Raw genomic sequence first — 59,017 nt, forward strand, 5'->3', positions numbered from 1 at the left:
AGAGGAGAATACGGATCTAAACCAGTCTATTTAGGGTCTTCCGGACATAGATGCCCCTTTCTTTACAGCTGGATAGCGCTATGTCATGTACTGCAGGATTAGGCTGTTTTTGAAAGCTCTGGGCTGTGGCAACACCGAATTTCATCTGACAGGCTCCAACAAGCCACATACCACAGCGGGCACACGTACCCTCCAGCCTTGACAGGAAGCAGAGATTTGGGATCAGTAGGGATAATATCCTTTATATCCAAGTTGAGTTACAGTGAGAGATCGGAGAGAACAGACAAGAAATACCAGATCCAGACAGCGGATAATTTTAAAAAATATATTTACAGATATAACAATATATAATGATTTACAGTGTCCTCAAAGGCCTTCATAAAAGTTTAAAATGAACAAGACCAGTAGAGTGAAACAGAGTGAGAGCAGCACGGAGACGCCTTGTAGTGCGTCTCCTCATCAACATTAACAGAGTATGTCGCTTTAAGAGAAAAATACTGTCTGGAGATGGACGTCTGACACCAGGAAAAATGGGTACAGGACGCTGAGGGGTGTCACATAACTGTGCAGAGTGACAACTTCAGGCTGTGTGTGTAGTGACTGGAGAGGACAGGCTGTGCGTGTAGTGACTGGAGAGGACAGGTTGTGCGTGTAGTGACTGGAGAGGACAGGCTGTGCGTGTAGTGACTGGAGGGGACAGGCTGTGCGTGTAGTGACTGGAGGGGACAGGCTGTGCGTGTAGTGACTGGAGGGGACAGGCTGTGCGTGTAGTGACTGGAGAGGACAGGCTGTGCGTGTAGTGACTGGAGAGGACAGGCTGTGCGTGTAGTGACTGGAGAGGACAGGCTGTGCGTGTAGTGACTGGAGAGGACAGGCTGTGCGTGTAGTGACTGGAGAGGACAGGCTGTGCGTGTAGTGACTGGAGAGGACAGGCTGTGCGTGTAGTGACTGGAGAGGACAGGCTGTGCGTGTAGTGACTGGAGAGGACAGGCTGTGCGTGTAGTGACTGGAGAGGACAGGCTGTGCGTGTAGTGACTGGAGAGGACAGGCTGTGCGTGTAGTGACTGGAGAGGACAGGCTGTGCGTGTAGTGACTGGAGAGGACAGGCTGTGCGTGTAGTGACTGGAGAGGACAGGCTGTGCGTGTAGTGACTGGAGAGGACAGGCTGTGCGTGTAGTGACTGGAGAGGACAGGCTGTGCGTGTAGTGACTGGAGAGGACAGGCTGTGCGTGTAGTGACTGGAGAGGACAGGCTGTGCGTGTAGTGACTGGAGAGGACAGGCTGTGCGTGTAGTGACTGGAGAGGACAGGCTGTGCGTGTAGTGACTGGAGAGGACAGGCTGTGCGTGTAGTGACTGGAGAGGACAGGCTGTGCGTGTAGTGACTGGAGAGGACAGGCTGTGCGTGTAGTGACTGGAGAGGACAGGCTGTGCGTGTAGTGACTGGAGGGGACAGGCTGTGCGTGTAGTGACTGGAGGGGACAGGCTGTGCGTGTAGTGACTGGAGAGGACAGGCTGTGCGTGTAGTGACTGGAGGGGACAGGCTGTCTGTGTAGTGACTGGAGGGGACAGGCTGTGTGTGTGTAGTGACTGGAGGGCAGAGGCTGTGTGTGTAGTGACTGGAGAGGACAGGCTGTCTGTGTAGTGACTGGAGAGGACAGGCTGTGTGTGTAGTGACTGGAGAGGACAGGCTGTGCGTGTAGTGACTGGAGGGGACAGGCTGTGCGTGTAGTGACTGGAGGGGACAGGCTGTGCGTGTAGTGACTGGAGAGGACAGGCTGTGCGTGTAGTGACTGGAGGGGACAGGCTGTGCGTGTAGTGACTGGAGGGGACAGGCTGTGCGTGTAGTGACTGGAGGGGACAGGCTGTGCGTGTAGTGACTGGAGGGGACAGGCTGTGCGTGTAGTGACTGGAGGGGACAGGCTGTGCGTGTAGTGACTGGAGGGGACAGGCTGTGCGTGTAGTGACTGGAGGGGACAGGCTGTGCGTGTAGTGACTGGAGGGGACAGGCTGTGTGTGTGTGTGTGTGCGCGCGTGTTGAGGACAGGCTGTGTGAATACAGGGTGTGTGTGTGTGTGTGTGTGTGTGTGAGTGAGTGTGCGCGCGCGCGCGCGTGCGTTGAGGACAGGCTGTGTGAATACAATGTCTATCTCCAAATCCAACTTTTTTAATTTCTCCATCTTAATAAATATTGTTGCATTTTCCCTTCAGTTCGGTGAACTGATAATAAATAAAATATATCTGTATGAGAATACATTTTCAGCATAAGCAAGTCGTTTTTTTTTCCCCCCGTTTAAAGCATAAATATATTTCCTAACAAACATGATCACTAAAGTCAGCAGAAGAAAGGTTGAAGACTTCAGCGTATTCAGTAATAAATTCCCTTTATAGAGTCTCACTCCACAGAAAGAGCACATTCGGAAATCACTTCACAAAAATATTGCATAAGACTTGAATTTGTCACCTGAACAAAAATCGGAAAAATACTCAAATTTTGCATGAAATTTCTAACCGGCCTAGAGCCACGTAAAAACCGCCTATAGAATCTATACTTTTTTGGCACACAGAGTAAGAAAATGGCCACCAGACAACTGGGAGGAAACCGTTGACCTGCTGACAAAGCACATTCATCGCCCAATTCCCACACCCTAAAAATTTCACAGCAGCTAAATTCTTGAAAAATAAAATTAAAATTCACTGTAGGCCATCCCAGCGAGGCTGAGCTTCAATAAATTGACCCACAGATAGAGCGTCATAATAACTAGAACGTAACATAGCGCAACATCGGAGAGCAGCATTTCTACATCTTGAAGGTTTTGGCAATGAAGGTCGTGTGGTTATTATTACAAGTCCATAAACTATCATTCAAAAGAATGGCCCCAGGCTCCCAGAAATATTTTATGTAAACCTGCCCCGACCTGGTGGTGGCCCTTGGGCCGGATGATGCCCCTACATTGCTGGTTCGAACCATCTGAGTTGTTTTAAGCCAGAGTAGGTCACGGATGAACAAGAGATATTGTAGTCCGTTAGATCAGTCCAGGAGCCAACTTGACTTTTTGGAATTTTAGTGGCTCAGTAATAGGAACAATTTGGAAACAACTCAAAAAGTTAGGTGCCAGCAAGGGTAAACCTGCCATAGACGGACCTACTATGGTGATCACGGAGAAGGTTGTCCCCTGCGAAGACTAGTTCCAAATGTTGATGAAAACCTAAACTGGGCATTAGTTCTCTATGGGCAAGGTAGTGTTGCAAACATGGCGGAAGAACCATCCAGTGGGATTGGGGCAAACAAGAACTGGGTCGTTCATGCCCTGTATCGGGGTGATATGAACTAGCAAAGTATGAACTAGCAAGTCCCCATTCTTGCCATGGAGCCCTCTCTATGCCACACCAGCTTCTAGGCGCAATATCACCTGGGATTTGTCCAGCCCTGGCATAGTTTGGACCTTTTGGGTCTACAGCATTACCCAACAGGCCACAAGTCTACATTCCCTCATATGGGATTAAATCACGATACATAGGATCCATATACAACAAAAATGAAGCGGGTGAGTCCTTGTGCCTCCACAAGACCCCCATACAGGGCTTCTGTTCTCCTAGGTAGCCTATGGGCCCGGCTGTGACTACTACCCTCTTCCCCCACTATAGCTATTCAAGTTCATAACAGAGTCCTATAAAACATAGAGACTACCTTAAATATCTTCTTCACCTGGACCTACGAGATATAGGGATCATATATAGACACTAGTGCAAATCATACCAGTAATGTGGTCTGTGACAGCCAATCAGATTGCAAGGTTAGAAAATATAAGCAGTCTTATTGGTTGAAATGGGCAACATGACTATTTGATATACTAGGTTTTATGCAAAACCCCATCGCTGGTTAAGGTCTAGCCCAAAAATGTAATATCGTATGAAGCCAAATCTGACACCCGTTCTGCATATGTAACATGACCACGCCCACTTTATCGTTATACCCCACCCTAATCCGGGGTCTAGGAATTGACCCAGGTGGGAGGCTTGCTGGTGGTTTCTACAAAGGATTTTAATATAAAAAGCTTTGAATTTTTTTTGGGGGGGGGGGGGGGAGGGGGGTACAAAATTAGAATTCCTAGAAATCCACAGGGTGGAGTGTTGCTTGGACATGGTTGTAAACGTCTTACATTCCTATACGGGAAGCCGGCCACCATTAGTGTCCTCGTTGTGTTGTTGATGACATCACAAACTTCCCGCCTTACACAGAATTGTGTCATCAGTCTACAGACTGCACTAAGACAGTGCCCCTAGTGGTCAAATACTTGCTTAACAATACCGTGCAATAACCTAACAAACCTATAAAGTACAATAATATAAAATACAGTCTATATACAAGGAGGGGGGGGGGGGGATCAAGGCCGAAAATTTGAGACTTCTTATGAAAAATGGCCCCTTTCCTATTACGAAGTAGATTATAGGGCATCTGCCACCCAACCCTTTAATAGTAGGGCATCTATAGGATGCCCTAAGAAAACAGTAGTGGACGTATCATCACCCCATCAATGACTCCACCAATGACTATGCCATCTACAGCTCCCAAGCCCCTGTCCAATCATATACCGATTCACAGAATCTCTTGGTCGATAAAATGGGGAGGGGGCAGGGCACCGTTTACAGGCCGCATGCCTAGACAGGCACTATGATACTCTATGGTTCTGGGGGGTGGAGACGGTCATCTTTTTGGCACAAACAATATTTGTGAAATTGGCTGCTTCCAATGTGTTTTAAAGGGTTGCTCCCCCTCGGTTTAGTTATTAAATATCCGATTACTACACCAGTATGAGATGTGGTTTGAGTACTGGAAAGACTCATTGCCCCTTCTTTGCCCATTCAGCTGAATGCCAATTTGGTCTTGATCAGAAGATCTGAGTAATCAGAGACAGACTGGTTGCCAAGGTTGCCTGGTAACCCCTTGGTTGTTAGGCAGTGTATTCATAGCAACCAGACTGTCAGCTGAGGAAGGGAGGAGGAGCCAGGCAGCAGTCACATGATACAAGTCTCTTCCTGCTTTAGTAATCAGATTTTTTTCTTGAACCCATAACCCCAAAGACGCTGTATGTTAATATGGCTTTTCACCAACCGGCCAGCGCTGCGAGCCAATCAGAACATGAAATAGGACGGTAAAAAAAAGAGAATGACACTACGAGGCCACAACATGACAACATTTCACCCAGATTCCTGATTGGCAGCTCTATATATATATATATATATATATATATACACACATATACATACACACACACGTACATTTTGATCTATTGTGGCATATGATGTGCACGGTATGGCGGACACCTTGTGCAAAATTCTTGCTGGAGTCTGAAAAACTGGAAGGGTTGCCCGTGGTCCAATCACAAGACAAAGAAAGTAACGCTGTAACTTGATTGGTTGCTATGGACAATACATGTAGAGATTGAAAGAATTATGAGGAAACGGCCCTCAACCAGTAGTAAAATTGCGCCCCCTGCTGGCTTACCCCAATATACTGCACCCACTTTACAACAGAAAAGGCGTTCCTTGCCCCCCGACATTGCCCCATGTAGCACGTCCACCCTTGTTTGCCAACATAGTGCCCATAAAGAGACCGGTTTACAAAATCTTGGCTTGGGCACATCATAGAAATAACCAAACAACTTATGTAGATATTGGCAAAGCAGCACCTGGCACAAAGCGGCCTAGCGATCAGCTAGAAAAATATGACCCCACCCCCGAGTAACAGCGCCCAACTACTGTCAAAGGCGCCATCAATTTCCATAAGGTTCCTGTTTAGCATTGAAATATTCGGGCAATCTGGATGGGTGACCTTCTACCTCGCCAGTCATGCTGGTTATTTACATATACAAAAGTGACACGTGATCAAAAAGACTCATCCAATCACAGACCATACATACATACTCGCACATTTTGGTAAGTTTAACCAGTAGCGCCCCCTACCCCCATAAAAGGGTGAGGGTAGTCTTAAAGGGGCGGGGGCTATACACCTATAATAATGTTTTTTTAGATTAAGGAATGACTGTATAAAAATATCCGAGTTTCTATGAAGTCTGCCCGCAGAATTCACCATTATTTAATCTTTCCTTCTCCCCATTTCCCTCGTCACACAGCTCAACCTGCTATTCTTATGTATAAAATACAACTCTGTATAGTGCATAAATACCTCTGTGCTAAACCTCTGTTTTAGGTTAGTGTGCCTTTAAGTGAATCGTTGGATCCATATTAAAAGGGGTTGTCCGGAAAAACATGGTTGCTTTCTTCCAATACTAGCGCCACACCTGCCGACAGGTTGTATGTGGTATTGCAGCGGAGTTCCATGGTGCAAAACCAGACACAAAAAGGACAGGTGTGGCGCTGTTTCTGGAAAGGAGCAGGCATTTTTTTCTCATTTTGGGCAACCCCTTTAGGCCTCATGCACATGACCGTGCATTACGGTCCGCATACTATCCGCAATTGCGGAAAATACAGAACACATGGTTTCATATGGGTCAACGCAGTCATTTTAAGTGCCGCATTTGCGGTCCGGGCTGCGTAAAGTCAATGCACATCTTGTCCGTGATTGCGGATGGCCCGCGGGCGACACTCCTCGGACCGTCCGTGCCGTAATCACAGACCGTGCACACAGCTACGTCATGTGAATGAGGCCGTAACTAGATTTTATCATAAATCTAATATATAATGGAACGCTGCTTTGTAATATACAATGTCTGCATGGATCTAGCAGCAATGGGGGGGGGGGGGGACCAGTGCAAATGTTTAATGGGGACCCCTAATTACTACATGCCATTTATAGTACTGGTGCCCTATTAGGTGTCAAGGGCGCTATTAGGCCCCCTTAAGCCTCCAGGGCCCATGTATAAAATTGGTGGGCACTAAAAGCTCCCCCCACTGCACAGCGCCCAGGACTACATTTATTTTGGGGGTTGGGAAGGGCAGGCGCTATATACTGTGTTGGGCATCCGGCTGAACAGGACATATAGGAGGAGCATTGGAAGCATGTGCTGTTTTTAGCCAATCAGCAACACTGGGAGTGTTCTCAGCAATGCTGATTGGCTGCAAGCAGCTAATCGGCAGTGATCTGCTCTCAGTGCGCCGCCCAAATGTCCTCTTCAGGTGGATGCCAGGCACAAACTAGTTGTGGGAGCATTCAGCACCCACTATTTTAACCCTTCACGGACCATGTCGAAACATTTTAGATAGTGGCGAGGTTCCCAAAGGCTGCGAGTCGCAGCGATGAGGACGTCATTTTACCGACTCCATGGGTTGCCTCAGCCTTATAAGAACGCCTCTCACCACGTACAAAACATAGCCAGAAAAATTAACCCTTCATCCGCTAGCGGACCATGTTAGCAAATATCCCACTGGGTTTACACATCCCATTTTTAAAGCAATTATTGATGCATTTTAAAAAAAAAAGAAAAAAAAATTACAGTCAAATATTTTACTGTAATATACGGCAAAAAAATTTGAATGCGCCCCAAGGAGTTTTCCAAAAGTTTTTCAAAAATGACCATATATACCTCACCATTGGAGCGAAGCTTTAGCGGGAAGTAAATACGAACCAATCAAATTAAAGGCGGAAGTAATTGAATATAAACCCCGCCTACTTGTTTTTTTTAAAGGATTACCCCACATTCTGTCATTTGAGAAAGTAAAAGCCCCCCTCCCCCGCACCAACCGGTTTCTGTACGGAGTATATACACATGGACATTAAAAAAGATATGCAAGAACAAAAAAAAGCACACGGACGGTGTTGTGCTTGGAGATTTCAGCAGCAAAGGCAAAGTTTTACATCAGATACTCAGCCGGTGACCACGCTGGAGGACGCAGCCTGCGACCTGGTATGAACTTTGAACATATGGTCGGACTGCGTAGGAAAATATTGTTTTTTTACCCAGAAGCCCTTTCAAGGACAAGACGCCCCTGTGGTTAGTAGAGAAAGGCCTAAGGAAAGATGAGGGGGAGCCGCAGAGATCATGCACCCCTGTAAATAAAAAATATGTTACCCTGAAATGTTTATGTTGAGGAGGTGTCTCTGGGCTCCCCCTCTGTCTGGCATCTGTGGAACATTCCTGAGGAGTTCTTTGGAATAGGTGGAACTTCACCACCAAGAAGGGAATGTGAGATACAGACTGCTCCATGATTGGTTGTCAAGAAAGGGGGGGGGGGACACAAACCCGACATCAGTTACATTATATACAGTGAGAGTATAGAAAGCAGCATTCCTCAAAAAGTTACCAAAATGTGGGGGTTGGGGGGTTGACTGATGGATGAAAATAGAGGGACGGAAGGAAGAATGACTGTTCATGGTCAGTAAATTTACTGACAGGGCCAATAATCCAATGATATGGTTAAATTGACCCATACAGGCACCCCTCTAATGCGGAGGGTCAAATTATAATGTTTCAGCATCAATCTCCGACACTCATCACGACCATATATTATGATGTTGTACTGATATTATAGTAGAATGCGGACATCAAAGGCGACAACAAAGAAAGACTGGATAATGGTTCTAGAGAGAGAAATAATGATTGAGACAATCTAGTGATGTGGACGATGGATCTAGAGATGAGGACGATGGATCTAGAGACGCGGACGATGGATCTAGAGACGAGGACGATGGATCTAGAGACGTGGACGATGGATCTAGAGATGAGGACGATGGATCTAGAGATGTGGACGATGGATCTAGAGATGAGGACGATGGATCTAGAGATGTGGACGATGGATCTAGAGATGAGGACGATGGATCTAGAGATGAGGACGATGGATCTAGAGATGAGGACGATGGATCTAGAGATGAGGACGATGGATCTAGAGATGAGGACGATGGATCTAGAGATGAGGACGATGGATCTAGAGACGCGGACGATGGATCTAGAGACGCGGACGATGGATCTAGAGACGCGGACGATGGATCTAGAGACGCGGATTATGGATCTAGAGATGTGGATGATGATGGAGACGATCTAGAGATATTGATATGACAGATTCTAGAGCTATGGATGATGGATCTAGAGATATGGATGACGATTGAGATAATCTAAAGGTGGATGATAGAATCTAAAGAGAAGATTGATGAAGGAGACCTTCTAGAGATGTGGATCATCAATGAGAGAATCTAGAGATGTGAATGGTGACTGATAATATCTAGAGAGATGGATGATGACAGTTTCTAGATGGATAATATGGGCAAGTGGATCCTAGAGATGGGTGAGAATAATGAAATCTACAGAGATAGATGAAGAATGATAGAATCTAGAGAAGTGACTGAAGAATGAGTTCATATAGGGAGTTCTGAATGGATGGATGGTGAATAAGCAAAATTAAAAAAGATGGATGGATGAAAGCTATGGAGAGGAGGAGTGAGAAAATGTGAAGGGATGGATAATCCATGACAAGAAAAGGTGATGTCCCAATAGAAGAACAGAAAACAAAAAGCTCATAAGGTTGGAATAACAGAAGACGTAGTGGTGGTGGTCAGATAATGCTCTAGGATGGGGGGTGTACGGGGGAATCGGAGAAGTAATGATGCCGTGATGGTCTCAATGAGTGGTGGGAAGTGAAGCAGCTGCTTTCTACTCAGCAAGAAATAACGGGATTCATTTTATTAGCCTCAAGAATTCAAAAAATATTAAAAAAGCCATGTTCTAGAACAGCAATGGCCAACCCCGAACCTCAATCAGTCACTGATCGGGGAGGGGGTAAAAAATGAGGTGCATTAAGTATTCCACCTCTGACAATCAGACCGCCCCCCCCCCCACTCCCGTAAAAATAACATCTGAATTTTGAACCATTTTGGTTTTCTGATGGGTTAGTTGCCCACCGCCGTTCTAGACTACTCTTCAGTTACCCTCGCAGGCCGAATGAGGAGGAGGGACACCAGAAAAGCAGGATCCGAAACAACAAAACATTAAGGAGGAAACAAGAAAACTAACCCGAAAAAAAGGCTAGCAACACAAAGTCTAAACATAGTCTTCTCTTCATCAGTGGCTGCTGCTTGGGAAGGAGGTGAGGTGACAACTTGGTAAAGGTGTGAGAGACTCCGTGTTCTAGAATCTCAGGAACAATATAAGAAAGATTTTCACACTCCCAAAATAAAGAGATCTGCGGCGCGTGTGCGACTTGTTAGAAAAGAAAACGCCGGCAGACCGTCTGTGATAAGTGCTATAGAAAAATTCCCAGGCATTCTGGAGAAAGTGGACATCTCAGAAACACGAGATACTCTCTTCCCTTGACCTAAAATTGACATTCTCTTATCTAGCTTGAAGACATATTTCTTCAAATGGGTAAAAAGTCTTCTGTTCCTCAAGTGGGCGCCATCTTTAATTCAGCATGACCTCATTTGACATTTGAGAACCATCCATTATCATGACCAGCCGGATGTTCTCAAGATGATTAACATTCTTCTTCTTACCGCTTTCCGAAGTTTGGTTTTTGTAGGGTGTATGTCAATTACGTCACGATGACCTCTCCCTCGAATAGAACTAGGTGTTTCTCCCGAACCTGTCAATATGAAAATCACAAAATCAAAAAGTTCTCTCTCCTGTCGTGCACGCATAGTAAAATTTTAAGACGATACATCCAAAAATGGAGTGGAGATGGAGGCTCCAGATGATGGTGGATTTGTTTCGAGAAAATGGCACCCAGTTGACAAGGCCACCAACGGAGGATCCAGGCGGCTGATATGACTTCTAGTGACACATGTCGATAAAATTTGGAATTGGTATATATTTTGGGGACACGATAATTTTGCCTCGAAACCCAAGAGCCCATTCTCACCGGAGGAGGACCTTTAGTCTTCTTCTCCTCCCATATCTCAAATGAATATGACTGAGCTTGTGAGTCTATCTCTAAAGCTCTCCACCGTGCAGAACGGTCTTATACTTGGTGGTGGCCTCATCTTGAGGAGTATAAGAAGGTTTATCTTCATGAAGAAGTAAAAGAGAGTGCGGCAATAAATGTTCCTCTAGGAAACTGCACGTTACTTGGTAATCAACAACCATGGATGGAGGAACGTCTTCAGTGTAGTGGGCTGCACGCTGGACTGGATGTCATTTGGATGTCCATGGTGGGTCTTCTCGTTTACATCCAAGGCAAAACCCTATGGCCCTAGACGAAACGCAGGCTTTCCCTATGTGGATATCGCAACACAAAAGATATACATCTGTTTCGACATGTAACACAGACTGTAAGCGGTCAGAGTCGCCCAAGGATAATCCGCTTAGGTGTGAACAGACAACAAATTGTGTCCTTACGGAGAACTTCAAGATCACAGCTCTGTGGGTTCCTTATGGCTTCTGAGGACCAGGCGAGAGGACAACAGGGGTAGATAGTCCATCAACACTGAGAGTTGGAACGTGGATCTGGTTGCTTCCATTTGTTGGAAACTGGAATTAAAAAAATTATTGGGATAATGGGAAATGGGCGAACATGACAATCGACCATAGACAGCACCTTCTAACCTACCCCATAATAATTGTGAGACTTCGGGAAAGAGGAGCAATTCAGGGATCGCAGATCTCCTTCTCTAAACTAGAACTGATCAGAGTGATTGGTACCTCTCTTACCCCCCTCTCTTTCACTCAGTAGAGGGCGACAATGAGCACATTACAAGACCTAATAAAATTTGTGCGCCATCCTGAGGCATGTTTTCACCATATTGCGTCTCACCCAAAGGAGAAGGGCCCATGAAGTTGCCTAACCCTCAAAGCTAAAAGTACCTACAAGGTTAAAGGGCTACTGGCCCTCCCTCGCCATAGCTTAGATAGGGCCATCTGTACCTTGGCGTTTGCCTAGGCTGTTGCCCGAGCATCCCCTATGGAACAATCTGGAGAGCTCCAACAGAAGTGAGGAACCAACTGGCAACCCAGGTACCCATCAGATCATCAATCTAAGGGCACCTTCCACCTTGGGCTTTCAAACTACCCGATCTCCTGGCATAGATCAGGAGGCCCCGGGTCTCCTACAGGTAAGCACTACAGCCCGGCTGCATATACCCAGGTCTACACCACCTTGTGCATTCCGTACCCGCTCAAAGTGAAACATACAGATATCAGGGACTCAAATGCAACGGCAAATCTTACCTGGAAGGACAACTTTGCAGGACTTCGAGGAGCTATGGGACTGAGTGTGCTCCAGAAGTGTATAGAAGGCGGAAGGGAACTTGGGGTGAGCAGTAGAGGTGTCTGAAAAAGAGATCAATGGATTGTCAGGGTCATGTGTTACACGTGGCAGGGCACCGTCAGGTGACACATATGGAGGCAGTGGCGCACGATCCATCCACCATATTTTCTAAGGAACGTGTGCCATCTTTGTATACAGATCGATACATGAGATTTGGCGTATGTTCTTCTGTTCACACTGGGCCTGGATTGAAGCTGCTGTGTATGAATATTCATGACAAGATGGGATTTCTGCACAGGATCAGATATTTATCTAGAAGAACGGGCAGAAGAGGCCTATGGATCACACTCCGTGGACACAGGCCAGCTAAGAAGGTATTAGTGCACTTAGAAATGATTGCAGAGATAAGGGTCCACGCCCCAAACTAATAAGCAAATTGTACTTAAATACTCTGTGCTGATAGGCCTCTGCTCCTTTAACCATCAGTGTGTGTCCTCCCACATATCTTTTTTTCCCCTCCTCAGATCGCGACACTGCCCCTGTCACATTGAGTCCTGTCCTCACAAGACTGGTAAACTGCTCACCTGAAAAACATGGGGACCCTGCTTCTCTCCTGAAATAATCTGTGCTGCTGTGAAAACTGCATCTATTACTTCTTTTGGAAGCAATATTCCCTCTGGACAGCGGTTACCTTTTCTCACTAGTGGTTTAGTTGCTTGTAACTTATAATTATTCTATCCTTTCTGTAATGGAAATTCAGCTCTCCATGCAGACTTCCTGCAGTGTAAAGCATGGAGGAGGAAAAGACCAGGGCAGCCTGAGGCTCTGATGAGACAGGAAATGGATTACAGACTACCAAACACCCTATGAACACCCGTTTAAGGGCTTGTCCCCACATATCGGAATTGTGGACAGAGAATACGCAGCAGAATACAGTAGCAGCAAAGAGGGTGAGATTTAACAAATGTTCCTAGAGCAATGCCCACGCCAATCAATGCCATGAGATTAAAATCACATGATGCAACCATTGAGTGATTCATTTAAATTCACCACAGCAAGTCATATCCCACTGCACGGTAAAGCACAGCCACCATTGTTACTGTTTGTATATAGATATAATCAACAAAAATAGGTGAATCATACTTCAGAGCTGCATTCTTAATTCTGCTGGTCATTGGAAAACAGTCAGCAAGCTTGTTGTCAGATACGCGCCTAACAGCTTAGCTGAGCTCCTATAATGCAGGTTGTTTTTTTCTTTACATTAGCTGACTGTAGATTGTCTGGTGTGAAGATGACACTTCCCAGAATGCATTTTACCAGAGCAAGCGCTGTGTAGACGCTGAACAAGCAGGCGATGCTGGAAGATTTCAGCTGTCAATCTGTAGAATTGTGACTGCAGCTCTGGAGTATAATACAGGTCGTAACTCAGGATTAGTACAGGATAAGTAATGTATGTACACAGTGACTCCACCAGCAGAATAGTGAGAGCATCTCTGGAGTATAATACAGGATGTAACTCAGGATCAGTACAGGATAAGTAATGTAATGTATGTACACAGTGACTCCACCAGCAGAATAGTGAGTGCAGCTCTGGAGTATAATAAAGGATGTAACTCAGGATCAGTACAGGATAAGTAATGTAATATATGTACACAGTGACTCCACCAGCAGAATAGTGAGTGCTGCTCTGGAGTATAATACAGGATGTAACTCAGGATCAGTACAGGATAAGTAATGTAATGTATGTACACAGTGACTCCACCAGCAGAATAGTGAGTGCAGCTCTGGAGTATAATAAAGGATGTAACTCAGGATCAGTACAGGATAAGTAATGTAATATATGTACACAGTGACTCCACCAGCAGAATAGTGAGTGCTGCTCTGGAGTATAATACAGGATATAACTCAGGATCAGTAATGTATGTACACAGTGACTCCACCAGCAGAATAGTGAGTGCTGCTCTGGAGTATAATACAGGATGCAACTCAGGATCAGCACAGGATAAGTAATGTAATGTATGTACACAGTGACTCCACCAGCAGAATAGTGAGCACAGCTCTGGAGTATAATACAGGATGTAACTCAGGATCAGTACAGGATAAGTAATGTAATGTATGTACACAGTGACTCCACCAGCAGAATAGTGAGTGCAGCTCTGGAGTATAATACAGGATGCAACTCAGGATCAGCACAGGATAAGTATTGTAATGTATGTACACAGTGACTCCACCAGCAGAATAGTGAGCGCAGCTCTGGAGTATAATACAGGATGTAACTCAGGATCAGTACAGGATAAGTAATGTAATGTATGTACACAGTGACTCCACCAGCAGAATAGTGAGCGCAGCTCTGGAGTATAATACAGGATGTAACTCAGGATCAGTACAGGATAAGTAATGTAATATATGTACACAGTGACTCCACCAGCAGAATAGTGAGTGCTGCACTGGAGTATAAAACAGGATGTAACTCAGGATCAGTAATGTATGTACACAGTGACTCCACCAGCAGAATAGTGAGTGCTGCTCTGGAGTATAATACAGGATGCAACTCAGGATCAGCACAGGATAAGTAATGTAATGTATGTACACAGTGACTCCACCAGCAGAATAGTGAGTGCAGCTCTGGAGTATAATACAGGATATAACTCAGGATCAGTACAGGATAAGTAATGTATGTACACAGTGACTCCAACAGCAGAATAGTGAGCGCAGCTCTGGAGTATAATACAGGATGTAACTCAGGATCAGTACAGGATAAGTAATGTAATGTATGTACACAGTGACTCCACCAGCAGAATAGTGAGTGCAGCTCTGGAGTATAATACAGGATGCAACTCAGGATCAGCACAGGATAAGTAATGTAATGTATGTACACAGTGACTCCACCAGCAGAATAGTGAGCGCAGCTCTGGAGTATAATACAGGATGTAACTCAGGATCAGTACAGGATAAGTAATGTAATGTATGTACACAGTGACTCCACCAGCAGAATAGTGAACGCAGCTCTGGAGTATAATACAGGATGTAACTCAGGATCAGTACATGATAAGTAATGTAATGTGTGTACACAGTGACTCCACCAGAAGAATAGTGAGTGCAGCTCTGGAGTATAATACAGGATGTAACTCAGGATCAGTACAGGATAAGTAATGTAATGTATGTACACAGTGACCCCACCAGCAGAATAGTGAGTGCAGCTCTGGAGTATAATACAGGATGTAACTCAGGATCAGTACAGGATAAGTAATGTAATGTATGTACACAGTGACTCCACCAGCAGAATAGTGAGTGCAGCTCTGGAGTATAATACAGGATGTAACTCAGGATCAGTACAGGATAAGTAATGTAATGTATGTACACACTGACTCCACCAGCAGAATAGTGAGTGCAGCTCTGGAGTATAATACAGGATGTAACTCAGGATCAGTACAGGATAAGTATGTCATGTTTTTAAAAAGTGACTTAATTTCTTATGTAGATTAATTAGATATGCAAACATTAATGGGACATATGACTCAACTAAAGGAGAAATCCATCTTACAATCATCCTCTCAATTTTGTGACTGCGATTCTGATGCAACTCAACGGAGCACCATTCAATTAGGGAATTGGCAGGATCTTAACTTAAAGGGGTTTTCCCATCAGCAACATTTATGACATATCCACAGGATGTGTCACCTATCTTTAGAACGGGGCCCCCTAAACCCCATTCTACTGCTCTGTGTTGCGGCTGAAGCGTGTGATTTCCGTCCATCAATTACGGAAACAGCTCCGTAAGTCCCATAGAACTGAATAGCAGTTACAGATACCGCGTAGCTCACCTGCTACGCTGCTTCTGTAATTCACGGTCGGAAATCGCACGCTTCAGCCGCAACACAGAGCAGTAGAATGGGGTTTAGGGGGCCCCGTTCTAGAGGTAGGTGCAGGTCCCGGAAGTTGGACCCGCTTCTATCTGACATTTATGGCACATCCTGTGGATATGTCATAAATGTCTCTGATGGGAAAACCCTTTAAGGACCGTCCCAACTCCACCTTGTCGCTCATCACGGTGACATATCACAAGACTCATACGCTAACTTCTAGGTGGGTACACACAATGGCTGGCCAGTTTACGAGAAAGCGGCAGATGCCACGTAACAAGGTAAATCGCCATTTCCCGGCTCCATCTCGCACCTTACTCACCAGAGAATGAGAAGTGATGACAGAAGATGCGCTTCCAGGAGCCAGCAAGGAATTCACAGCAGCGTTCATCTTCTCCGGACCTATCACAGAAGAAAATGGAATTTCCAAGTCCTTTGGCTTTTTCCCTTTCACGGGCTGTCCTCCTTCCGGAGAGGACACTGGTGGAGATGCGTCCTCCTTCTTCTCCTCGTCCTCCAGACAATCCATCTTTCCCTTCACCTCCTCCTCCTCCTCCTTCGCCGGTGAGTTGATGACTACCAAAATCTCCTGGGCAAGTGGCTGAACGGACGTCGGAGTCTTCAAATCCGGGAGAGACGCAAGAAAGACCTGGGGTTCCGAGAGGTCCTCAACATATGCTGAGGTGTCTTCAAGTGGGTCCTCCACCTTAATAACAGGAGTTGGTGGATCAACTGTGACCTAATAAGAAATGGAAAAACATACATGACGACACAAGACTGGACCAGAAACATTCCTTCACGTTCTGTAAATTCCCTAAGACAATTGTCCCCTGAGACTTCAAGTTGTTTCTTGGTTATATCTGTTCCTAAGAAAGGAAGTTGAGGACCAACGTGACAAAATGACCCACGTGGAGTCATCCGTACTTGGAATAAAGGGCAAACGTTTCATATTGGTGGCCCCTGTAAGATCCACAGAGAAAATCGGGGAAGTAACTAGACGAGGTGCAGGGGTTGCCGTCACACCTTGGCCCCAGTGGGCGAGTGGACCCATTAGGTCCTCCTGCCCCATATGAGACCAGTAATAAAGTGTGAAAGTTGGGGGGAGTCTGTAACAGACTTCACATTGGGGATCGGGAGCTTCATGAAACGCCCCCGGAATAGAGGGCATCCCAAGCTCAGGTTGGCCGATCTTCAATGGGCATTGTGAACCACTCCGTAGGCCCGGGAACCAAACAAGTGAAGAGCCTTCCCTATGGGGAATATGACAAGTAAGCCCTGGGATACTTACCCTGCCATGGGGGGTGTGGTTGCATAAACCAGGATGTGGGGCCCATTTCTACATTTGTTATGGGGCCCCGTTTTCTTTATGTTTGCCCCTGATATCTAACCCCCTTATCTGCCCATTGTCTACTGAAAGTTTAAGACATTACATGGAGCTGCAGTTCCTTGGAGCTATGGATGTTGACTTCTAAGGACAGATCTCCATCATCCTGCTCCAGAGCTTCGTATGATGGGATGTTGATGCTTTGACCTTTGGCCTCTGGTAGGGGAGGAGCTTCAGCTGTAGGCAGGATGTCCGGTTTGTTAGTCCTGGCCTGCGCACTGGGCGGAGCTTGCAGCGACTGGATGGTAAAGGTGGAGTAGAGGCCAGAACGCATGTACTCGTTGCGGCTAGTCTTGGGGCTGCTCCTCACCATCTTGGGGACAAAGGGGGAGTTCTCTCCAGGTTTTGGGGTCTGGGTCAGTTCATTCACAGAGTCACTACATTTGGTGTCTTCCTTGGAGGGTTCACCAGTGCCAGGATCTGGGTAGCACACAAATTTGTACACAAACTTTTGGCCACTGACTTTCTTTATAATGTTCTGGAAAAAAAAAAAAAAAAAAGAATGAAAATTTCCAAAATTGGGTACATCCAGCCTCTTGATATAAACAACATTTTTTTACAGTCACTGACAGTAAGCAGAGGTTTTGAAAATGGCGAGGATATAAAAAATATATGTTATATTAGAAAGTTACAGAACTTTTTATTATACAATGGTAAAGGGATTTTCCCACCAAATACATCAATCACCTATCCACATGTGTATGATCGATCTGGGACCCCACTGATTACTAGAACGGGGGTCCAGAGTCCCTCCTCACCTGCACGACCACGGTGAGAAGTTTTATGAGTGTTTTTGTCAGACCCACACAATTCTGATGGAGCGGCACTTCGCATGATTGACTCTTCGTCGCTGCGGTCAGCCACGTAAGAAGAAACGGGGGACTCAGAAGCCCCATTCTAGGGATCGGGGGGGGGGTCCTAGCCAATCATATATTTATCACCTATCCACACATGTATTTGGCGGGAACCCCCCAACGTAAAACTGGAAAAGCCCATTTTAGGGTTTCACTTATTTTTTTTTAAAGGGGAACTCTAGTAAAACGACCTTCTTATGTGTCACAGATACACGTGAGAAGACGACATTGGTGACGTCTTGGACCACCACTGATTTCCAGAATAAAAAGGCTCTTATGGCGACCATCATAATGTGTCTGGGTGCCATTTATAACAACTGGGCTATAAAAAATACAGGCGATGCCCATAGCAACCAATCAACGCACTGCTTACAGTAGCTGCATTCTGATTGGTTGCCACAGACAACACCCCCAGTTTTATCTTTATATAAAAGGCCAGTTAAACTGAATATTTACCCATAGCAACCAATCAGATCCCAGCTACAAGTTCTCCAGTATCAAAGTCAGCTGATTGGTTGCTAAGGCCAACTCTTCATCTACACAAGTTCAACCAAGTTACCCATAGCAACCAATAAGACACAAGCCATTGACATTTTCGTAATTTAGAGCAATCTGATTGGTTGCTATGGGCAACGACTCACTTTTATCCCTGGAGTGGTTTTCATAAAGGGGCCCAGCGTCTAAACCATCCCAAGACACAGCTTTCCAAGACCCCTGAATGGCAAATCTGACTATTGATGCAGTGATATGGGAGTGCGGGACATATCACAGAATAAATAGGCAAAGTGCATCTATGATAACGGTCATGGCGGCCATATTGGTAGTCACCCAGCTTTCCTGGAAACAGATATAATTCAAAAACAGTCAAAATGATGTCACGCAATAGAACTATGGAGTCAAATGAGTCAATGATTGGGAAGTATCGGGAGCCGTCGCCCTACATGTCGCTAACCCAGCGTTCGTTTTTGGGGAGCCCTCACCTTATCGTAGTAATATCTCAGAGCTCGGCTCAGCTTGTCGTAATTCATATTGGTCTTGTTTTTGCGCAGGCCCCATAACCGCGCCACCTCCTCTGCGTCCAGCAGCTTAAACTCCCCATCGTTGGACGTCCAGGAGATGAGGTGCCGATGACTCTGCTCCTCCAACAACTGCAGGAGAAACTGCCAGAGCGTCCCAGAAGGGTCCATCTCTGCCAGGGCAAGGAAAAGCATGAGGCGGCAGGCGGCACTGGAAGAATTCAACACAAACACTCACACAGGAGACAAAGTTAAACATTGATAGAATGACAGCAACGGGCCGGCGGCGGCAGGTCGGAGTAGGCACGTGTGTGGGTGGATGCTGGCGGAACCCGTTTTCGGCTCACCTGACACCACGCTGTCACTCTACCCCACCGCTCTGCCATGCTGTTTACTTTCCCTGCATGGTACGGTGGAAATGGATGGCACCGAGCGTGGGAGGAGGAACAAGGGCACAGGTAAAGCAGCAAATAGATTGACAGCACAACACGTCCTCGACACCCATCGCCGACAACCTTCTACACCACCGTGACCACCACCACCCTCCTTGCTTCGCCCCCTACCTGTCTGCAGTCTCAGGCGCCTCTCCTGTCCACAGAAGTCTGGCAGATCTGGTTGACTTTGCTCTTGAAGGGTCTTTGGGTGACGATCTGTCCCTGCTGCAACCATGAGGCTGCGGAGGAAACCGCCTGGAACATTGTCCTGGATAGAAGGAGAGACGAGAAGGAGAAGAGGGATATTCCTGGCCTGGTTTATACAGCAGCGCTCTGTTTTCCTGCCTCCCTCCCTCTCGTCTCCATCTCTCATATATACTGTCCTCCACCTCCTACTTGTTTTTCTTGTTTTTTTTTCAATGTCTGCCCCTCTTCCCTACACCCAGCAGACACAGGAGAGAATCCTGTTTTACGTCAGAGGGAAGGAGAGGGGAGGTGACAGGGGAGGGGAGACAGGGTCCTACGTTCTCACTAATGGATGTGGGCACAGCAGCTGTACAGTGCACGCCTGCCTGCGGCTCACCCCCTCTATACCCTGCCAGTCGTTGGCAAACCTCTGGATTAGGAAACCATAGCTTGGTTCTATCTGCTTCTGGGAAAGCTGGGTGACCACAAATATGGCTTTACCGGTCGGAGTCCCGAAGAGCAGATCTGCCTAGTTACACTGTGAGGCTTTTCCCTGGTCTGTAACGCTGCATAACCAGGCAGATGTGTTTATCAGAGCTCTGGGAAAGCTGGATGATCACCAATATGATCACCATTATCGATCCCACAGGGGAGTGCTGAAGAGCAGATCTGGCTACAGTGATGCAAGTGTGTAATACTTCTATATCACCGCCTAACTAGATAGATTTGCCATTTAGGACTCTAGGAAAGCTGGGTGACCACTAATATGACCAGCGTAAATGTCTAATTATGCAGTAAGGCAGCTCTCTTTCCTGCCTCACTAAATAACTAGGCAGATTTGCCATTCAGGGTTGTAGGAAAGCTGGGTGAAAACCAATATGGCTGCCGACACAGCGCCCATGGGAAGTACGAATTGCAAACCTGCCTATATATGTTTGGATATATCCTTGTCCTGTCTCACTGCGTACAGATAGTTACCTTTCAGGACTGTAGGAAAGCTGGGTGACCACCCATGTAGGAGCTATGATGGTGACTATTCTGTTTCGCTTTATACTGACAAATAGAATACGAATGTTTACTGATAGGTGAACATTTTATTGGAATTCAGTAAGATTCCTCTAATCCGGAATTCGTGGGATCTGGCAGGAGCCGGATTATCAAACGTTCTAGATTATTACAATAAACCGAGTCTCTTGTTTTATATATTACACAGATTTAACCCTTTGTCTCTCTCAATCAGATTTCAGCTCTCATTTCGGAGGCCCTTTCCCCTTGCACCAGTTTTCATAAATCACCCCCATCATCTCTGGATCGACAAATCACCCCCATCATCTCTGGACCGACATAAATCCCCCCCCCCCAATCATCTCTGGACCGACATAAATCCCCCCCCCCCAATCATCTCTGGATCGACATAAATCCCCCCCCCCCCAATAATCTATGGACCGACATAAATCCCCCCCCCCAATCATCTCTGGACCGACATAAATCCCCCCCATAATCTCTGGATCGACATAAATCCCCCCCATAATCTCTGGATCGACATAAATCTTTTTGCCCCCCCCCCCAAAATACACGTGGCAAATCCGCACGTAACGCGCATCGTGTGCATTCAGCCTTCCGTACCCATTGGATCTAATCAGAAATGTAATTCACTGGAACTCTTCTTGCGGTCAGTGAACGAAGACATTTGTGTTTTGAGCTCTGTGCAGTGCACCTGTGCTAATCAGGACACTGTTCTATCCACTGACAGCAAGCAGACACCTTAAAGACGATGAACACAAACGTCTCGTCACACAGTAAATCCTCTGTAAATGGAGCTCCCCTTTAAATCTTGACTATTTCACCAGGACTGCAACATGGACAGAATTAAGGTGGGACTGCATTAGATTATGACAGGATTTAGCCATAAAATCTGGATTCGGTCCAATCTAGGCCAATTTTCCCCATTACATACAGGCATATCTTTACTACGTATACCCTCCTCCTCTGGCAACGAAGTGGTTAAATAGTAATAACCCCGCAGGTGCCCACTATATTGAATGCCATAGGACGTGCTGGGTTATTAGAGTGCCGGGCACACCTCAGGAGGGAGCGCAGCGGGTACATTCCGCATTAGAATGGGACTTGTTTGTGTGGAGGTGACTTTATGTGCCCCATTCTATGCAGTGACAAGGCCTCGTCGTCATGGTAACAAACCAAGAAAAGGCGCAGCCAATGGAAAGACAAGCAAGGATTAACCCTTCTCCTGCAGGCTGGCGCCTCAGTTCTCACAGCAAAACGTCACTTAACCCCTTTGATGCCAACATCTCTAGCAGACGATAAAAGGTGGCGATCCGGCCGTCAACACTTATCGTTACGCGCGCCTCTTCTGTCCAGTTCAACTGGTATTCTAGGAAAAGCTGGGTGAAGACCAATATGACTTCCCATAAAGGCGGTCACCCAACTTACCCAGTGTCTAGAATGGCAAATCTAACTCCCATTTTCAATGCATATCAAGACAAACATACACCACTGCATAACAGGGCAGATTTGCTGTTCAGAGCTGAGGGGAAGTTGGGTAATTATCTTTGTTAGTGCAGCCCTATTGGTTATCACCCAGCTTTCCCAGGAACAGATAGAACTATGAGGTTCTATTAGATAAACATGGCTGGTTACTCCCGGATATAGCGCCACCCTTGTCTATGGGATGTGTCTGGTATTGCAGCTCCGCCTCATTGACTTGAAAGGGGCCAAACTGCAATACCGCACACATCCCATAGACGAGGGTGGCGCTGTTTCAGGAAGTAAGCAGCCATGTTTTTCTATTCTCATACAACCCAATCACCTGGCAGATTTTATTATTGTGCCATTTATTAACCCCTCTGCTGCCTGTGCAACGAACAGCATTAGAGAACCCTAAGCAGGAGATGTTTATAGAAATAGGACTATTTAAAGGGGAACTCCACCTGATCCCTCTAAGGGGAAATTTCAATATTATGCAACCCAAACAAATTTTAACTCAACTGTAGTCCGCAATGCTGGGAATTATGGGGTCTCTACTCCGTCAGGGCCAGGAACATTTGCTGGACTCCTGTGCTGAATTATTGCTGCACAGGTCGTCAGTGACCAAGACTGAAAGCGTAGTTTCCTGTGACTTCAAGAGTTTACCCCTTTATGGACTTAAGAGGGAGAAGAAACGCCACTTATCTAAGTAGTGGGACCCCCTAGGGAGTTAGAATTTAAGGGGTTATTGGTCACTGGAACAGGCGTTTTTGGGACGCAGCCTTAATCCACTATCACCTGCTGACTGTTGTTGTCCTCCTTGCTGACTGTCTCCACCTACAGTTCACTACTGAAATTAAGTTGGAAAATGGTTCCTGAATCCCGGACCCGTACGGCTAGGACATGGCCCTGAAGCTGCATAAAAACATGGTGTAGAAGTGGCAGGTGCCCCTTTTATACCTTCTTTCGCAGCCACGGGTGTATGAACAATTCTGCCAGCATGACGTCCAAATTTCCCAGCATTCCCTGCACAGAGATTGTACTAGTGATTTGCATTCTGGGAAATGTCATCTTCACACCTGACGTTAGACAGTCATCTGATGCAGGAAACACATTACAGGAGCTCAGCCAAGCTGTTAGGGGCGTGTCCGTCAACAAGCTTGCTGACCGTTTCCAATAGCAACCAGCAGAACTGTGAATGCAGCTCTGGAGTACAATACAGGCTGTAACTAAGGATCAGTACAACAATGTTAAGTATTTACAAAGTGACCTAAGCTTAGGTACAATCTATATGTGAACTGTATACTGCTGCTCAAAATACATATATACACACACACACATTTTATATATATATATATATATATATATATATATATATATATATATATAAAAAACACCCCCCCACCTTATATGTGTAGGACTTCTCTTGGGCCCCGATCCAGATGTATCAGCACTGTATGTGGAGTGGGTTGATATGCTCGCCATACAGCCCACCCTTTGGAGAAGCCCCCTATAGATGTCTATGTACACAGCCCGTGCATGCTTCTTCCATGGAGAGAGCTGCGTACATCAAGATCCATGTCTCAGGCTCATCCATACAGTAAGCTATAGGTGTACATCAATACATGAGCTCCTACGCAACAATTGTGGCCCCTTCACCCGCATGACAGCCCCCCAAAGAAGAAGAACGTATTACATGTCAAATGTTCCCATATTAAAAATTGATTCATTGTCCATCAGATTTCTGCACAGAACAACCAATAACGTTTATTTGACAATTAGATGAGGATAATTCTTCACTGCCGGGCTCTGGACGCAGACACGTACTGTACGTACACATGTGGGTGCTCATCCTCCCCCCGACCCATTCACCGCGGTGCTGAGACTTATCTAGTCTTTTACTACTGATTTACCGGCTCATTAGGCAGATCCTGTAATTCTCGCAGACCCTGGGAAAAAAAAAGCAAAAATAATCATCAATCTAATGAAATCGTGAACAATCAGGACTTTAGGAAAGCTGGGTGACAACCTCTGTAACGGCAGCAGTAAATAAACGGGTCGTCCCAATTGGAATTCTCTAACCCTATGGGATTATCCAGAAGGGACCACCCCCATAACCAAAGTGTTAATCATCCGGCAATATACGGATATAATGTATGTAAATCAATGACGCAACGTCCTTCTCTGTCCAATAGGTAATAGGCCGACCCAGCCATTGAGGAGGCGATGGGTCAGAATTAGATCTACAGTCCACCTCTAACTCCCCCAGGGGTCTCACCTCTAGAACTAGTCTGATATGGGCCTTTATGTTTGCGGCATCTTTGGTCAGATTTTCACTGATCCTAAAAAAAGGAAAACGAAGTGTGAGACACAATATATACGTCATAGTAACAATCAAATCTAGACAAGACATGTAGCTAGTCCAGTCTAATGTAAATATGTCCTGTAATGGCTAGTCTAAGCTTGTCTGGTTTAATCTATGTTTGTCGAGTCTCGTTTGGCCTGGCTACTCTAGTATCATATAGACAAAACTAGCCGATAGACGTAGAGTACGTAACGCGAGACCTGACAAGCCTAGATAGTTCTATATTTGACTGGACTAGCCTACATACATCTAGACTATAGAAGACAAGACTAGCCTTGATGTATCAAGATTAGACAAGACTAGCCAAGATACATCTAGATTAGAAAAAAAAAAAAACTAGCATCCATACATGTAAATTAGACAAGACTAGCCAAGAAATAGCTAGATTAGACAAGACTAGCCAAGGTACATCTAAATTAGAAAAGACAAACACTAGCCCAGATATATCTGGATTAGACAAGATTTAGTCTAGATTAGACAAAACAAGACTAGCCTAGATACTTGTAGATTAGACCGGATTTAGCCTAGATACTTGTAGATTAGACAGGATTTAGTCTAGATTATAGAATACAAAACAAATCTTGCTGCATCTAGATTCGACAAGACCAGCCTAGATAAATCTAGATTCGACAAGACCAGCCTAGATAAATCTAGATTAGACAAGACCAGCCTAGATAAATCTAGATTAGACAAGACCAGCCTAGATAAATCTAGATTAGACAAGACCAGCCTAGATACATCTAGATTAGACAAGACCAGCCTAGATACATCTAGATTAGACAAGACCAGCCTAGATACATATAAAGTAGAGAAGAGAAGACTACCCTTGATAAACCTAGCTTAATACTAGAGTAGTCCAGGCAAATCCACAGAACAGGACACTCGACAAATCTGATTTTGCCTAGAATTATCTTGTCTCATCTAATCTAGGCTGTGTCTAGTTTATATTTGTTGAGTTAAGTCTTGACATGACTAAAGATCCTCTTACATGGCCGGTCTCGGGCCACATAAACGAGCGCCGATCAAAGAGACAGCTGGTTGATCGGCGCTCATTGGCTCCAGTCACATGGAGCTATGGATGGGGACGAGTGGTCGTTACTCCGATTGCTCGCCCCCATACGTTATCATGTCGGCAGCGCGTCTCCCTGTTTACACACCAGGATGTGCTGCCGACAACGATATTTTACTTTCTTAAAACAATACGACCAGCGGATGATCCAGCATTTGCTCGTTCATCAGCCGGGCGCTGCATGAACGGGCGCTGCATGAACGGGCGCTGCATCAACGGGCGCTGCATCAACGGGCGCTGCATCAACGGGCGCTGCATCAACGGGCGCTGCATCAACGGGCGCTGCATCAACGGGCGCTGCATCAACGGGCGCTGCATCAACGATCATTTGCCCAATAATTGGCCGGTGTTAAAGGACCTTAAGGAAACGGAGGATGGATTTGGCTAGAAAGTTGATATCCATTAGGCAGATTCATGCGTCTCATAAACCTCCTTACTCCGTCAGCAGTGTGTTCTTCTTCTCAATAAACTTGAGAGCTTCATCCAGGGTCAGCTCAGCGTAGAAGCCAAATCCTAAAGCCACAAATATCTTGGAGGAGTCAGGACTGAGGAGGAAAGAATAAGAACTGTGTGAACACGGAGGAAGGACACGGAAGAGGAGTCAGTCAAGAAGAGCGGTCAATGCTACGGGATACATAGGAGGATGGTGGTGATATTGAGCTCCTGCTAATGCAGTGCAGACTACTGTTCCCTGTTATCAGCCATTTCAGGCTGGGTGTAGCATTCTTCAATGAGATGAGTGCCAGGTAGTGCCGATATCCTCCAGGAACATTTACGTCCATATATGTCACCCCTCCTATTGCATACAGGATTCCCAATTACAACGAAATTCCTTTAATCCGGCATCCAACAATCCGGAAATCCTGATAATCAGGTCCCATTGACGCCGGATTAAAAGTATTTTTTCTGTACATTTGGGTGGAACGATAAGAAAAATGAACAGGAAGACATTTATGCCTCATGCAGACGACCGTTGTGGCACTCGGGCCGTTTTTGACGGCATCCGACTGGCACCCGATAGTCTTCACGGACCCATTCACTTTAGCAAGTGAAGTGGGTCCGTGAAAAATGATCTGATTCAAGGAAAGATAGAACATGTCCCGTCTTTCCACGGATCACTGATGGGACTCGGACTGCGCACGCGGCGTTGTGCATGTCAGGAAGAGCGGAGATTGGGTAGAGTAGTATTGGTCACTCACACCTCAGCATTTACGTAGAAATTGCAGCCCAAGTCGACCTGTGTCTGGAGGGGTCCGGACTCCAACTCCTGCGGGAACATAAAAAAGTTCTTATGAACGCATGGACATAAACTCGGCTTCCAGGGTACGTAAGAGGGGGAGGGGCAGCGCAGCCTCGTGCTATTCCTAAGGGCTATGTAAATATTTGTTTCACTTCTTATACATTGATATTTTAGGTTTACAGTTTCTGCCTGTAGGGGGCGCAAGCATGACCACTACTGGAGCAGTGTTCGGCCCTGTTCACGCTGAGTTTTGTGCCGCGGTTTTAGCCACGGAAACCACGGCAAAATACAGCCAAAATTGCCTCCTATTGATTTCAGTGGGAGGTGGACGTGTTTTTTTCCCGTGAGCAAAAAAAAAACAAAAACGCTCGTGGGAAAAAAGTGACATGCCCTGAAATCAATGGGAGACACATATAAACGTGTTTTTTGGAAAGTTTTTTGCCGCGATTGTTGGTGCAGTTTTTTACGCTGTTTTACGGCAAAAACCGCTCGCGGTTGTTAGATCTGTCTGTTGACGAAATAGCTAAAAAAAAAACGCGCCAAGAATCGCATCAAAAGCCGCGTGTGGTACAAAAGAATGGTCTGCCTGCAAAAAACCCCCCATGTGAACACAGCCCATTATGCAGAGCGTCAGGAAGGGTCGTTCTACGGGGGGTTCAGACCTTTATAAATAAAAGAAAAAACCCAAAGACAATGGTCCAGAATGGGGAATAGTGTGCATGGGGCTGTTAAGGGTTAAATGCTGCACCTGCAGTCTCTGGATGACGTTCTTCAGCTGCAGGTACTGGCTGATCTTCTCATACACACTGTCACGATTTTCCAACACGCTCCTGTAAAAAAGAAACCGGTAAGATTTATCTAGAACGACTGTAAAATCATAGGAATCTGTAAACCGGAGGCAGGCTGACCGACACCGCTCATAGAGACATGACCGACCGCCCGGCACCGCTCATAGAGACATGACCGACCGCCCGGCACCGCTCATAGACACATCACCGACCGCCCGGCACCGCTCATAGACACATCACCGACCGCCCGGCACCGCTCATAGACACATCACCGACTGCCCGGCACCGCTCATAGACACATCACCGACCGCCCGGCACCGCTCATAGACACATCACCGACCGCCCGGCACCGCTCATAGACACATCACCGACCGCCCGGCACCGCTCATAGACACATCACCGACTGCCCGGCACCGCTCATAGACACATCACGGACCGCCCGGCACCGCTCATAGACACATCACCGACCGCCCGGCACCACTCATAGAGACATCACCGAAAGCCCAGCACCGCACGTGGGTGAACCCTCCGGCAGACCACGCACGGGGGGCGCACTCTCCGGCAGGCGCCGCGTACAGGGGGGGGGGCTCTCCGGCAGGCGCCGCATACGGGGGGGGGGGGGGCACTCTCCGGCAGGCGCCGCATACGGGGGGGGGGCACTCTCCGGCAGGCGCCGCATACGGGGGGGGCACTCTCCGGCAGGCACCGCATACGGGGGGGGGGGGGCACTCTCCGGCAGACACTGTATATGGGGGCTACTCTCCGGCAGACACTGTATATGGGGGCACTCTCCGCCAGACACTGTATATGGGGGGCACTCTCCGCCAGACACTGTATATGGGGGGCACTCTCCGCCAGACACTGTATATGGGGGGCACTCTCCGCCAGACACTGTATATGGGGGGCACTCTCCGCCAGACACTGTATATGGGGGGCACTCTCCGCCAGACACTGTATATGGGGGGCACTCTCCGCCAGACACTGTATATGGGGGCACTCTCCGCCAGACACTGTATATGGGGGCACTCTCCGGCAGACACTGTATATGGGGGGCACTCTCCGCCAGACACTGTATATGGGGGGCACTCTCCGCCAGACACTGTATATGGGGGGCACTCTCCGCCAGACACTGTATATGGGGGCACTCTCCGGCAGACACTGTATATGGGGGCTACTCTCCGGCAGACACTGTATATGGGGGCACTCTCCGGCAGACACTGTATATGGGGGGCACTCTCCGGCAGACACTGTATATGGGGGGCACTCTCCGGCAGACACTGTATATGGGGGGCACTCTCCGCCAGACACTGTATATGGGGGAACTCTCCGGCAGACATTGTATATAGGGCTACTCTCCGGCAGACACTGTATATGGGAGCACTCTCCGGCAGACACTGTATATGGGAGCAGGTCGCATGGCGGGCCGTGTGGTCACGTGTTACGCACCTCAGGTCTCTCTGCAGAGTGTCCGTCACGAACGCCTCGTACTTCAGGACCTTCTCCTCCATGTCTGGAGCAGCCCCGGGGCCGCTACAACCGCACAAGCTCTGACGTCACGGAGCGGTCCTCCAGTCACATGACTAGTAATGACGTACTAGGCACCGCCGCCGCCATCATTGTTCCTGGTGGAACTAACGAACCGGAAGTTTTCGGCTTCTCTTCTTTGACCTCCCAGGCAAGATGGCGAGTCCGGAGTTACTGCTGGACTCCAGTATACGGCTGTGGGTTGTGTTACCCATCGTGTTTATCACCTTCTTCAGCGGCCTCCTGAGGCATCATGTCACCCGGCTGCTGCAGGGGGAGAAGAAGACTGAGCTGGAGCCGCTGAGTGACAGGTGTGGCCCCTCTCCCACGTCATCAGCTTATGTGGCCCCCGGTTTCCCTGCGCCTTCAATTCATGTGGCCCCTTGAGCTGTGACTCCTCCCCCTCATGTTCATGTGGCCCCTTGAGCTGTGACTCCTCCCCCTCATGTTTATGTGGCCCCTTGAGCTGTGACTCCTCGTTTTTATACAACCCCTTGAGCTGTGACTCCTCCCCCTCATGGTTAGGTGGCTCCTTGAGCTGTGACTCCTCCTCCTCATGGTTAGGTGGCTCCTTGAGCTGTGACTCCTCCCCCTCATGTTTATGTGGTTCCTTGAGCTGTGACTCCTCCCACTTGTTTATGTGGTCCCTTGAGTTCTGACTCCTCCCCCTCATTTTATGCGACCCCTTGAGTTCTGACTCCTCCCCCTCATTTATATGCGACCCCTTGAACTGTGATTCCGCCTACTTGCGTCATGTGATCCAATTCCTGGCATCACCCTTCTGCGCTGTTTGTCATTCCGCGGCCTCATTGCCCCTTCGCTGTGACTCCTCCCCCCCTTTTACCCACGTTACGTGGCCCTTGAGTGGTCACCCATTGCTTGCCCCTCCCCCGCTCACCGTTCTATTACTAACATGGTGTCCTCCTTCTATTTCTCAGTCAGGTTTTGATCCGAAGCCGAATCCTTAGGGAGAACGGGAAATACATCCCGAAGCAGGTGAGTACCTCTGCGGCAGATGTAATCATGTGACCCAGCTTTCCCAGGAATGGATAACTAGCAGAATCGAGGAAAGCTTCATCTTCTTAAAGGGGTTTTCCAGGACTTTGAAACTGGTGATCGACCCTTAGGACGGGTCATCAATATTAGATCAGCGGTGGTCCGACCCCTGGCACCCCCACGATCAGCTGATTGTAACACAGCGCCTACATTCAATAGTGGCTGTGCCTGGTACTGCAGCTCAGTCCCATTCAAGTACACAACCACTTCCGAATGTACGGAGCTGTGTCCGGTACGCAATGAAGAGGCCGGACTGCTGCCGCCCCTTCCATCAGTTGATCGGTGGGGGTGCCGGGAGTCAGATCCCCATTAATTCGATATAGATGACCTATCCTAGGGGTGTCATCCGTATAAAATTCATGGCAAACCCCTTTAACGACAACCTTCTCTAGGTGTTGTGGTGTCGGGGGTTCAGATCACCATCCACATCACTACTCACACGTATCTGACCCTGTACAGGCCTGGCAGGATGTAGATATTGATGTAGATGGTGATTATGGATCAGGATCTCAAAGTGGTGCAGCTGCATCTCCCCTCCCCAAAGTGTCTCCCGGGGGGCTGATGCTACAGATATTGGGGGGGGGGTCTCTCCTCCACCTATATTTTCACTATAGATGGGGTGTGGCTTGACAAACCCCGATGCCCGTCACTTCCAGTGGGTGAGGGTCAGCTGGCAGGAGTTTCCTGTTGGGGGGGTGACACCAAGCAAACTAGTTTTTCGATGTTCCTCTCAATGCCGACCGTCTCCACTCTTGCCCCCTCAGTCTTTCCTCATGAGGAAGTTGTATTTCAATGACGCAGAGACCGGCTTCTTCAAGATAACCAAAAGGAAAGTGACGCAGAAGAACCCAATGACAGGTAGATCCATAACGCCCCGGTGTCCACACCCGGAATGTAGACCACTACCTGATGAATTGTATCCCCTTTCCAACGCACAGATCCCTCCATGATGACGGAGATGATGAAGGGCAACCTCACCAATGTCCTCCCCATGATCGTTATTGGAGGATGGATTAACTGGGCGTTCTCGGGCTTCCTTACAAGTAAGACTTTGTAAAATATCCGACTCTTAAAGGAGACCTACCAGAAGAAACTTTATAAAAGACCCCATTGTGTACATTAAAAATGTGAAAACCGTTTTCTAATATCTTATTCTTATACTGAGATATGAGCACTTGAATATACAGGCCCAAAGCCTGAGGCTGCACTACTGAGAGTTTCAGATGACAGATGCAGTGTTGTCATGGAGACCTGGTGTGGATTTAAATCACTATCCACATCTCTGTTCACACATCTGACACTGTTCAGGCCAGGTAGGATGTAGATCTAATGTATATGGTGATTTAGCATCAGAATCTCTGTAGTGCAGCCTCTGGCTTCGAGCCTGTAATTTCAAGTGATCATATCTCCACACAGGAGCGAGATATTAAAAAACGGATTTCACATTTTTAATGTATGCTAAAGGGTCCTGCTTTTAGGGGCTCCATTGATGAGGCAAAGAAAAGACGTGTTTCTTCAATCTTGTCTTTCCAGCAAAGGTCCCGTTCCCATTAACGCTGCGATTCAAGCCCATGTTACAGCGCGGCATTGAACTTGTGTCTCTGGACGCGTCTTGGTAAGTGTATCTTCTGCTAGACGTCCCTGCAGCCTTAAACCGTAGATCTGACCCGTGGGTTTCTTGTAGGGTCAGCTCTGCATCCTGGTACTTCCTCAACGTATTTGGCCTGAGGAGTATGTATACACTGATTCTGGGACAGGATAATGGTGAGTGGAGCGGCACAACCTCATATGTTCCTATAACTGATCTTATGTTGTACTTCCCCTTTAAGGCTCCATGCACACGACCGTGCCCGTAATTACAGGTGCGGACAGCCGTCTGTATTTACGGGCCGCGCTACCCTTCTAAAGTATGGGAGCACGGTCCATAAAATAAAGAAATAGGACTTGTCCTATTTTTTCGGCATATTTCTACGGCACGGACACCTTCCTGTAAGTATACGGCAAAGTGTCCGTCGGCCATAGAAATGTATGGGTCCATAATTACAGATGATTTTAGGGTCGTGTGCATGGGGCCTAAGGGTGTACGTCATCTTCTGATTTGTCACGGTGATTATAGGCGGGGGCCCATGAGCTCAGTTGAAGGGGCCGCAGCTCTGAGACCGAATTAGGGCTTTCCTATGCAATTCTTACACCGGGCCATAGATATCCATTCATATCTGGAGGGGTTTCGGCAATGTATAGAACGCACCCCACCCAGATAGGGAATCGGCAGGGTCTGAGCTCACAGAGCAAGTTGCTGATTCATTTACAGCAATATATAACCTATTGCACCTCTTTGGCTTGTATCTACCTTCCAGCTGCTGACCAGAGCCGTATAATGCAGGACCAGATGACCGGAGCTGCTATGGCAGTGCCCACCGACACCAATAAAGCCTTCAAAGTAAGTACGCTCACAAAAATCTCCAGAACCACACAACATTTTTGTAAGCATGAAGAGTTTACAACCATCGTCGGCCATTTTGCTGACAACGGAGGATTGGTTTGGGTCACCCGGCCGATACATAAACACTTTTTCTGCTTTTCTCTACTCTGGCAATCTCATGCATGTTACCCACCCTCTTCTGTGTCTGCTAAGGGGAATGCACTGAGGTTAGGAACATCCACATGACAGCCCACATCCACCCTGGGAAGTAGCCAGAGGACCTCCCAGATAATTGGTATGAAATATGTTAAACTGGAAATGGACTTGAATGTTTTCCCTCTTGTTTAGGCTGAATGGGAAGCCATGGAGATCACAGAACACCAATGGGCACTGGAGAACGTGGAGGAAGATCTCATCTCTAAAGATCTGAATCTGGAATAGTCTTCTGTGCGGCCAAAGAGACTCTAGATTGTACACAGTATTTTTTCTTACAGATTGCCAAAATAAAGTCCTGTAATATTAGAATATCATGGCTCCTGGAACTGTGTGGCCAGATGGGTGACTACCGGGATTAAAAGGATCAGGACATCGGGATTTTTTTTTATATACAACTTCTGTTGTTTAAAGGGACACTCCATGAAAACTGATACACTGTGTTATGACTAGTGCAGGGTCTGAGGGGGCGGAGCATGAAGTCTATCTATGGTGTGCTTTCATTTCCTGTGTCATGCTCCACCCCCTTAGGCCCTGAACTGGGCATTACCATGTATCCATTTTAATCGGAGTGTTCCTTTAATCTTATTTTGATGAATCATGCAAGGCTTATGAATAAGTAAAAATGGTCAAGGTGAAGGCTCCCGAGAACAAGGCACCCCCTAATCTCAACCACATTATAAAACATTTTTTTTATTTGAGAATAATCCAGTTTATGTCCACTATGAGAAGAAGTGACTGTCTGCCGGCAGTAGCTCTGGTAACTATATGTCCCAGTATGCTTTGCCCAAGACATTACACAGAGATGTGGTCAGATCACATCCAGCAGAGTTATATAGATCATTCCAAATTGTAAGCAGGTGTAAGGCCCAGGAGAGGCTGCAGACTGTGCTTGTGCAGCAGCATGCATGTCATTGGCAATGTGCAAATTCCAGGCCACTGCTGAGAAAAGCAGAGAGGATTGGTTGGCAATAGCCTTACATCATTTACAGGTAGCAGCAGTATACACACACTTAAGGAGATTTGTGGTGGTCACCCAGTGCATCCTGGATTGCAGCCTATTTTATTATTCTGGTGGCAGCAGTGACCTCATTATAGGTGAGAAATCACATGGGAAACGTTGGTTTTCCAGGATTTTACATCGATAACCAATGGATCGGTGAAAGTCCTGAACAGCAAAACCCGACACCAACGTCCATAGACATGCGGCTGTGTCTAATACTGAAGCTCGGGCCCATTAGAGTAGCACCATACACAGCGTTGTGCTGATCCCCCACGATGACTGATTGATGGCCCATTCTAAGGATAGGTGATCAATGTGAAATCCTGGCAAACCCATTTAAAGGGGGTTTTCCAGGCTTCTACATGGATGACCTATCCCGCGATTTGGGGTAATACAGTCCAATGTAGAGCATTTGGTGGCGGTGGGGAGTACAGAGAAGCACATAACAGGCAGATATTGGTTCACGGTTTTAATAGTTGTTCATACATCTGATATGTAGCAGGAAGAGGGTTCACGGCCCTTTCCTTGCTCCTCCCCTGGGTGGCAAACTAAAAGGGACCAGAGTAGGGGAGGGCTGCAGAAGACCTGCCCATGTATACATACACATACATATATATATATAGTCTTCCTATTCCTGCTCACCCGCTCCGTTCTTGACATGCTTTGGTACCTGCACGCGGTTAGTGAGGACTCTCGTAGACGAGCCGCCTCTATAATACTGACTTCTCCTGCCTCGGGTACAGTCCTGCATCGTAATTCCTGAGAAAAGTTAAGCGACTAGACCTTGGAGACAACGTTGTCACCCGGTCTTCGTCTTCCATACCTTCACCCATCAAGAGGAGCGACTTACCCACAGTGTGACCTTATAGGACACCACTCACCAAGGTCAACTCTAGAAGATACAAGACCTTCCCACGTTCCTCTTCCCACCATCCTACAAGAGTAGCGTTCTTCCACGGCATCAGTCCATCCCCCTCCCTCGGTTGCCATTTTTTGGTACCCCCTTCCACCATAGACGAGTCTGGAGTTAGAGTGAAGTCTTGATCTCTCCTCAGGGTAGAGATATACAGATGTTCCAGGTCACGTCTTCAAGTAGAGAAACTAAACACATCCTAGTACCCCTGGGAGTAGGGTAGGAAGGGCGGGCACACAAGGAAGAGCAAGGAGAGGACATTCGGCAGGGGCATAACGGTATGACACACGGCGGGAGTGTGCCCAAAAAGTCCCCGCAGGAACAGCAGCAGATCAGCACATAGTGTCTGCACGGCAACGGGAAAGATAATATGGGTATGGTAGATGCCACATGCTGGCACTGCTTAACGTCCACTTGTCCACCTACTGCAGGCTCAAGGAGCGTTCAAGTCAGACTCTGCCCCGGCCTCGGGCTCTTTCTGCCGTAGGGCCACTCGCTTGTTTCCAAGACAGAGCTCCAAGTGTTCAACCGAGAACAAGGCTGAGCCTACGAGACTGTATATGAGCTGCAAGGGGAAACAAAGCGTCAGGTCTCATCATGTTCAAGATCTCTGCTTGCTGTCGGTGAATAGAATTATTCTAATTGACATCTAGCTCAGAAAATGGCGGCACACAGTGTAGGAGGTTTGAAGATTCAAACCCCTCCTCCTCCTGGCACTAGCTAGAAGAAGGGAGGGGGGATTGTGTGAGGACACTAGAGGGAGTGTGTCCACCCCAAATTTGCAGCATAAAGCAATGAGGTTGCTTTACCACATTGACCATGCTGCAATTTTGGGAACTGCTCCCTCTAGTGGCCAGCACATGGAAATGTTATAAATTAGAATCTAATTTATAATATTTCCTGACTTGTGAAAAATTTTAAAAAATTAAAACAATGTTTAATCACTCAAATAATAATTGTTTAACTGGAAAAAAAAATACAAAATTCTAGCGACACATTCCCTTTAAAACCATACAGTTAATACTACACAGGGAGGGTCTGTCACAGTTGTATTCAGTCTAGGACTTGGGGGGGGTCTTCAACCTGTGACTCCCCAGCTGTTGGAAAAATACAACTCCAAACCTGCTGGGAGTTGTAGTTTCATAACAGCTGGAGAGATACTAGTTGCAGACCCTCAAGTCTAGACAATCCTCTGCAGCTGCCCACCTACAAAGGGGTCTTACCGGGTTCCGTGGCTGGCCTAAGCTTGTTCTCTTCCTCCAGGTGTATCTCTTTCAGTGCAAAGATGGAAGTAGCTAGCGGAAGGAAAATGGCACAATTTTAGTATCTCTGATTGACACCTAGTACAGCCATGATCACCCAGCTTTCCTGGAGTCCTGAATGGCAAGTCTTTCTTAATATTCAAAGATATCCTCCCCCCACTCCCACATACATAGGCAGATATGACGTTCAAGACTGCTGAGTGACCACCCCAATGGACGGCCATATTGGCTGTTTCCCAGGTACTGATATAACTGAAGAGGATAACTATTTACTGGCGGAGTCATGTGGCACTCACTGTCTGGTAGCTTCTGAACCCTTTCACCCATTTCCTGGAAGTAGAAGTGTTTCATGGCTTCCTCTGCGGAGATCCTCCTCCTTCCTTCCAGCTGGGGAAAAATGAAATCCTTATTCAGATCTTCCATGATCCAATTTGATCACCCCCAGTATCGGCTGTAGCAGTGGTCTGCAAAATGCGGTTCTCCGGCTGTTGCAAAACTTCAACTCCCAGCATGCCCGCTGGGAGTTGTAGTTGTGCGACGGCCGGAGAGCCCCAATTTACAGACCAGTTGTATAGACGACTCCAATTAACGTCCACACTTACCTGCAGGAATTTGGAGACGAGGTTGGCTCCATCTGAATCCAACCTGGTGAGGACAAAGCATGGAATTAGAGGAACAGAGGAAGAAAGGGGGATGGGCAGTGGTCAGGGTGGTCCCATACCTGGCGGCGTGTTTCTGTATAGGGTCTGGATAATATTTGGGGTAATTGTAGGATTTAAATTCTTCATTAGAAAGGATCCCGGGCCACGTCTCTTCAGTGGGTGTTCCTAAACAGAGCAGGTTACAAAAAAAATATATAAATAATAGATAGAAAGTGAAATTCCTTTAATCCGGCAGTCTGATAATCCAGCAACATGTGGAATTTCGGAATCCCTGTCAGAATTGTATATCCTTCGTATGACTGGTAATCCAGAATATGTGACAATCCAGGAGTTACCGGGACCCATTGATGGCGGATTAAAGGACATTTCTATATATGACGTGCTGACCACGCGTTTCGATCTGACGTGTTACTTACCGAGTATCCGAAAAATAAAGTGCAGTTGTTCCTCCACGGTGGATCCTGGGAATAGCGGTCGCCCCGTAACCATCTCGTAAAAGATGCAACCGACGCCCCTAAAAGATGTGGAGGATAAATCACTTTGACAGTTATTCTAAGCCGCCATCGTACAGCGCATCAACATGAGCAGTGATCATGGACCTACCAATCCTCCCGTTAACTTACACTACAGTCAGCCGCCATCCTGCTTGAGATGGCTGATAACAGGCAGCAATAGCTTGTATTAGACTGCAGGTTTAACGGCACAGTTATAATCATTTCGATCTAATAGATTCCCTCCCCCTCACAGACACAGAAGCTGCATCCCCCTCCTCCCTGTTTTGTATTTTGACCCGCGGCGTGCAAACATCCCCTATTGTCCAGGTCACTTACCACATGTCGATCTGGGTGGAGTATTCCGTGGAGCCCAGAAGAATATCCGGTGGTCGGTACCACAAAGTCACCACTTCATTGGAGTAGGTTTTGGTGGGGATAGATTTGGCGCGTGCCAAGCCTGGAAAAACACGTTATATTAGTCCACCACAATAATCGTCAACTCCACCCAAAATGCACCGATCCTCCACAATCGAATCCTTCAAAAAGTGTCATATTTTTGGTGTCCGCCATAACAGAACATAGATCAGGAAATGCACCAGGTCTGGGATCAGTCACCATTGGGAGCATGTTGGCAGGGCTGGTCTGTGGGGTGTGCGACCTGTGCCATGGCACAGGGCGCATCACTCCAGCAGGTGGAAGGGGGGCGCTGCGCTGGCTCCCTTCCCCTGCTTGTATTTTTGAAGCACCCGGGCTCGGCGACTCTGCAGCTGCCTTTCTGCCCGGGCGCTCCTTCTCTGCTCACAGCGTAACTACTGCCATAGCGGCTGCTACAGGGCCCGCAGCATGAGGGGGCCCATGCCTGATGGCGCCACTAGCTGCCACAATGTCTGCTGCAGTGGTAGTGACGCTTCATTCAATAGTATCTGCGTCTTTAGGATGGCCTACACAAGGATCCCGTCGACGTTGTGGAGCAGTTCCTTTCGTCGCGGGAACGGGGCCTAGGTGAGTATAATTTTTTTGATTTGTTTGGGGGACACTGTCTACAGGGGGGCTGTATAGCAAAATCTACAGGGGGCACTATCTATAAGGGGGCCGTGTGTGGCACCCAGGGGAGGAGAGGGGGTGGCATAAGAGGGCATTATTTATACTATGCGGGGGTCACAAGGGGGCATTATACTGTGGGGGTCACTAAAAGGCATTATGCTGTGGGGGGCATTATACTTTGTGGGGGCACTAAAGGGGCATTATACTTTTTTATGGGGCATTTTTTTTTTATCATGGGGTTGGGGCGCCGAAAGAAAGTCTCACATGAGGCGCCATCTATCCGGCCCTGCATGTTGGGGCCCAGTGATCGAAATTCGAGAGATTGGGATGAAACACCGGCAGGGAAGACTTCTGTAAATTTTGGCCTCACTTACCAAAGTCTGCAAGTTTGAGCTCCCCCTTCTCATTGATCAATAAGTTCTGCGGTTTGAGGTCTCGGTGCAGAACCTTACGTCTGTGACAGTACGACAGTCCCCGAAGAAGCTGGAAAAGAAAAAGCTACAGAAAGAGGAGAAGGTCACATAAAGGAAAAGTCCAGTCATCACATAAACAACTAAAAGGATAGATAGATAGATAGATAGATAGATAGATTAGAGCAGCTTCACAGGGAACACCCACTGAGCTCTGAACCTGCAGCTACACAAGCAAGTCCAAGAAAGCAATACAGAATGGAGCCACCCTGTGCCACTCAGGGTGGAGCTTCGTTGTGTGTGCTACCTACAGTAACTGACCTCTGTGTGGCTAGAGGTAATTGGCAATTGTCTGACTCGTATACAGTGATGTTTCTTGAAGTTTCCCCTTGCTTACCCTGACGTTGTGAAGGTTTATTAAGTTCCCACAATCGTCCAAATACTGCTTCAAATCTTTGTCCTGATTGGAGGAAAAAATAAAAATGAGCATACATGACGAATTGTAGAACTACATGTTAATGACATGATGAGAAAAGTGTTCACATGTTAAATAGGGTATGTAGACTTCTGCAACAATTTCTCCATTGCATCTAAAATAAAAATTTAAGCAACTAGTCTTGATTAAACACGCTGTACCATTTATGTGTCTCCATGGTTACAGACTACAGGCAGACCGTGTGTAGTCTGATCCTACAGTTGTGTCACCTAATGCCCCTCTTTCTACTAATCTCAGCAGAGGGCAGTGGCGTAACATACAGTATGACTGCAAATCAAAATACACACCATGGAGACACATAGGTCTGCATAGGAGCTGTATACACAAAACGGTAGAATGGCAATCAAGACAAATTAGTTCTGCAACAGCTGAAGCGCCGTTGGTTAGACAATTGGCGCTACAGAGTGTCACCTTCCGAGTTGCACAATTCGGCTTTTGCGCAAGACGACACCGCACTTCCTATTCACTTCTATTGGTGTTACGAGACCTGGATCACATGACCCAAGACAGGTCACCCACCTACATTTGGGATCACAGGGTATTATACCTCCCCCCCCCCCCACAGATCCCACCCAACAGTCATGAAGCATGACTGTGCACTTTATTTATAAGAACCCCCTCCCCGAACTCACCAGATACTCAAAGACTAGAGTCAGGGTCCTCTCCGTGTGGATAATATCGTGAAGAGTAACAATATTTGCATGTTTCAAGTCCTTCAGAAGGGAAACTAAGACAGAAGAGGTTTAGAAGATCATTCATCCATTATTGCAAGTGCTCTCCTGTACATGAATGCAAATGAGAGGTTGTCACAGCCCCGCCCCTTTTACCAGAGGAGGATGCAGTTCAGAGGCGTCCAGATCCTCAATGCAAACTCTGTAACGTGGCCCCCTACCTACCATGTGCCATTTATAATACTGGTATCTGCTGATGTGGCAGAGGCTCCTTTTGGACCCCCTCAGGCACTATGGCCCGCTGCCGTTGCACTCCCTATAGCTATGCCTCTGATGACGTCATCATGTCCAGAATCTACTATGGGATGCTCTCCCTCACAGTCAAACCTTATTGCCATTAAGAAATTGAATTGAAGATCATGTTGAGTAGAGTTCCCCTTTAAAGAGGTTCTACCCCTTTAAGACCACAGCATTGAAGTAAATGACCATAAAAATTACAGCCAATACACTGTGGCTGTGTAGATGCGTAGGGCTGGTGGGGAGTGGCGACCCTCCCTCTCAGAGACATTAAATTACCAACAGACAGAGGTCACCTTTCAATCCCCCCCCCCCCCGGGACGGTGGGGTGGAGCTGTATCTTGGACACTGTACGGTCAGACCTCCATGTCTTCTCCGTCTTTGCCCATGGTACGCACCTTCCCTGATGGCTGTACATGGTGCACCTTCTTCATGTTCCAGACGAATCTCTTTAAGAGCCACCAGATTCTCCGTCAGTTTACTCCGGCCCTTGTAAACAGTAGCATAAGTACCCTGATGTAAGAAGAGAAGAGGAACGTAGTTAAAGAGACAGTGACCCCAAAGTCTATATTCTCTAAATATAATCTATTAATCCCTGTTATCAGCCATTTTTGAGGCTCTAGTATATGTGGATAATATCAGCAGTTTTATCACTTTTATAAGAATACTGTCCCTTTAAGGAACCGTCAATCAATCGAACATTCTACCACTATTGATTTAAAGGGTAACTCCAGGCCGGATGTTCAGCTCCCCGAGTACTTAGTGATCTCATCCTCAGCTTTATTCAGTAGCCATGTTACTATATTATTAGACTTTCCTGAGTTTTACACAAAACTTACTACAAGAAATGCTGCACTTTTTATTGGTGACAACCAGCCTATTCTTTATGTGGTAGTCACAGCCCCGCCCCTTTTCTAACATCACTTGCCCTTCTCATTACCAGTACTGACCGTTTTACTTACCTCTCCCAGTTTGTCTAATTTGACATAGGTTTCCAACTTTCCAAAACCAATCTCCGACTGTAAGAGACGATATCGAGAGAGATCCAAAAATTAGAATGGGGGGAGGGGGTTATAATTATTGGGGGTAATGAGTACAAGGCTCCAGGACCACTCACCAGAGAGACTCTTCTCAGTCGTCTGCTTAAAGGCTTATCAAATGGGGGGCTACTGAGAGCCAGTTTCTCAAGGTAGCCCTCAGGAAGACGGATATCGGCCGGGAGGGACAGACGCTTATTTACATCCTGGGGGAGGAAAAAGACATAAGACTTAAAGGGGTCCCTGAGTTAATAGTCTGGAATCAGGATGAGGCGCAACTTTCTAATACACAACAGTCCCGAGTCTGTCTCTGGGCGCATAATAAAAATAAAAGATCTGTCAACAGCAGCTTTTTGACAGTTTCCATGTAGAATTAGACAGGAATCTTACTCTACCTGGAAACTGTCAACAAGCTGCTGATAAAAGGTTGTGTAAATAAAGTTTGATCATTGTATAATGAAAAGTTCTGCAACTTTCTAATATACTTTCTCACCATTTTCAATATCTCTGCTTGACTGGAAACCAGCATAGAGATAATACTTCTCACAGCTGAAGGTTTGTTACAATTGTATCCATTCTAGACAATCCTCTGTGTGCCAAAAACATCAGCTGCACAAATCTCCTGTGCTGATAGTTTGTTACAATGTATCAGTGCAGGTAAAATGTATCAGTCTGGAGTTCTGGTTGTTTAGTTCACAGAGGATGGTCTAGACTGTGTGCAATTGTAACAAACTCTCAGCTTTGACAAATATTAGGTAGGTCTATACTATTCTTTTTAACCTCTGAATGTAAACAAAATAGTTTCCATTTGCTAACAGCAAGTAGAGATTTTGAAAACGGTAAGGAATTGAAATGCGAAGTATGTTAGAAAACGGCAGAATCTTTCATTATACGATGACGCTTTCTTTGCATAAAAGTGGACGACCCCTTTAAATAACTTATATTAAAGGGTACCTATGATATGATCTGCCCTTTGTACTAATCAGGCCTATAAATGGCATTACTAAACAGGTTTGCCATTCAGGGGACTTGGAAAGCTGGGTGACCACACCTATGAAAACTGTCACGGCGGCCACATTGGTTGTCACCCAGACTTACAATACACAGATATATCTGTGAGACGTTTCAAAGACAGCAGGTTTACCTCTGTGGATATTTTGCGTGCCGCGTTGTTCCTCATCCTGACCCGGACTGGTGACTGCACCTCATCAGAAGAGCCGGAGGCCTGGTCGCTCTCCCCGTCAGAGCCCATCTTCAGGTCTTCATGTACAATCTCTAGACAAGGGGAGCAGGTTTGTCACACAACGGCGACTTGGAGATATGACAACCCACAACACTATCTAGACGGTGGCTATTTTTGGGCAGCCAGAATACTATGTTTGAATGTGGAGTTCCCCTTTAAATCTGGTGCCACAACTCCAGAATCCTTTGAGACACAAATCGGTAATCGTTTGAGAGGGCCTGGGATCAATGACAACGTCCAGAAGAGCAATCACAAAGCGTTGGAAGGATTTTAAAAGGATGGAAGCAATAGGAATCTATGAGAACGATGTATTATGTTATGATGGGAAGATGCGGTGCCAGCAACATGTCAGAAGGGTGTGGTGCAATGGTAACGACACTGCAGCGAGTGTAATGCAAGAGCAAGGACGAAGCCATACGCAAAGTCAAGTTAGTTGCAACAAAGGGTTAGCGGAAGGAACACTCGAGGTACCGCAGATCAGCCTAACCAGTTCTGGGGGGGGGGGGGGGGCGCTACTGCTAACCTTGTAACGGATTATAGAGGGATCTTTGAGCTCATGGGGCGAACCCATAGACTGTGCTAATCATGTATCTTCATTATCATTAGCTCTACATATTTTTACACCTCCAAAAAAATACATCTCTTGTAGCTATTTGGAAACCATCATCAAGTAGGCTAACTGCTTATGATGGACTTTATTATGATTTTATTTTTTTTACTCCAAAGATGGTTTGTGGGAATAACCGGGGCATCTAATCTCATTAACATTATAATAATTGCATTGGGTGATCGTAATAACAACAGGATATATTGTTCTCAATGTACTAACAATAATAATAATTACATATCTAGATCTATAAACACTAGCTTGCTGATGGTTTCCTTTTTTCCAACTTCATAGTAATTTTGTAGTCTTTATACAACCTTTTTGTTAGTAACAGGCGGTCACTAGTGATGTTATAGATCACATTCACCACCAGAGGGCGTACAAATAGGACTAACTCTACTGATACATTGTAACAAACCCTCTGCTGTGTAAGTAAGACTAGGCCAGGACAAGTTTTTTTAGCCCCTGAGTGTAAACTAAACTGTATCCATGCTAATATATTTAACCTACACTGATTCATTGTAACAAACTATCATAACTGGTGTGCTGCTGATATAGTTAGCTCGCATTTAATTTTCTAGACTGTAAGAAACCCTCAACTGTTAGAAGTATTACACATGTACAGGCTCTGGATGGACAAAAAAACAAAACAGAATGTTACCATTCACTGACAGCAAGCAGAGATATTTAAAAATACTGGGGAATTGATGCATAAAGTATATAGGAAAGTTGCAGATGACCCTTTAAATATAATGAATGGAGGGTGCAAAGGGCAGAAGGAGCACCAGCCGAGTCTCCACAAACACTGGTCATGGTCCAGTTCTGTTACTATGTGGGTAGTGTGGGCTCTGAGCAGAAAGGGCATGATTGGCAGATGTCTCGTTATGCCAACCCGAATGACCAGGCCAACCATGAGAATATTTTTGGATAGAATTTTTGCACATAGGTAAACAGGTGGAAGACGACCATCTCAGGAGGACACACACACATGGGTGTGCACACGCCAACATTGACCCATGACCTGGAGGTGGGCACTCACAAGGCCTGGTGTGGCGGTTATGCACGCCCGGTCTGCAGGTGCACACACACGTACCTAGTCGGCTGCTCCGGTTCAGGTAAGAGCTGAGGCTCCGGCAGACGGCACTGTGCGGCCGGGGGATTGGCGGCTTTTGGAAGGAGCTGGCGGTGTAGTGGTGCAGGAAGGATTGCATGCTGTGGGACGAAAGGCTTCTCCCATTTCGGACGATGGGCTCTGAGGGGGAGGGGGGGATCAGGACAACAGGAAGGGTGGAAGGCAGGGCAAGAATGGGGCAGAGATCCAGAATAAGAACCACAGGAAAATGGGGAAAAAAAAGACAAGAAATATGGAAACCAAAAGAAAGCACAGAGGATGGTAAGGAAGCCACGGCAAAAATCACAGAGAAAGGAGGAGGATGGGGGGAAAACAAAATGGAAATGACAAATTTCGGGGGGAGAAGGTGCCAGAGAAGAAGGGAAAAGACAGCAAGGGAAGAATAAATTAACTTAAAAAGAAAATAAATCATACAGATTCAACAAAAAGGAACCAAAGATAAAAAGCGGAAAAGAAAATTCCCTGATTTTAACCCAAAACCAGCAGCATGCAAAGCGGACACTCACCAGCGAGACCTCCAGTAAGACATGGCATGTGAGATCTACCTCCATGGTGCCCTACACCCTCACCTACCCGGTGCCAGCTTCAATCTCATGCCAACATACCCATATCCACTGCCTAATGGGGTTTCTACTCTTATCAGGCATCTTCCTCTCAATCACCCGCCTCCCATTTTACCCCTTTTCTCATCTTTACCTTCAGCAGATATGGAAGCCGTCATGGTCAGGGCGCTCTTACTCTCCGCAGACGACCATAATATATGTCCGTGTGACGGCCGTTAAAACAACGGTCACACGGACGCATGTATTTAAATGGGGCCGTTGTTTCAATGGACCGTGTGAAGAGTCCGTTGAAGAATAGAACATGTCCTATTTTGTTACGTTTTTACGGATCCCTCCATAGACTCAAGGGATATGTGAAAATGGGACCCGCGCTGGGGCAACTCAGGGTTTCCCTATTTTCGTCTGAATTCTTCCTAAGGAAATGGCGGAAAGAGGCCTCAAGGGTTCCCAAACGAACCCAAGGTCACTATGTCCTGAGGACAACAACCACAAGCTAGTGCCCAGGTCCAACACTACTACTGGATCCAAAAACTTCCTCTGCCACCAGTGGTGGGTTTCTTCCGTTTGAAATCAGTGGAAACATCAAGAACAGGTCAACCTTAAGGAACCTAACCTTATATATTAGGGAAGAGCATGGTAGAAAAGTTGGCCCCACACCCTGGTTAGACACCACTCCTTTCTGATAGTCGAACATCTATTTCTAGTGGTCCTACCATAAATGCTCCAACGGTTCTCACCAAACATCCAGAATTCCCGATCGGAGGACATACTTGCAGCAGTAACAGAACATAATTGCCATCTACCATATACTCACCTGCGTACTCTCACCCAACAGTGCCATGCTTTCCTCAATGGTCTTGGCGGTGCTACCTACCATTATCACTGCTGCCATTGTCCTCCATGGTGATCTGCTCCGAGTGGTCTCCAGGGCTTTTTTCCGCTGTCCTTCCACCCCGGAGGGTCATGGAAAGCTGCCTCTTGATTTTCTTCATCCGGTCCATGGCTGCCAGCTGATAAAATGTGGAAAATATAGGTTACCCACTAAAACGGAGGAATCAGGACTTAGATGGTCTTTTTAGTCATGTTGGGTGGAGTTAACATGAGCACCACTAATGATCAGAAGTGCTTCATACCAGACATTGAAGAAAATGTTGCTATTGTGGACCCCTTTAATCTATGTCCTATGTCTTTCCGATGACAAATGTTCATAAAAAGTTTCTACACTTGCATCCAAAGTGAAGAACCTACTCTACTTGATGTGGCCTTCAGGGACAAGTCCATACCTCCCATTGGAAATATAGCAGCAATACAGAACTGGTCCTACATCCCCAACAAAGTTATGGACCTATTGGTACAATACGTAACCAAGGAAGACCATGCTCTTGAAGTGTAGACCTCTTTTAAGCCTAGAAACCTAAGATGAGACCCATGATATCCCAGATATGATGTTGCTTTTGGATGAAATTATTTTTTGACCATCCCAAGAACCTTTTATTATAATGATTCAGTTCTGAGTGCAATTAGATGGACGTTCCACCATGTTTTTTGTCCTGAGACCATATACAAAAATATATTTTGATATGATTTATGGGAATATCATTCCGATAATCACCATTGAAATGGAACATTAGTAACGGAAACGACAGTAGACATAATGTCTATCAATTCAAGAGGGATCCAAACAGATTTCATTTGGTTGAAAACCCCACCGTCGCTTAGGTTAACCCTAAATCGGTTGGGTAAGTGACCCCATTATCAGTAAGTCTATGGCCAGTTTTACTCTTGTAGGCATTGGTTATTGGGAAGATCTTTCGTCTTGGGCCAGGGATACATGAAGGCTTGAGATTGGTTGGACGACTCCCGCTGCCACCTTGAGCCGCAATCCTATAGTAGTGAATGGGGCTAGTCATGCCTCTGTTGCGGTTCCCATTCACCTATATTGGGGTACGACTGACCCTCGACTTTAAGACGCACTTAGTCTCCATTTGGTCGTATGTTTGGTCTATGGATAGAACTGACAGTTGTTGAAGCGGAGGAGTCGCCATTTTCATCTATCTCCGGCCTTATGTTCTGCGAAAAAAAAAAATCTCTATAGATGTGCGAGCGCGGCTCATAAAGCCATATGTTCTGCTGCAACGAGATCTTTATTTCTATACATTTTTAATGAATGGTTATAGTCTGCAGGGTGACACGACACATAAAGCCGGCGCTGGGGATGTGCAAGTCGTATACAGCCATAGAGAGAGGGGTGACGGGAGATATGGGTGGTGGAGATATGGAAACGCAGGTTCATAGGGTTATAAGGGGATAGTAGGAACGTGACGGGATATCAGGATCCATGGGAGGTAACTGGTTAATGAAAAATACAGACATCAAAATAATCCTTTCTAGAATATCCTACTCCTCAAAGTCAATACGCCTTAAAGGAACACCAACCCTATTATATTAATTTTACCCATTTGTTGTACAGTTCAGTGGTTTCTATTGTTCCCTGTTATCAGCCATTTCAGGCTGACTGTAGTGTTCATGAATGAGATGAGCGACGTCTACTGTATGACTTAGAGGGGGTGTCTTCATCAGTACAACCTCCTTTTTGCTCGCAGCTACTATGATGCTAAGCTGATCACGGGGGGTCCGGCTGCGGGTAATGAAGAATTTGTGAAATCTATAGGCGACCATGTAGTACATAGTGGTGCCGAGTCCTCCAGAGCCGCTTCGACCTCTGGCTAACCCTGGGGGTCCTGATCGGGGGACTGATGGGACAATCGTTTTAAAGAGAACCTATCCTATTTTCTATGAAAAAAATGACCACTAGACATACAGTGGCCGAATAATCTAGACCCATGGGGTCTTTACCCGCAAATGACGGAGAGACAGATTGGTGAATACGTTGCATTATTATTATTAATACTATATATAATGTTAGTAGAACCACCCCCTTTAGTTACGGCAGTGCTCTGATAATAATATGCGGGGGCACCGGAGTCCCACCATGACTCTTTGAAGTAATTCCAAGGTGAAGCTCGCCGCAGCTTGTCTTTCCACTAAATCCGATACTAAGTCAAGTCACTACATCCTCTCTGCTATTCCTAGACGTACTCACATGGCGCAAGTCAAGCCAAAACCTCTAACACACATAGTGTTAGCAAACAGCAGTCCCGGGGTCTTAATTTAACCCTGTCCTTCCCATGCATCCATCATCCCCACCCAAATCCGACTCTACCCCAGTCACCGAATCCTCCCCTCTTCTATTCCTATACATCCACCACCGTTCAGTCTCAAGTCTCTGCTATTCCTGTATCCCCCTCACACGTCTACAACATCCTAATCCCCAGCTCCCCTGCAATCCTTCCCCCACAATGCACTGCTCTTGTTGTTTGCAAGGGAATGGCTGCAGCCCAGCTCCTGACCCACCCCAGCCTGGTGCATGCAGCAAGAGGGACCCCGCTCACCCTGTCTCTGGAGGGCAGAGAGTCAGTGGCATGAAGCAACCAGTCAATGACATAGAGCAGGCCCGGCCAGGTCCCTGTAATCCTCTGCCATTGTTCCTGTGCAGTCCTCCCCCTCCTGCTGCCTCCTCCTGTCCATCTCGCCTCCTCCAGTCACTCTCTCTCCTCCTCTTCCTGTGCCCCCTCCTAATGCTAAATCCAGGGCCACCCAGTGACACAATGTGACAAGCTCAATGCAATGTGACAAGCTGCAGGCGATGTAAAGAACAGCAACCAATGTAATAAATTAGAAACAATGTATCAACCATCACACCGTGTAACAAACCTGCATGCAATGTATCAAACCTTTCTACAGTACAATAACCTGCATAAAATGTATCAAACCTTTGTGCAACATAACAACCTGCATACAATGTATCAACCATCACACAGTGTAACAAACCTGCATACAATGTATCAAACCTTCATGCAACGTTAACAACCTGCATACAATGTATCCAACATTCATACAATATAACAACCTGCATACAATGTATCAACCATCACACAGTGTAACAAACCTGCATACAATGTATCAAACCTTCATGCAACGTTAACAACCTGCATACAATGTATCCAACATTCATACAATATAACAACCTGCATACAATGTATCAACCATCACACAGTGTAACAAACCTGCATACAATGTATCAAACCTTCATGCAACGTTAACAACCTGCATACAATGTATCCAACATTCATACAATATAACAACCTGCATATAATGTATCCAACCTTCATACAATATAACAACCTGCATATAATGTATCCAACCTTCATACAATATAACAACCTGCATATAATGTATCCAACCTTCATACAATATAACAACCTGCATACAATGTATCCAAACTTCATACAATATAACAACCTGCACACAATGTATCAAAACTTCATACAATATAACAACCTGCATACAATGTATCCAACATTCATACAGTATAACAACCTTCATACAATATAACAAGCTTCATACAATATAACTACAGGCATACAATATAACAACCTGCATCCAATGTATCCAACCTTCATACAATATAACAACTGGCATACAATGTATCCAACCTTCATACAGTATAACAACCTGCATACAATTTATAAAACCTTCATACAGTAAAACAACCTGCATACAATTTATAAAACCTTCATACAGTAAAACAACCTGCATCCAATGTATCCAACCTTCATACAATATAACAACCTGCATACAATGTATCCAACCTTCATACAGTATAACAACCTTCATACAGTATAACAACCTTCATACATCATAACAACCTGCATCCAATGTATCCAACCTTCATACAATATAACAACCTTCATACAATATAACAACCTGCATACAATTTATCAAACCTTCATACAGTAAAACAACCTGCATACAATTTATCAAACCTTCATACAGTATAAGAACCTGCATACAATATAACAACCTGCATACAATGTATCCAACCTTCTTACAGTATAACAACCTTCATACAATATAACAACCTGCATACAATGTATCCAACCTTCATACAATATAACTACCGGCATACAATATAACAACCTGCATACAATGTATACATCCTTCAAACAATATAACAACCTTCATACAGTATAACAACCTTCATACAATATAACAACCTTCATGCAGTATAACAATCTTCATACAATATAACAACCTTCATACAATATAACAACCTGCATACAATGTATCCAACCTCCATACAGTATAACAACCTTCATATAATATAACAACCGGCATACAATATAACAACCTGCATACAATGTATCCAACCTTCATACAGTATAACAACCTTCATACAATATAACAACCGGCATACAATATAACAACCTGCATACAGTATAACAACCTTCATACAGTATAACAACCTTCATACAATATAACAACCTTCATACAGTATAACAACCTTCATACAATATAACAACCTTCATACAATATAACAACCTTCATACAGTATAACAACCTTCATACAATATAACAACCTTCATACAGTATAACAACCTTCATACAATATAACAACCTTCATACAATATAACAACCTTCATACAGTATAACAACCTTCATACAATATAACAACCTTCATACAATGTATCCAACCTTCATACAATATAACAACCTGCATACAGTATAACAACCTTCATACAATATAACAACCTTCATACAGTATAACAACCTTTATAGAATATAACAACCTGCATACAGCCAGGGTCAGAAAGTCCTGGTCCATCAGAGTGGTAAGTATTAGAGTTCAGGGGTCCCTTGTGGTAGCTGCTTCCTGTGTAGTCAGAGTTGATGGCTTAATGCTTTTTAATTATAGGGGTTTTCCCAACTTAGACATTTATGGCATATCCATAGTCTGATAGATGTGGGTCTCCCGACCCCATTTTACCTGGTGCGGTGGCTGCTAGTTGCAGAATCCAGACGCAGACTAGTGTAAAGATGGTCATGCGTGCACCCTGCTCTCTCCATTTTGTTCAATAGGAGTTCAGGAAACAGATGAGCAAGCACTGCCATAGAACAGAATGGAGAGAGCAGCGTGCACGCATGACCATCTCTCCACTAGTCCCCACCTGGATTCTGTGGTCAGCGACAGCAGCGCCAGGCAAACCGGGGGTCGGGAGACCCCTCTTCTCGATATAGGTGCCGGTTCCAGTGCTGGGACCCACATCTATCAGACTATGGATATGCCATAAATATCTAAGTTGGGAAAACCCCTTTAAACTTGTGGGGTCAACTGGGAGGCTAAGGTTGAGAATTGCTTTTCCATTGCAGGATGGACCGTAAGTTTCTTTGAAAATCTGGTGTCCACCAACTGGACTATAAATACAATTACCAAATGTTTTACAGTATAATTAATTTTCCCCGGCTGCATCTTCCACCGTCAGTTTTAAACTTCTGGTGGGAGACACGGCCGCGATCATCACTGGAGATACACTTTCATTGATTCGGCGTAACGAGGAACTATGGGGCCACATTGTAAAACTATGAAGGGGGACCCACCATGACATAAATGTATTCAAAGAAAGGCTTGTTGTCGGTCTCATAAGTCTGGCAGATGGGGGTGATGGAGGTCTCGAAGCCAACAGGAGACGTGGTAGCATAGACCTGACCAAAACAATCCCCTAAGTCTGGACTCACTTCAGCCAAGACTGTACGAGTTATGGCCAAGACTACAAAGAATCGGGAGACAATGATGGGTTGCATGAAAGTACATTGTGAAGCCGACAAACCTGGCGCCTGGTGCTCTATCTGAAGCCCTTGTCATGATTGACATGGCGAATGTTTATAGATTATGTATTCCGTGATGTACCTGACGTGTTGAGCTTTAGTTCCAGATCCTTACTATCAGCAAATGTCATGAATCTAAGGACAGGACCATTATTCTGTATAAACCCCTATAGGAAGTAGCTGCTGGTAATCTGACTGAAACCATTGGCCACTATTAATGGGGTTGTCACTGGCGGCCTCTTCTCCAGTGCTGCAGCAGAGCTTTCTCTCTTTCCTGCCATTCGTACCCCTGATATCTCTATAGCACTGGCAATCACATCCGTCCCACCTCCTATGCCCCCACCTAAGCTCCTGACTGGTATGGCCTGTTGTGTTGTACCAGTATAAGTCCAGGAGAGAAAGAGGAAATTCAGAGCTCCCGCACTGCCTAAGAAACTACATGCCTCAATGATACAGGATACTGTCCGTAGTTCATGGGTGATGAAGCAGATGGAGGAACTTGATCTCTTTTTCAGCAACAGATACCTCACCTTTGCCATTCTGATTTTAGGATGGGAGGACGGGGCAGATAAACAATATGTAACAATAGTGTTCAAACTGGAGGCACCTGGACCCAGCATAGTTAATATTTGATTAATTTAGGATACAGAATTGTTAGAAATTTTTAAAGATGATTATTAGCCAATGTCTAGCCAGTGGTGTGTATAGAAGAGAGGGGGTGCCACAGCAAAAATTTAGATGGGTCCCCAATTATGATGATTGGGGATGTCATCCAGGAAAAAAGTGCCTGGTGTTTGCCAACTATGCCGTTCCCCTGGAAAAGAAAGTCATGGCTGGGACCCCTCAAGAGCCCCATAGCATGATCTGCCTCTATGGTACATATACACCTTGTGCCCTGCAGAAATGTGAAAACGTGTTGGTAGATGATATTCAACATGATAGTTGGTTGACGCTGAGGTGACATGATAGGACCTTTGTTTCATTTAATGAGGGCCTGTCTCTAACCTTAAAGGCTGACCAATTGAGAGTATCCCGCTGCTGTGACCCCAAAAATCAGCTGTGATCTGTGGAAGAACCCAGCAGCAAGTGTCCAATTTTCCCTGCAGTGCCACCACAGGTGAAATGAAGCATTACACAGTTCTGAAAGAAATCAATGGGCTCTACGTGTAATGCACGGATGGACTCAGTCCTCCAGAGTGGGAGACACTCTTTGTAACCGTTCTCCACTCTGTCTGATAGCTGAGGATCCAGAATGAGGGAACCTTCTTCTATTAGCTCAGAATGCCCTAATATGTTGTTCAAAAATGGGTCTTCTAAGACAGCCCCTCTAACTTATGGTCTTGTAACATCATTTATATATATGTTACAAGACCATAAGTTAGAGGGGCTGTCTTAGAAGACCCGCTTTTGAACAACATATTAGGGCATTCTGAGCTAATAGAAGAAGGTTCCCTCATTTGGATATATATATAGGTGCAAAGATGACGGTGGAGAGCCAGCAATCGCTCTTCCTCTTTCTATTCACATGAATGGCTGCAGAAAATCACATGACACAAACCACTGGCTAAGCCCCTCCTTCCCATCCCGACTCCAGACTTTCCCAGCCTCTAAACACAGCGCTATACCAGTGGTTAGTTCACAAAGATAACAAATAGACATAAAATAAAGTTCAATACTGCATCACTAGACATTGATCTTTCAGTACCGACACTTGAAACTAGCCCCAAAATGAGGGGGCAGGTCCTCTAAAAACATCTATGGGGGCAAAAAGATATTAAAACCTGTAGTCTGACAGTCAAGAATAATTGGTAACCATGTGCTATGTTGGCGCCTATGAATAGACATGGATTTCTGAGTTCTGGATCAATTCCACTGGCTGTCCGGAGGCATACTGGCTATATGGTGATATACTGGCTATATGGTGGTGTCTTTTATATGGTGGTATACTGGCTAAATGGTGGTGAATGTTATATGGTGGTATACTGGTGAATTGGTTGTGTATATGTTTATACTGGCTATATGGTGGTGTATGTTATATGGTGGTATACTGGTGAATTGGTCGTGTATACTGTATGTTTATACTGGCTATATGGTGGTGTGTATGTTATATGGTGGTATACTGGCTATATGGTGGTATATTGGCTATATGGTGGTATACTGGCTATATGGTGGTGTATGTTATATGGTGGTATACTGGCTATATGGTGGTGTATGTTATATGGTGGTATACTGATGAGTTGGTCATGTACATGTTTATACCGGCTATATGGTGGTGCATATGTTATATGGTGGTGTATTTTATATGGTGGTATACTGGCTAAATGGTGGTGAATGTTATATGGTGGTATACTGGTGAATTGGTTGTGTATATGTTTATACTGGCTATATGGTGGTGTATGTTATATGGTGGTATACTGGTGAATTGGTCGTGTATACTGTATGTTTATACTGGCTATATGGTGGTGTGTATGTTATATGGTGGTATACTGGTGAATTGGTCGTGTATACTGTATGTTTATACTGGCTATATGGTGGTGTGTATGTTATATGGTGGTATACTGGCTATATGGTGGTATATTGGCTATATGGTGGTATACTGGCTATATGGTGGTGTATGTTATATGGTGGTATACTGGCTATATGGTGGTGTATGTTATATGGTGGTATACTGATGAGTTGGTCATGTACATGTTTATACTGGCTATATGGTGGTGCATATGTTATATGGTGGTGTGTATGTTATATGGTGGTATACTGGTGAATTGGTTGTGTATATGTTTATACTGGCTATATGGTGGTGTATGTTATATGGTGGTATACTGGTGAATTGGTCGTGTATATGTTTATACTGGCTATATGGTTGTAGACTAACTGTAAGATGGTGAGTGACATTTTATGGAACTATACTGGTCATACTGGACTGTACCAGCATTGAGTGTGGTCAGTATCACCCATACTACTCTTGGTGATACACTAACACATTGTATCCTCTGTGATCATTAGTCATGGCCTAGCAATAATTCCACAATCACAATATTGTAGCGTACATTATTTATTAACCATTCGGTGACCAATCTAACTACAGTTGTTGTAGAACAGTGTGACACTAGCTCCCGAAAGGGACTTCAGCTGACTTTGAAGGCTTGCAATGCTGAGACCAGACTGGACTGTGTTGGCATTATTTGGTGCCAAGGATCCTTCAGCTCTGATTGGCTGGTTGTTGTTATTCAGGCAGCAGAAGGCGCTCCATACATAACTTGGAATATTGATTCGTTGTACCCCGCTTACCGAAATCCAGTTGTTTCCAGGGACAACTCCGGTAATCACGTACATCCTTCCACAAGTGGCGGCAATGTCTCTCACTTTCTTTTCGTTGTTCTTCCAAGCTCCACTGTTCAAGGAACCAAACATGGGGGCCACGTTGGCCAGGGTGTAGGTGGCTTTCTGTCCTGGTCCATCAGGGTGGTCAGCATTGGGGTTCAGGTGTCCCTTGTGGTAGTTGCTTCCCGTATAGTCAGAGTTGATGGCTTGATTTTTTTTTATGAGATCGGCTGCGACGCCTGTTAGACCAAGATTGCGAATTGCTGTTTCGGTAGCAGGCTGAAGGTTCATTTCTTTGGGAAGTCTGGTGTCCACCAACTGGAATATAAGCAGGATATTCAATTATTTCACAACAGGTATTTTTCTTTTATTATTAAGCTTATCTTTAAATGTTTAGTCATCGACTATGGAAGGCAGCAATTTCTTGACAACAACATTACCGAATTGTCTTATTGGGCAAGGAATCGTATGGTCCACTAGTCAAATAATTTTGATATTTTAATGTATCATGACATATCTAGATTTATATTATATCAGTTGAATAACTATTTGGTCAATACCGATAAAGCCACAATTTAATAGGACTTAAATTGCCTTCCTCCACACTCACATAATTCTGGCAAAATTTTACTGAATGGTTCATATATTGGGGTTAAAAGGAAATATATATGTAAAAACTTTAAAAAAAATTCCCAAAACTCTGAAACGTGACATTGTAAATAGTTACATATAGTTACATAGTTACTGTACATAGTTACATAGTTCGTACGGTTGAAAAAAGACACATGTCCATCAAGTTCAACCAAGGGAAGAGAAAAGGGAAGGGAAAAATTTCTACACATAGGAGCTAATATTTTTTTGTTCTAGGAAATTATCTAAGCCTTTTTTGAAGTATCTCCTGTCCCTGCTGTGACGGCTCCTGTGGTGACTATTCCATAGATTCACAGTTCTCACAGTAAAGAAGGCTTGTCACCTCTGCAGGTTGAACAGTTTTTTTCTCCAAACGGAGGGAGCGCCCCCTTGTTCTTTGAGGGGATTTTACATGGAACAGGATTTCACCTTATTTTTTGTATGTGCCATTCATATATTTATATAAGTTAATCATGTCCCCCCTTAGTCGTCTTTTTTCAAGGCTAAATAGGTTTAATCTTTCCTCATCACTTAGATTCACCATGCCCCTTATTAGCTTCGTTGCTCTTCTTTGTATTTTTCCTCCTTTCTATGAACTGGAGCCCAGAACTGAACTGCATATTCTAGATGAGGCCTCACTAATGCTTTGTAAAGTGGTAATATTACATCCCTGCCCCGCGAGTCCATGCCTCTTATAATACACGACAATATCTTGCTGGCCTTTGAAGCAGCTGATTGACATTGTGCTGTTATTTAGTTTATGATTTACAAGTACACCAAGATCCTACTCAACAAGTGAATCTCCCAGTATAGCTCCCCCTAGGACATATGATGCTGCAGGTTGTTGGTACCCAGGTGCATAACTTTATATTTATCTACATTAAACTTCATTTGCCAAGTGGACGCCCAAACACTCAGTTTGTTTAAATCCGCTTGCAATTCACGAACATCTTCCATAGTCTGAACTATATTACATAGCTTGGTGTCATGTGAAAAAATAGAAATAGTGCTATTAATCCCATCCTCTTATCATTAATAAATAAGTTGAATAATAGTGGTCCCAGCACTGAACCCTGGGGTCACCACTTATAACCACAGTAGGAATCATTTACCACAACTCTCTGGATACGGTCCTTGAGCCAATTCTCAATCCAATTACAAACTATACTTTCTAAACCTATAGTCCTTAATTTACCCATTAGGCGTCTATGGGGGACAGTGTCAAATGCCTTTGCAAAGTCCAAAAACACTATATCCACAGCGGCCCCTCTGTCTAGGCTTCTGCTCACCTCTTCCTAAAAACAAATCAGGTTGTGACAGCTTCTGTCCTTAGTAAAACCGTGCTGGCTGTCACTTATGATACTATTTTTGGCACATAATCCTGTGTATAGTCCCTCAAACATTTTCCCTACGATGGATGTTAAGCTTACTGGTCTATAATTACCCGGGGAAGACCTAGAGCTGTTTTTGAATATAGGCACCACATTTGCCCTGCGCCAGTCCCTTGGCACTATACCAGTCACTAGAGAATCTCTGAATATTATGAAGAGGGGGACAGAAATAACTGGACTAAGCTCTTTAAGAACTCTAGGGTGTAACCCATCTGGTCCCGGGGCCTTGTGTACATTTATTTTATTTAACTTAGCTTGGACCATATCTACATTCATCCAATTCAGTATATCAACTGATATATTAACAGCACTGGCTACATCAGCGCCTCAGCACTGGCACCGGCTATATCTACTGCTCTTTCTTCTGTTGGATATACAGAGATAAAGAACCCATATTTAGTAACTCTGCCTTCTCTTGATCCCATGTGACCAACTCCCCATTACCACTATCTAGGGGTCCTACATGTTCAGACCTTGGATTTTTTGCATTTATATACTTGGATTTTTGGGGATTTGTTTTACTATCCTTGGCCAACTGCCTTTCATTTTGTATTTTTGCTGATTTTATTACCTTTTTACAGATTTTATTAAGCTTTTTATCATTTAAAAAGGCTACAGCTGTACCCTCAGATTTGTATTTTTCAAATGCCTTTTTTTTGTCATGTATTGCCCTTTTTACAAAAGGTGTAAGCCATGTGGGGTTTAATTTTAGTAGTTTATACTTGTTACCTATAGGAATACATTTTGCATTATAATTACCCAAAGTAGATTTGAAAATCTGCTCTAAACCTTTAAATGACCACCACAACTAAAGTAAAAAGCTAATATGAGATATACATATGTTAGAATGGAAGATATATTAAATAAATTAGGGATTATGAGATTTCCTTTTGTCCTATACCCCTTAGACTGAAATGGCTGATAGCAGGGAACATTAGATTGCTGTCAAATGGAAAGCAGACTTCAGATATAATAGTCCTTTAAGACATGAGATATAAGTCATTTCAGGTGTAATGTTTGTGCCCGTGGCGGTGCCCAAAATTAATGGTGTCCTGTTAAAGTATCTGTATGGTAGTTTTTGGAGCCATTTAGTCTCAGGTAGCACAATTATTATATATCATAGGAATAATCCCATCTCACCTGTGGCTCCAAGCGGAATGTCTGGTCTGCTCCTGTCACATCACCAGGCCGGGTGTCCAGGATATAGGCAGAATACAGAGCATATTTGTTTCCTTTGTGATAAAGTGATGCAAAGAAAGGATTGTTGTAGGTCTCATACATCTGGCAGATGGGGGTGAGAGTACTGGATAAGCTCTCAAACCCTACAGGAGGTGTGCTAGCATAGAACTGGCCACGACAGTCGCTAAAATTTGGACTCACTTTGGCCAAGACTGCATGAGTCAGGGCCAAGACCACAAAGATGCGAGAGACCATGTTGATAGGATCCAGATGCTCTGTGAATTCACTAAACCTGGTGCTCAAGCCTTTAGTTTAGGATCTTGTAATGATTCACACTAACTCTGTAAATGTTTGTACATTGTTTATTCCATATAGTACATGGACGGGATTACAATTAGCAGAGTAATTTTGGACTCCCGAAGGTCGGGAAAATGTGGACACCTGGTAAGTTCTCATCATTCTGCATAAAGTTCAAGTTCTAAAAATAAGTTTCAAAACAGTCCTAAGGACAACAAGGCTTGAGCCTAGCAGAAAATTTATATTAAAGGGGTTGTCTCAGTATATCCTTTTATGGCATACTGACTTAATAGAGGGGATTCTCCTGCTATTTAGGATCCTCATTTATAAACCAGAGTGAAGAGTGGCTACAAAAAATATCTCTATATCTGGAGGACCTATCAATTCCACGGACAGCCCATTTATTTCAGTGGGACCTGTGTAATGTTTAATTTCTCCTGTGGTGGCGTTACAGGGGAATGGAACACTTGTTGCCTGAGACCCTTCTAACCAAAAGGGATTGTCCATAACGGACTCCCCCTTTACAGTACAGTAAAGTTTAGCATCTATCAAAATTAGCTATTAACATTGAATGTTTGTACTTATAG

At 45.5% G+C, this 59,017-nt stretch overlaps 5 protein-coding genes across 9 annotated transcripts; 1 reads left to right on the plus strand and 4 right to left on the minus strand.

The window, feature by feature from the left end:
• Window positions 1-9,876: 9,876 nt before the first annotated feature.
• ELK1 (ETS transcription factor ELK1) lies at window positions 9,877-23,678 on the minus strand. 4 transcript variants are annotated; one of them, XR_012850270.1, is made up of 8 exons: window positions 23,336-23,678; window positions 19,835-19,973; window positions 19,236-19,444; window positions 17,448-17,879; window positions 16,340-16,756; window positions 12,115-12,216; window positions 10,811-11,418; window positions 9,877-10,534 (listed from the first exon to the last, which is right to left on the minus strand). XR_012850270.1 is itself a non-coding variant. In XM_075834886.1 (8 exons), exons 1-7 carry the CDS (start codon window positions 23,444-23,446, stop codon window positions 11,320-11,322), a joined length of 1,509 nt encoding a protein of 502 aa, XP_075691001.1. In that variant the 5' UTR covers window positions 23,447-23,678; the 3' UTR covers window positions 9,877-10,534; window positions 11,287-11,319. The 4 variants fall into 4 exon arrangements, 3 of the variants coding, with proteins under 3 accessions (XP_075691001.1, XP_075691000.1, XP_075691004.1); XM_075834886.1 differs by having other exon boundaries at window positions 11,287-11,418; XM_075834885.1 differs by having other exon boundaries at window positions 9,877-11,418.
• A 438-nt stretch (window positions 23,679-24,116) lies between these two features.
• UXT (ubiquitously expressed prefoldin like chaperone) lies at window positions 24,117-29,490 on the minus strand. Its single transcript, XM_075834891.1, has 6 exons — window positions 29,284-29,490; window positions 27,798-27,879; window positions 27,009-27,076; window positions 26,247-26,354; window positions 24,654-24,717; window positions 24,117-24,324 (listed from the first exon to the last, which is right to left on the minus strand). Exons 1-6 carry the CDS (start codon window positions 29,343-29,345, stop codon window positions 24,277-24,279), a joined length of 432 nt encoding a protein of 143 aa, XP_075691006.1. The 5' UTR covers window positions 29,346-29,490; the 3' UTR covers window positions 24,117-24,276.
• EMC3 (ER membrane protein complex subunit 3) lies at window positions 29,467-33,364 on the plus strand. The gene is made up of 8 exons (XM_075834890.1): window positions 29,467-29,672; window positions 30,300-30,357; window positions 31,182-31,275; window positions 31,356-31,460; window positions 31,951-32,032; window positions 32,102-32,181; window positions 32,775-32,857; window positions 33,188-33,364. The coding sequence occupies exons 1-8, from the start codon at window positions 29,518-29,520 to the stop codon at window positions 33,278-33,280; spliced, it is 750 nt and encodes a 249-aa protein (XP_075691005.1). The 5' UTR covers window positions 29,467-29,517; the 3' UTR covers window positions 33,281-33,364.
• A 1,147-nt stretch (window positions 33,365-34,511) lies between these two features.
• On the minus strand, window positions 34,512-48,504 carry CDK16 (cyclin dependent kinase 16). 2 transcript variants are annotated; one of them, XM_075834892.1, is made up of 17 exons: window positions 48,339-48,504; window positions 45,761-45,896; window positions 44,285-44,443; window positions 42,486-42,616; window positions 41,422-41,547; window positions 41,267-41,323; window positions 40,703-40,817; window positions 39,969-40,063; window positions 39,238-39,300; window positions 38,805-38,928; window positions 37,723-37,843; window positions 37,309-37,406; window positions 36,952-37,057; window positions 36,833-36,875; window positions 36,527-36,617; window positions 36,192-36,263; window positions 34,512-35,533 (listed from the first exon to the last, which is right to left on the minus strand). In XM_075834892.1, the coding sequence occupies exons 2-17, from the start codon at window positions 45,885-45,887 to the stop codon at window positions 35,493-35,495; spliced, it is 1,569 nt and encodes a 522-aa protein (XP_075691007.1). In that variant the 5' UTR covers window positions 45,888-45,896; window positions 48,339-48,504; the 3' UTR covers window positions 34,512-35,492. The 2 variants fall into 2 exon arrangements, with proteins under 2 accessions (XP_075691007.1, XP_075691008.1); XM_075834893.1 differs by lacking the exon at window positions 44,285-44,443.
• A 6,183-nt stretch (window positions 48,505-54,687) lies between these two features.
• On the minus strand, window positions 54,688-58,388 carry LOC142658953 (endonuclease domain-containing 1 protein-like). The gene is made up of 2 exons (XM_075834557.1): window positions 58,095-58,388; window positions 54,688-55,251 (listed from the first exon to the last, which is right to left on the minus strand). The coding sequence occupies exons 1-2, from the start codon at window positions 58,386-58,388 to the stop codon at window positions 54,688-54,690; spliced, it is 858 nt and encodes a 285-aa protein (XP_075690672.1).
• Window positions 58,389-59,017: the final 629 nt, after the last annotated feature.

This window comes from Rhinoderma darwinii, chromosome 8 (assembly GCF_050947455.1).
Source record: "Rhinoderma darwinii isolate aRhiDar2 chromosome 8, aRhiDar2.hap1, whole genome shotgun sequence".
Classification (NCBI taxonomy): Eukaryota; Metazoa; Chordata; class Amphibia; order Anura; family Rhinodermatidae; genus Rhinoderma; species Rhinoderma darwinii.

Coding starts and splice junctions, on each gene's coding strand:
- EMC3 (XM_075834890.1), top strand. CDS start 29,518: ATGGCGAGTCCGGAGTTACTGCTGGACTCCAGTATACGGCTGTGGGTT. Junction 31,461..31,950: donor GTTCTCGGGCTTCCTTACAA/GTAAGACTTTGT, acceptor TTGTCTTTCCAG/CAAAGGTCCCGTTCCCATTA. Junction 32,858..33,187: donor ACACCAATAAAGCCTTCAAA/GTAAGTACGCTC, acceptor CCTCTTGTTTAG/GCTGAATGGGAAGCCATGGA.
- ELK1 (XM_075834886.1), bottom strand. CDS start 23,446: ATGACATTTCCCAGAATGCAAATCACTAGTACAATCTCTGTGCAGGGA. Junction 19,974..23,335: donor ACCCGTGGCTGCGAAAGAAG/GTATAAAAGGGG, acceptor CCTTCTATCCAG/GACAATGTTCCAGGCGGTTT. Junction 11,419..12,114: donor CTGCAAAGTTGTCCTTCCAG/GTAAGATTTGCC, acceptor TTTTAATTCCAG/TTTCCAACAAATGGAAGCAA.
- LOC142658953 (XM_075834557.1), bottom strand. CDS start 58,388: ATGGTCTCTCGCATCTTTGTGGTCTTGGCCCTGACTCATGCAGTCTTG. Junction 55,252..58,094: donor CATTCCGCTTGGAGCCACAG/GTGAGATGGGAT, acceptor CTTATATTCCAG/TTGGTGGACACCAGACTTCC.
- UXT (XM_075834891.1), bottom strand. CDS start 29,345: ATGGAGGAGAAGGTCCTGAAGTACGAGGCGTTCGTGACGGACACTCTG. Junction 26,355..27,008: donor TTCTACGTAAATGCTGAGGT/GTGAGTGACCAA, acceptor TTTCCTCCTCAG/TCCTGACTCCTCCAAGATAT. Junction 24,718..26,246: donor AAGAACACACTGCTGACGGA/GTAAGGAGGTTT, acceptor TCCTTTTTTTAG/GATCAGTGAAAATCTGACCA.
- CDK16 (XM_075834892.1), bottom strand. CDS start 45,887: ATGGACCGGATGAAGAAAATCAAGAGGCAGCTTTCCATGACCCTCCGG. Junction 40,064..40,702: donor ATGTACAGCCATCAGGGAAG/GTGCGTACCATG, acceptor CTTCTGTCTTAG/TTTCCCTTCTGAAGGACTTG. Junction 38,929..39,237: donor TAAACCTTCACAACGTCAGG/GTAAGCAAGGGG, acceptor CTCTTTCTGTAG/CTTTTTCTTTTCCAGCTTCT.